The sequence below is a fragment of the Silene latifolia genome, chromosome 9, assembly GCF_048544455.1.
Source record: "Silene latifolia isolate original U9 population chromosome 9, ASM4854445v1, whole genome shotgun sequence".
Taxonomy (NCBI): domain Eukaryota; kingdom Viridiplantae; phylum Streptophyta; class Magnoliopsida; order Caryophyllales; family Caryophyllaceae; genus Silene; species Silene latifolia.
In genome coordinates this window covers 128,197,848-128,269,936 of record NC_133534.1, presented here as the reverse complement: position 1 = coordinate 128,269,936, position 72,089 = coordinate 128,197,848, and the positions used below count along the sequence as shown (strand labels likewise).

Sequence of the window (72,089 nt, the reverse complement as noted above, 5' to 3'; positions counted from 1 at the left end):
GGTTTCACAAAATTTTTCCTAAATGCAACTATATGCCATGATGCAACTAACATTTATACATCTCTAATGCATATGCTTCTACCAACTAGTATGCCAAATAATCTAAATGCAATCCTAAATTCACATTGTTTATACCGCATCAATCAAACTAAAGCCACATAGTCATTAACACAAAGAGGAAAAAATGGATCATACTCCTTGTATTGTTATAATAGGATTGATAGGTTCTTGATTAATAAGGATTGGTGTGATCATTTGCCTGATCTTTATGCCCATTTCTTGCCTGAGGGATTAATGGATCATACTCCTTGTATTGTTAGTAGCTCTGAAAACTCCCAGAGGAAACGTTGCTTCAAGTATTTCAACATGTGGGGAGAGGCAAAGGAGTTCTTGCACACTGTTAGAAGTAATTGGGACAAGGATATGATGGGTACTAGCATGTTCAGGCTAGTTAAAAATCTAAAACACCTGAAACCAGCTCTGAAAAGTTTGAATAAAGAGGGGTATAATGATATTGAGCACTCAACTAGCAGACTCCAGAAACAGGTCCATGATCTGCAGGAACAACTTGGAAGGAATCCCACTGATATTCAGTTGCTTAATGCAGAATATGAGGCTTCTCAGGAATTAAAAAAATTAAGCACTGCTAGGGATAGCTTCTTGGCACAAAAGACAAAGCAGTTCTGGATGAAAGAGGGGGATACAAATTGATACCCGTCGTAAAGTGTCAAAAATAATATTTATAATTTCCAAACTAAAACTATAGATAGTGATAGTAAGGGTCGAACCACAGGGAGGTAGGGAATTATTAGTTGCTTTCTATTTTAGTCTAAGGGTAACAATGAGGGGGGTTTTGATTGATTTATAATTAAACTAAATGCAAATAAATAAATAGGCAAATGAAACTGACGATGTAAACGATGATAAAAAGGATGCTAAGACGATCGGTTCATTGTAGCTACGACGACGCAAATCCTAGGTAAATCTGAAATAATCACGTAAGGTGGGAAAATAAGAAGTCTTCTCAGACCAACTTAACAAGTAGCGCCGCTCAGCCTAAGCTACTAGTCCTTAGGTCTCACTAATACTAGCTCACGCCCTGAAAAGTGATTCCTGATGCCTAAATTTTACTTATCTTACGATCTTAGTATAATTTAGTCGTTCAATTGGTAGTCTATTGCCCTCCCCTCTCTTTCGATCTATTGGGTCGGTCAATTCCTAAGTAATTAACAAATAGCCTCTCGGTCTTTTATCAAAAATTGCAATTAAATCAATTGAACAATGCTAATTCTTACGCGATGCGGTCGATCGACTAGATGGTGCAATCGATCGACCAAGTTTTCATCGATCGACTATTGACATCATCGATCGATCAACCCCAAACAGTCTACCTATTCTACGTCGTTTACGCCACAAATTCCCTCACATCTTAGCAAAGGGGGATTAGCTACTCATATGAATGACAATAACAACAAACATGATAAAAACAACAAAGGAATTCATAATCAAGTAATTAAAGCAATAAAAACGCAATAATAGGCTATGGTTCGGGATTCTAATCTATCAATTCTATGCTAATGACAAAATAAAGTAGAAACTGAAATTAAGCGAGATATTACCGAAATAGAAAGGAAGAATAAATCCTAAGCAAGAACTTTATTGAGAAATTAATGTAAACTAAAGAACCCTAAAATTTTGATGCTGAAAACTGAATGCCTAAAACTGAAAGCTAAAGCTACGTTATAAAGGAAAAGTACGCAGCTATTATTCCTAAACCTAATAACTTGTGGGCTTGATAAATCTCGATCTTTTAATTCTCGTCTAAAGTAGTGTCTTGGTCGATCGACTAAGCATGGCAGTCGATCGACTGAGTAGCAGCGAACAGTAGCTACTGGAACCCGTGGGGTGGTCGATCGACCACTTGGACCAGTCGATCGACCAACGGTAACAACATGCATGCAATTGCATTCTGACGATTCCTGCAGCGCGCACTGATCTTAAAACAGCTTCCATTTCTTCGTTACTTGGTCAAATAAGGCGTTCTACACGGCGTTGGAAAGCTAAGAGGATAAGCTTTCATCTCCAATTGGAATCACTCAATTATCTTCTCTAAAACTCGAGATATAGCCATCTGAAGAAGCCTGCAATGTCGTGAGGTGCTTCTTTGCTTGTTAAACTCGTACGCACCCATGCTTTTGCTATCTTCAGGCCTTGAAATGCATTCTAAACTTCAAGTCCGAGTCAAATATTCATGTCCTTCCTAAGCTTAGCTTCCGGGGTCAAGATTTGGTTCATTTTCTACCCATTTCCACAATAATCTGCAATATTACATAAAAACACGAGAGTAGACAGAAATAAGGAAAATAGTAGAATAAACTACATCTAATAGACATAAAATGCGTGGAAATAAAGATGTAAAACATCATATTATAGACACGCATCACAAATAGTGCCTATTTCCATGGCATTCTCAAAAAGAGAAGGAATGGGAATAGGGTGATCTTGATTGAGGACATGAATGGAAAGATGTGTGACAGTCCAGGGCAGGTTCAGACAGCATTCCTTGAATACTATATGCAACTCCTTGGGACTAAACAGGCAACCACTAAAATACACATGAAGATCATTGACCAAGGACAAAGATGCAGGGAGGAGCACAGGTCTATCTTACTGAGACCTGTCACTGGGGAGGAAGTTAGAGCAACTGTGTTCAGTATCCCTGATAACAAATCACCAGGTCCTGATGGATACACAAGCAAGTTCTTTAAGGATGCCTGGAATGAGATAGGAGGGGAGGTGATTAATGCTGTCCAAGATTTTTTCAGAACCAGGCAGTTGCTGAAGCAAGTGAATGCAACAAATGTGACTCTGATCCCTAAGTGTGACAGGCCCCAAACTGTGCTTCAATTTCAACCTATAGTCTGCTGCAATGTAGTCTATAAGGTAATATCCAAGTTGTTATGTGCAAGACTACCTGAAGTGTTGCCTTATGTCATTGATCCTAATTAGGGAGCTTTTATACAAAATAGGAGCATTCAGGAGAATATCCTTATATGTCAAGATTTAATTAGGTGCTATGAAAAGCCTAATGCATCCCCTAGATGCCTATTTTAAATAGATCTCCAAAAGGCATATGATACTGTGGAGTGGATCTTTGTTGAGAAGCTCCTTGATGAGCTAAGATTCCCTGTGGAGTTTCAGGAAATGGTGATGCAATGTATAACTACAGCATCCTTTTCCTTATCCCTCAATGGGGAAATGTTTGGATATTTCCAAGGCAGGAGAGGTCTCAGGCAGGGAGACCCACTCTCTCCTCTTATTTTCACATTATGTATGGAATACTTGACAAGAACTATTAAGTACGCCGCTGCTAAATATGAGTTCAAGTATCATCCTATGTGCAAGCAAGTGCAATTGGCTAACTTGATGTTTGCAGATGATGTGCTCCTATTCTGCCATGGGGATGCCAAGTCTATTATGCTGCTACTCTAGTCTTATTCTACCTTTTCTAAAGCAACTAGTCTAAAAATAAGTGCTGCAAAGTCTAATGCTTATTTTAGAGGGGTTCCTGATCAGCTCAAACAAGACATCCTGAGTGTTTCTGGTTTTGTAGAGGGTAAGTTACCTTTTAAATATCTTGGCATGCCAATTCAAACTACTAGATTGCAAAAACAAGACTGTGAATGCTTAGTTGAGAAGATCTGTAGTAGAATTCATGGTTATGGAGCAAAAAAAATTTCATATGCTGGGAGACTTATCTTGGTGAAAGCAATTTTGACTACTTTACACTCCTATTGGGCTTCCTTGTTTGTTCTGCTAAAGGGAATTCTTGCAAAAGTGGAGGCTGCCTGCAGAAATTTCCTATGGGATAACTGTGCTGACTACCATAGGGTTCCACTGGTGGCATGGGACACTGTGTGTAGGCCTAAAGCAGAGGGTGGTTTGGGGATTAAAAACTTGGAAATGATGAATAAGGCTCTGATAGGTAAGCTGGCCAATTGGATTGCTGAGGATAAAGACATTATATGGGTCAAATGGGTGAAGCATAACCATCTGAAAGGACAAACCTGGTGGCAGTATTAGCCTGGTGCTAACACAAGCTGGGTGTGGAGGAGAGTTTGTAGAGTAAAACAGGACTTGGCTGCTGCGTACACAAATGGGGCATGGGATATACAGGGGGCAGGATTCTCTACTGCCAGCTGTTATCAATGGCTCCTGGGTAATCGTCCTAAGGTTAGCTGGGATGGGGTGATATGGAATGAATGGGTGGTCCCAAAGCACCAATTCATGGGGTGGCTTCTTGCCCATGGAGCTTTTAGAATCAAAGATAAGTTGATCAGATATGGGGTGGACATTGATGACAGTTGCTGTTTATGTGGACAGGCATCTGAAGACTTAGAACACCTCTTCTTTGGGTGTGATTACAGCTCCAGGATAGTTCAATGCTTGCAGCTGAAAACTGGCCTAAATCTACCAGTTGGCAATGTGCTGGATTGGTGTATACAAGCTACTGGTACTAAGATGCATAGAGGGGTGCAGGCAGGACTGATCTTAGGAGCTATATATCATGTATGGCATCATATAAATAAGTGCAGGGTTGATGGTGTACTTCTAAGGCCACAGAAGGTTGCTACAAATATTGTTGATGACATGAAGCTGAGAGTTCAAGGAAGAGACAGAAACAAGCTTGCTTTATTAGAAATAGAATGGCTTAAGGAAGTTGGAATTATGTAACTGGTTTTAGTTGATATGTACCCCATGAATTTTATTTTTTGATATATAAATATATACATCTCACATTTCACCAAAAAAAAACAAAGAGGAAAAAGGAGATTGGAAAGATCATACCATACGGTCTTCAATATCCTCATGTCTAGGACGTGGCGTAGTCGATTAATGTGAAAAAGGATAAACAAACAAACAAGCAAGTATATACAATATATAAAATTCTACACTATAAGGGAATGAACATGTTTTTGGTTTTTTCAATTTTTCAAATTTTTATGGTTTCTATGTTTATGAAACAAAAAGACATGTTTTTATATTTTTCGAAATTTTTTCAATTTTTATGCATTTTGGAATATAAATTCCCATCCCCCACTTTATTTTGGACATTGTCCTCAATGTACATGTAGGAGTAGGAATGAAAAAGAAAGTACGTGTTTTTTGGATTTTTGATTTTATGGAAAAAGAAGTACAAATGCAATGATGTGATATGAATGAATGCATGCTCTAACTAAATGCAATTCTATATGACATATATAACAAATGAATGCAATCTAAACTACACTAGGTGATGCATGTTTTCTAGTAACCTTTGGTCACCTATGATCAAACCTCCCCAAACCGGTTTAACCACTATTTCTAGTGTAGAAATGAATAGGTTTGGTCATTAGTGATTGTGCATGAATTCTAGTCTATATGCAACTAACTATATGAAATATGTGAGATATATTACAATGCAAACTATACTATATGAACTAACTAATGCAAATGCAATATGAAATATGATACAAATGCAAGCTAATGTATATGTATATAACTAAATGCAAGTGTAAATGTAATGCAAATATAAAGGATAGGATATCTTACAAATGGTGGTTTGAGAGAGGACTCCACCAAACTCATTCCTTGTTGCCATGGTTATTGATGTTGTCCATGTTACTCAATGCTCTCAATAATCGGTCAAAGGCTTGAGCACAATCTTCAAACAAGCATGAATACGGTTTGTTCCAATTCAAAATGAAGCTTGGCCAAGGGAGCTTGTCACTTACTCTCTCATTCACCTTGCCCTTGGAACTTGAGTCTTTGCAATGCTTCAAACCAACAAGCCCATGATTCTTGTCAACACAAGGTATGAAGTGTGGTTCATATTCGTTCGGAGACTTCCACTCACCAACTTCTCCTCCAATTTTGGTGATGATGATAGCATTTGAATTTATCAATCTTTCAAAAGTAGAAGGAGAATTCTCATAACATTGATGACGGGGTACCTTTGGAGTTGAAATTATGGGTGCCAAATTTCCACAAGTAAGCTCATTTGTAACTTTGTTCTTGAGCTTTTCCACCAAGTACCTTTTATATGACGATTTGACTTTTTGAAGAAGGTCCACCATATCATCTCCAACAATCATAGGTTCCATGGTGGGTGCGAAATAATCTTCATAAGCAATAGGAAAGATACATTCATCTTCTTCATGGAAGCATACCTCAAACTTCTCAAGGATGGGGTCCTCAAGTGAGGCAATATCACAACTCCATTCCTCTTCTTCATTCCATAAGTCCTTGCAAGACACATATTCCGCATAAGCTCCTTCCATAGGTTTGTCATCATTGCTATCTCCATACGAATCATAGATAGGGGCTTTACTTCTCTTCACCAACTCTTTCTCCAACACCTCAACATCCACTTAAAATGACACACCCTCATACTCACAAAGGTTAAGATTATTTGGCTTACTCAACCTCATATCTTCCTCATCAAATACCACACTTTCATATTCAGAAGAGCTCAAAGAGATTGGCTCTCCCCACCTCTCATCTTCCATATCAAAGGTCACACCTTCAAACTCGCATTCATGGACAATTTCTAAGGGATGGTGAGGAGTGTTTACTTGGGCTTTTTTCATTTGGACAATTTGAATCTCCAACTCCTCACCTTGGGTAACAATGCCTTGAAGAACATTGTCCCTTTTTTGGCTCTCTTCTAGCATTTGTTTGAAGAAGTTTTGTTGATCTCCCATCATTTGGAGAATCACATTTTGAATGGGCTCATTTTCTTGTTGTGGGTAGGTGTGAAAATGGTTGTATTGTGGCATTTGGAATTTATTTTGAAGTGGGTATTGGGTGGGTGGTTGTTGTGGATATTGGATGTGGTGGTTTTGGTGGGAAAATTTGGGGTAGTAGTTAGGATTTTCATTGTATGAGTAGTAAGGTAGGTTTGTGTTGACTTGCTCCTCAAACTCCCCATACCCATAGTCATACTCAAGAGATCCACCACAAACTCCATGTACCAAGTCTTGGGTCATCATAGCTAAGACAAGGAAACAACTACAAGCATGGAAACTACACAAAAATGGTAAGAACGATCCTTGAGGAACAAGTTCCCCAAGGTTAGAGCACAATTAAAATAGACAAACAAGCAAGAACTTAATCACGAAACACCGTCCCCGGCAACGGAATGTCATTCATGAATATTTGTATTATTGTGGTGTCGTGGGCGTGTCCCTGACACCGGTGTGTTGGAGGAGGATACTTGAGTTATTGTGCATCAATGTATTAATTTCTTATTTGCATACTCATGTAGGTTATCATAGTAGCATGTCATTCATGAACATTTATATTATTGGAGCTAACCAAAGTGTTTTCAAAATGTATGTGGTGAACCATATGATGATTTCCGCTCATATGGGAAGCAGTGATTTGACAGGTTAGCTTTGCATATATGCAGAGGCTTGGGAGCGGTTTTCACTTTGTTGTCATCACTTTTGTTGTCTAGTTTTTTACTCTTTAGACTCCACTTTTTATTCAATATGGTTGTAATAAAATGGAATGGTATTTGCATCCTTTAAGTTGCAACTTAATTATCTAATTACAACTTATCTATTTAAATTGTTGTCTTAAATTACTCTTTACTCGTTTGTTCACACTATAAGCTTGGGAAACCAAGTCTTGTGACACTCTCATGTGTTGGGGTTGCCTTGAAGAAGGATCCCGACTTATATATGGGGGTGTTACATTGGCAGCGGAAATATTGTTTGTATAGTATGAAACTCGTATAATTAGAACATAAATAAAATAAAAGATAGGTCATTTTCTTTGCTCTAGCCTCGCAAGGATTGAACTTAGGACACTCGATTCAGCCTCGTAAGATTGAATTGATAACTAAACTAGCAAGACTAATTAGAATAGTTCGCAAACTGAAACAATTCTTATTGAATCTGAAAATAACGTGTGGAATAGGCAGCCAGTAAACTTCTATTTATACTAGACATCCTACTCTTGCTTGAATAGCAAGTTACTCTTTCCTAAACTAACTAGGAAACATTATTTAATAATTACACTAATAACAACCAGGTCTTAGAAATCTTTTAACAACTATGATTAAGAAATAAGTGAGTTTCCTAAACTTATTAGAAATCAATAAAATAAGCTAAATAACTAATCCTACACGGTTTAGGAACCCGTGTTGCTAGCTTTGCTTTGGCGTGTTCCTAGCTTGACCTAAGGAACCGTGTCATCCAGCTCTGTTGCCCTATTTCACCCGCATCAGATCTTGTCCTATCTATCTAAATTAAATAAGGCAAAATTTAACTCGTTTTAAACAATAAAACTGATATGCCCATTACATGAGGGGTCACTGGTTAATAGATGTGTTCCTTCTACATATCGAGTAAGTCTCCAACAAAGTGGTTTTACAATAAATCATTGTAAAACCACCTATAAAAGAAAATGATACCTTTTGTGCAAAACATAGTAGTGGATGGAAGTTTTTTTTCATAGGATTATTGAGTAAGATGTCATTGATTTTACAACAATACTTGTGTAAGATTGCTTTATACAAGAATTTATGCTTGGATAAATTGACGGAAATAATCCCACTTTTACGCTCTCTTCTATGAATAATCCAAACTTTCATTAATCTCGTAATAGTCCGACCTTTGCGCCTCATCTTCTTTAAATGCACCTATTATAGAGTAGACTTGCTATAGCAGGTTATACTCATATCCCTTTTTTAATAAACCTTACTATCTTCCAAACCCTGTGTACAGCTCCTTTCTCTCAAGTGGGTTAATTTGTACTCCCTCTTTTAATATCCTTCTTTTATTTTTGTTGTCAGTTTATAAGTCATTTTCATGTCAATTAAACAAGTGGGTTAATTTGTACTCCCTCCAATCCAATTCATTGGTAACATGGCCTTATGCGCAAGTTTTTCGGTGGGATAAAAAGTTAGAGGAAAAATAGGGAAAATAGGAAAGAGAATGCAAATAGATGTTACCATTGGTTTAAATTGTCTCAAAAAAGTAAGGGATAAATATGTCAATTTTCTACTAAACAAGGAATGTTACTATTGGTTTGGATTATATCAAAATGAAAAGTATTACCAATGGATTGGATATGAGGGAGTACAATTTTGACCAAATTAACCAAAGTTAAGGTGACCAAATTCTAGCTTCGCAACTCTGCCATCATCACTACATATCTATCTCCCCTCTCCTCAACCAAACAAAATCAACCGTCTTGCTTCGCCTCACACACCACCATCGCTACCAACTATAGCCATCATGGCAGCCACGGGCGTTACTTGTTAAATCACGACACGACGATAAAACTGAGCCTGCCTTGGCTCCCCCCGCACCATATATATCACGTCTACCACCAATCACACAATCACCACCATATTCCCTCCTTTGTCAACCTTAAACTGACGGTCCAACTACAATCACCCTTCAATGACGCAACTCTCCAATTAAGCCATCATGGCTCATTGGCTCATTCACTAGTCCAAAAGCAACCCCCGCCTACAATTATCAATTGCACCGCTCTCGCCCATCATTAATTCACACCACCGCTTGCCACCGTAATATGAATCAATATATTCCACCCTCTGCTCCCCTTTGCATTCTCGTGCCACCAACCCACTTTGGTCCCAGCCGTGGCCTAATTAGGTGCACCATGATAACCATTAACCACTTGTACAACCATAAATAGCACACACAAAATAATTAGTTTAATGGCGATGAATGAGATGAAGAGAAGGAGATGAATAGAGGAAGATAACTAGCATGCAAAAAATAATTAATTTAATGGCGATAAATGAGAAGACGAGAAAGAGATGAAGAAGATGAATAGAGGAGGATGGGAGAGAATGGGAGTGTGGGATGGTGGCATGTAATATTAGACTAATAGGAAAAAAATGATGAGTGATATGACATTATGAATGACTACTTTGGACATGGGCACCATGATAACCATTAACCACTGGTACAGCCATAAATAGCACACACAAAATAATTAGTTTAATGGCGATGAATGAGATGAAGAGAAGGAGATGAATAGAGGAAGATAACTAGCATGCAAAAAATAATTAATTTAATGGCGATAAATGAGAAGACGAGAAGGAGATGAAGAAGATGAATAGAGGAGGATGGGAGAGAATGGGATGGTGGGATGGTGGCATGTAATATTAGACTAATAGGAAAAAAAATGATGAGTGATATGAAATTATGAATGACTACTTTGGACATGGGCCACTTGCATGCCTATCTGTGGACATGCAGCAGTCTGAAAAGTCACGCTCGGGGACGTAGGAAATGCTTTCGACTGGATCGCTTAGATCGGACGGTTTTGTCTCGGTGAAGGTCTCGAGACGATGCAAAGATGTTCGGAGTCGCCACCAAGCAATTATAGGGTGCTGGAAAACCGTTCGAATCCACTTTGTACCTCGGTCAAACGAAGCATAAAGCGGTGCTTGACATAGGTACCGAAGATAAGGACTTGTGCCCTTTTAGCATCCTATGGTAGAATGACTCTCGTAAAGCCTTGGATAAGGCAATCCACTATCCAGAAATTTGAGTAAGGGGTGAGGGTACGTATGGGGAAGCTCTTTAATCGAATACCCAATCTCTCTCGCGTAGTGGCCTCTACTGATCAATCGTGGTTGCTAAGTGCAAGAGTTAATAAAACGGGTTAAATGCATGAATGCGCATCCAATAGTTTAACCTAACATGTGAATTTTACTAAGTCGGTTGTTTATACAGTTACCAAGAAAATGGTATCAATGTTGCATTTAAGACTGATTTGTATGCAAAACGGAAATTAAACATCCATTTACCGAGTTAGGTTTATGGTGCTTAACACGAAAAAAAGAGTGTAAAATAAGGTGCAAAATGTAAACTCGTCAATCTGATTCGTATACATTTGGGTTAACCGTAATCGAGATCATCCTAGATAAGTGCCAAAAGGAAGCAGAACAGAACCAGGCAGGCCAGTTGGGGCGCAAGCCATATGGCGTGACAATGGGCTTTACCCAAATTTGTGAAAATTGGAAAATAGAAGGTACATTAGGGCGCGAGTTAAGCTGTGGTCCAAGTGAGCCTTCTGGGTTTTCAAAAGTTTGTCAAAACCATCTTAAAAGGTCATGAAAAATTGCTTTTGTGCTAACATTTTAAATATGATTTGCGTGACTCGGGATATTTACTATTATGTTAGTGATATTCCGAGTCGGGCTCGGGTTTGCAAGCTTGACATGAATAGTTTTAATAAAATGCGTAAAATATGTGCTTAACCGTTTCGTCATCAAATTCGAGTTAAATCGACATGACATGTATTTTTACCAAGGATGGCATGCAATATGGTCAAGATAAGAATGAAAATGAAAATAAAACGAAATAAAGATGTTTGATATGAACTAATTATGTTGACTTCATTGCTTTGTAATTAGTCGACATTTATCATCGTACTCGGGATTAGACCGACATGGTATGTATAAACTAAGGATAATTATGAATATGACTAAAATGCTTAAAAGCGTAAGTAAATGAAGAAAATGATAAATGAAAGAAAAGGGTGTTTAAGTACCCATTAGTTTATAATTAACTAACAATATCATCATCACACGGGATAAAACCGCCATGATATAAGTAACCAAGGATGATTTTGGCAATGGTCAAAAATATTTGTCAAAAAAAAAAAGAGTTAAAGTGGTAAAAACTGTAAAAAGAAATAAAGAAATAAAAGGAAATTGTTGCGGAATGATGAACCCAAACACGTTTGAGTTCTGACCTAAGGAACCGATTGGGGCGCAAGCCTCCTTGCGTGACAAGGAGCTTCTATCTCAGACGAAAACTCGGTTTTGCTTCAATCTTTCCATGTTTTGAATCGTGTTATGCATGATTTATGTTTATAAAGTCATGAAAACAATAAAAACATGAAGTAAATGAGTTTGTTACACCCTCATACTTACATGTTCGGTTGCTTGCGAGAATCGACAAAGTGTTAAACTCGTGAGTCGGAAAACTCGATTTAAAACCAAATTGTAAGAAAGAGTGTTGCTTTTAGTTGTTGAGTAGGTGTAGTTGGTCAAAGTGGTCGGTCAAGTGTTTTAATGAACGATGACGGTACCAAAAAAAGTGTGTAATGCTCGTATTTTGGATCGGTAGGTCCAAACCACGTGTCGATTTTTGACTTATGAAGTCGAGTCGAGAATTTGAAGGGAGAAAAGAAGGGGCAGACTCTCGCGTGAACTAGAATTAGAGGTGGCAATCATTGACACGACCCGAAAAAACGATAAGAATCTGACATGAAATTCGCGGGTTAGGGTTAAGATGTTATGACCCATTTAAGTAATTGGATTGACACGAATACGAAACGAAACATAAATAGGTCAGGTTAGGATTGAGCTCTTTTAACACGAACCCTACACGAATAATCCATTTATTTAAAAGTGTCATAATATATTTGGGTTGAATCAATAATTCTACTAAACAACTTTAAAAAAAGCGTTTTCATTCATTATTTTTGGGATAATAGGGCTATAAAAACTTAGTTTATTTTATTATTTTATTGGGTTAAACGGGTTAAGTGGGTTAAAAAAGACCTGCTAAAAGATAAATGGGTTAAAGAAGTAGGGTTGGGTTATAGAAAAATTAAACGGGTTGGGTTAGTGTTGAGACAAATGATCCATTTATCTAATTGGGTCGGGTTAGGGTTGGGATAGTGGTGACCCGTTTAAAGTTGACATGAACACGAACACGACAAGACCTGATCTGTTTGACAAGGAGACGTGTTGTCCCTTTCACAACTTGGATTTTCTTCTTTGTTCCATCTTATGTTTTGGGGCTTGTGACTTGTGGTCTATACTAGTGTACCGTGTACATTAGTATGTAGGTGTTATTTGAGGTGAGGTTTTTGTCTGTTTGACTCGACTTTCACTCGTGTTGAGTCGGAATTTGAATTTTGAGTCGGTTTTGGGCCCGGTGTCGGTTTTAACTCTAATTAGTGTCATTTCAACGTCGTCGACGTGCATAAAAAATTCTAGATATTTCCAAAATATTTTAAAATGTTTTTCATTTTGCGAAATTGATTTTTAAGTTTTCCGACACACTGTCATACAAACTGTCAGCTAAACGCAGCGATTTTTTAAGCATGTTATAGTCCGATAATCATCGGATGTTTGTTGGGATTCCACGGATATCGAATATCTACAACTACTAACTTGGAGCAACCTGTTTAACAAGTAACCAGTCTTTGGGTTCGTTTAAAGAAGACGAGTCTAAAATGGGAGTAATCTTAAGATGGGTGACCTCTTGGGAAGGTTTCAAAAATACGCATGAGCGAATACAAAATGCGCTGAAAAAAAAACCCGTATTAATATGTGGGTCAAGTACATAGCCTGGCAAGCTATCCTGAGTAACTGCTCCCGGTCCACGTTAGGCCGAGATGTTACACTTAATCACAAAAGTAGATCAATAACGTCCATGACTACTAACACTTTCACGAAGGAATGTTCATAGTTAATTCTCATTTAAACCCTCATTTGTCATTTTTTTGGATTTCTTATTAATGTAAGTTTCCAATGTAATTGGCTTAACATTCTTCTATCATTACAATATTGAATATCAGAAAAAAAAATACTTAAAATGAAGTTCCATAATTTATATTACTATGACTGAAACACCAATTTGATTTCAAAGTCTTCATTTAATTTAGAAACCTCGGTTTTTAATTGGGTTTATTGTAACATCATTAAATCTCAGAATTCCTAAACATATTAATGAAGTAATGAACCTAATTTCAAATTTGGGGTGTTGCATCTACAAATCACACATTTAGGGTATGTTTGGATACCATTTTAGGAGGGAAAGGGAGGGGAGGGAAGTGAGGGGAAGGAAAGGTAGGGAAGGGGAGGAGAGGGAAAATAAATTATGATTGTTTGGATAACAAAAATGACGAGAGGGTGATGGGAGGGGAGGAAGAGGGAGATGGTAGAGTGGATGGAGGATGATGATGAAATGAGAGCCAAAAAAAAATTTTCCTTCCAAATTTTGTCAATGATGGAAAGATTTTAGTTTGGTCTAAAAGGAGGGAAATTAAATTCTCTCATTCCCCTCCCCTTCCATTTCCCTCCTTCCATATATTGTAACCAAACAAAGGAAATTAAACCCCTCCTTTTCCTCCCCTCCCTTTCCCTCTAATTCTCTCAATCCAAATACACCCTTAAAGTGAGTGAAGTGGAATATGAGAAACAACAATCTTATCTTCAATATGACAAAATCGTTTCCAGATTTCTTATTTGAAGGAGAAAGTAGATGGTAATGAAGAGAGATTTCTCAATGAAAATACTAAAGAAAAAGTAATAATATCTTTACAAGGTAGAGTAATATAACACTAATACAAGGCAACAACATTTTTTGTAACAAAATTAAACAGATGGAAGGGAAATCAAAATCTTGACTGAAAAAGTCCCTTGAGTTCTACTCCCTCCGTCCTTGTCATTAGTCTATCTATTTTATTTTTGTGTCTCTCATTCATTTGTTTACATACTTTTATACTGGGAATATTTTTTAAGGTGTAAATTGATCATCCACAAAACTCATTGACTACTTTTCACTCAATTATAATACCCACCAATGGTCCTCTCCTTTTTCTTTGGTCTTTGTGGCAAAACCAAAGATAAACAAGTAATCGGAATGAAAGAAGTAATTTGGTAGCAAGTTTTGCCTACAGACACTGTTGGAATTAACTTCAAAAGATTATTTTAGAAAGGGAGTTGAATCAGGGATTTTAAAAAGGCCATTGAGTTTTTGGTAAACAACATGTTGATAGACTTTTACCATATTCAATCCTTTTGGAATGTTTGACCAATCAATTCTATTTTAGTGTTTCGTAAATAAGATATTGAAACAACATATACGGGGTAAATATGTTACGTAGTTCTGCAACTTGCTGCTTACCTCCAATATATCGGTCGACATATTCTAGAAAAAAGTAAATTTTACTTCATTTTACAAAGTAAGATAATGATTTGCTAATCTTAATATGTTAGTTATTAAACACTTTAACTCTGTTTTGTAAACAACGGATTAATATTCGCAGAAGCAGGTGGTGAAAGCATATTATAATTAGCAGAATTTGTTAGCGGATTTGACTAGCATATTTGTAATTAAAGGTGTTTGGTAATTAAAAAATTTAAATTAATAAATTCTCTCTCTCTCTCCTTTGTAAAATGAATTTAAGGACATGAACATATTATTGACTATAAAATAAAGGTAGGCCAGGGTTTAGTATTTTAGAAGAGGTAAGGAGGTGAATTGATTTTTTTTCATAATCTAGTGATATCATATGTTGAGAGGGGCAGCATATTGTAAAATAATAGATTCGACTCCAATCAACATGTTGTCTACCAAACACCCAAAATAGCATATTAATTGGTCAAATATGCTAAAATTCCCATATATACTAAAAATTTGGCAATCCGTCATTTACTAAACAACCCGTCTAACTAATTTCGTTAATTAATATACGTAGGTCAAATTATCTAATAAATACGTCATTTATAATCTGCTTTTACAATCTACTAGGTAGTATCCCGCGCTTCGCGCGGCCTGTTTTAAAATTTAATTATTATAATTAAAGAAAAATAGAATAATTTATATATGACCTTTAATATTTTACTTATAAATAAAAATATATTAATTTTTCTCAAATTTAATTTTTTTAGGTTTAACTTCAATGTTTTAGAATAAAATACATACAATTTTAATTAAAACTAATAAGTGATAATTAAGTATGCATGATCAACGTTTTATAAATTATTTTGTGACTGATCAAATATCATATTAATTAAAATAAAATTTATTCGAATAATGCAACAATCAACATTAAGTTCTCAAATTACATCATTTCACGATACGTTATGTTCCAAAACAATTAATATTTGTACAAAATGATGTGAATATAATTTTATGTAATTTTTCATTTTTTATGTATAACGTGTGATATTTATGTATCAAATATAGAGTTCAAACTCAACTTATTCAAATATTTTGATTGTGTCTTGCATGTGTTATATGTCAAACATATCTATAAGAATTACACCTTTTGTATTTTTAAACAATTATATATAAATGATGTTTTAGATTTTACCTGTAGATAAAATAGGTTAAACTTTCTCAAATAATATTTTTTGAGGTTTAACTTCAAAGTATTTAAAAGATAACATATAAAATATTTAACTAAAAGTAATATTTAGCTAGTCATAATCAATATTTATACTTGACATATACATATTTTAATAGAAGATATTAAAGAAAAATGTAACGTTTTTTTCTACTTTTTCATGTCGTTTATAAAACTATATTATTTAATAAACATTACTTTTGTTTTGATTATTCAAATGTACTCGCGATCACTGTGTACATACATACCCGTTATCATACTATTTAAACCTAACAAAATCTAATATGTATTCAATTTCTCGCAATATATTTTTTTTCATTCCCACATAAAAACTTATCTCTTAGTAGTTTTCTTTAAGTTATGTTTTTAAGAAATACAATGACTCTTCCAAATATATTTTTCTTAGGATTTGATGGTTTAAGTTTTATAACTTTCTCAAAATGTCTTTTTACGTAAACATAAAACATTATGAGACATTCACTTTAATTATCTCTATAAATCAAAATATTCCAATAAATATAATGAAAATTATGCTCAATTTGAAGCATTTTTCGCAATGAACGTAATTATTTACATTTTAGAATTTTTTATCAAAATAATTTTTTAATAAATTTAGAATCAAATCACCGTAATTATTTAATATAATTTTATAATAAAACTTATTAAACTATAATTAATATTTTGCTAAGATTTATACAACATTTATTATGTTTATATTTAATGTCGAGCTGTAATTAATACTTGTATTTAAAGCTGGATTGACACGTGGCACATCCACAAATAATTCAACCTTGATTATATATATATATATATATATATATATATATATATATATATATATATATATATATATATATATATATATATATATATATATATATACATACTAAAAGTACTTCGATAATTAGTTCCCATGCATGATTAATAATTAACAAATCTCTGGCTAAACAGACAACATGTAGTAGCCTGAGTGAGGGAAATAAAATATGTAATTTAATGTAACTTATTTGATATAGATGTGTCTTTTTTCCGTATTTTTTTTCAAAAAGTAATTTAATTAACGTAAAATACTTGTATTTATATTAATCGTACATATATTTATAGTTATTATAAAAATTAAATATGAAGAATATAGTAAGAACATATGATAGATGTTGGGGTTAAAGTAGGTCGTCAAAAATCTGAACCACATTTTGTAGAGAAAAAAGGAACATACATCGGATGTACTACCTCCAACGTTTTTTTATTTTAGAGCATATATGTATATTTTTTGAGCTTATTACCTCAAACTTTATTTGTTTTTTGAGCATATGTATATTTTTTTGAGCTTATTAAAATTTATAAGTTAGATTTTAATTTTTTTTCATCAAAACTTAAATTTTACTAAATTTATATGTAATGTTTTTGAGTTTTATTGTAATTTTTTAGAGTTTAATATTTAAGTAAATAAACTCAAAAACTTTATAGTAAAACTCATAATTTTTAAAACAAAACTCAAATTTTTTATAATAACGCTCAGAAATTATAGAATTGGTGGTAATACATCAGATGTATAATCCACCTACTGCATTTTGTAAGTTATGAAAAAGATATTAATGTTTTAATGTAAAATTTAGGTTTAACTGGGACTGCAAGCAGGGGTGGTAAATATGGTAATGAGTCAAGCCGAGCACGAGCTTAGCTTTGTTTGGAATGTGCTCATAAAGCAAAACGTGAGCTCGAGGTCACCAAAACTTTAAAAAATTGAGCTGATTATCTAGCTTGCGAATTTCAACTCGAGTTTGCACTGAGTTCGAGTTCAACTCCAACTTATATATAACTAGATTTTGTGCCCGTGCGTTGCACGGGTTTCAAATTTGTCTTTCTTCTAATTTTTTTGGACCTTTTAATATCATTTTAAATGATACGTAAAAGTTGTATTTCAATTACTCAAATAAGGTATTCCGTACCAAAGTTAGCTGGTGTGAGTAGTAAGGGCTCTCTAAAAAAAATAAGGTACTCCGTTTACTTTTCCATTCTCATTGTTAAAACTACTTCATCTTAATTAGTCATTTGCTTTTAATCCTAACATTAATTAAATTTTAAATCAAATAAATAATAATTATGTCAAAAGGATTATCACTTTCGTCAAACTGGTCCTATTTTCTCATTTATCCAATAATTATCCTAAAACATACACAATGGCTTTCATTCTATCGAGCTTCAATCAAATAAATCCCCAAATGTTAGGGTTTGCTCTCCTTGTTCCAACAATGGAATCCGCTCATCCCAACTCCCGAACAACTCACGCCATTTAAATCATTATCATCGGTGATCCTATGTGGTTTTTAATCACCGTTGGAGAGGGGATCATTATCGGTCATCGTCGGTCGCATAAGACCGGGTTCATGCTACAGCAACCAAGGTAACATTTACTTTTATAATCTCATGTATCCGTTTGTTTGATTTTTGATTTGCTTGATTATAAACACAGGAAATGGGTTTCAAAATCGTCTCTTCTCTAATTGTTGTGGTCCATTTTTTCATTTTATTCATTGTCCTAATTTGTGAGTTGTTTGTTGATCAATCAGATCCCCAAATATTAGGGTTACCACAACAATTGCAATCCTATATATGGCTATCTCCTGGGTCCGCTTCGTCTCAACTCCTGAACAACTCCCGCCGTTGTACTCATTCTCAGTTGTGCAGCTGGTCGGTTTGTAAATGCTATTGGTGAGGTGATAATTGGCGGTCATTGTTGGCTGATTAAATTGGGTTAATGCGCCAGCAATCATTTCTAGGTAACATTCAATTGCATAATCTCGTTTATCCGTTTTTTCTTTTTTTGGATTTGCATCATTTTAAACAAAGGATTTAATAGGATCACAATATCTTATGTTGTACTATGATGTCCTTGTTTGTGTTGAATGTTGTGTTTATTTGAACGAACGGCATTTTGCTTGTTGATCTTTCTCATTTTGGTTGGTTATTGTTGGTATTTATGATGTTTTTAGCTGATCTGACCCTTCTGGTTTTTTACTGTCTAATTTTTTTACTACCTCTATGCACGGATTGATCAAAAATAATTTGTATTAAACTGAATAAATGAGCACAAAATACTTTTAGACGAAACTTTATTAAGTTAGGCTTTAATCATAACGTTCAAATTCCAATTAATTTCGAAACTATTCAATAACATGCAAATTCGAAAACACCTCTTTGTATACTATATTTCGTGTATACCTCTTGAAAGTCTGCTCAGTATCATCTATGAAGAACCTAAGCCCTTACGGTGTCGTCGTCCTTGACGCCGCAACTTATAACTGTCCGTGACTAAAAATTGGCTTTGGTAACCACTCTGTATAGATCTGTAAATTCCGAAGTAAAGTTAGAAAGGGAGATATTAATTACGGACTATTAGTTAAGGTTAGTTCAAATACCAGTAAGTATATAGTGATTATTACGCCGCTGATCTAGATTCTCGAATGAAAAGAAGTCGAATCTATGAATAGGTATAGTACTATCTTCTAATGTCATGGCTTGGCAAAAGTAGAGTAAAAGAACTTACTGGTTGGAAGCGTTTGCAAAAATAACCTAGGATGGTTGCCTGCACGTGCACGTACCCTCCCTGTAAAAAATTTACAAACATATAGTTTGAAGTTAGTTGGTTGCCACGGGTGGAAAACATAAAATATATGGACAGAGGAGATAGAATAGTTCGTTACCTCTTCATCTATGAGGATCATGGAAACATAAAGAAGTTCAGCTTTGTTAGTTGGACTATGAACTTTGCACAATCTTGTCACACGAACCTTGATTTTCGTCTTCGTTGTCGGGAGGCGTTGGTCTTAGTTCATTGATCAGCGAATAAGATCTGTTGCAAAGAAAAATTCAAGTTAATATAAATTAACCTAATAGTGATTGGATGCAGGTACTAAAACTACACATGGAGAGCATACCTTGGTGCCATGTTTGCTTAAAGAGTTTGCAGGATATTTTTTTCCAGGTAAGTTTAACGTTGACATTAGTTTATTTATATACTGTGTGTAAAATCTATCTATTTCTCTAGGATTAGAAATTTATGAGCTAAAAGATAAGAGTCCACAAATAGTGTTTTAATTGAATATGTATTGGAATTAACGTGCAGTGAGGGATGGCATTGATCGTATGAAAGGATGAAGACAACATGCATTAAACCAATTTTTAATGTAGTATTTGATTTGTGGTAGACTGGGGAAGGTATTTTATTGTAAGCTGGCTCCATATATTATTGTATTTCCATAAGAGAAGATATTTTTCCATATATTTGTGTACATAGGGATAATATTTGTGACTTTTTTAATAGTATTTGTTTTGTGATAGAATGCGGAAAAAGAAAGTTGAGCACAAGCTAGGTAGCACCAAAACGGACACGGATACGGGACACGGACACGACACGGACACGTGACACGGCATCCCTTGAAATTTAGGACACGGGACACGTTATTTAAATTTAATAAAATATATAGTTTATAATTATAAACGTTCGATTTTATTTTTATAGAAGTATTTGATATTAAATTTAAATAAGTGAAGCTAAAACTTGCCCTTGATTATAACTCATTTCATTTACCATCCAAACGGATTTTTTAATCAATCTCTTTCGACAGCTCATTTCACGCTTAAAGAAAATCATTCACCCTAAATGATGTCCAGATGTCATGGACACGTGTCGGGCACGGCTGAAATACCATGGACACACGCCGGACACGTGCCCGAATAAATGTAGAAAGTTAGACACGGCTTTATAGGTGTCCGACACGTTTCGACGAGTGTCCGAGGAGTGTCGGTGTCAGACACGGTGTCGGACACGGGACGGCTGATTAGGAGAAGTGTCCGTGCTACCTAGAGCACAAGTAGCTGTTAGTTTATTAAACGTGATCCAACTCAAAATTTGAGATAAGATTAATATTTCTAGAAGTTGTTATTTTTTAGATTAATATAATTATTATTTTAATTCGAGTGTTTTAAAAAACGTGGAGTCTCTAGAATTGCCTAAAAAAAAGCCTCTTTTATATATATACTAGATTTAAAGCCCGTGCGATGCACGGGCCTAATTGTAGTATTTTGTCTCGTGAACCACTGTTGAACGTCAAGTTATAAAATAACTGATTAAAATTGCGTCTCGTCTACAAAGAGGCCAAATGCAAACTCCATCTCCAAATTAGTTATAGTATTCTGTCTCGTGAACCACTGTCGAACGCCAAGAGAAATCTCGTCTCGTCTACAAAGAGGCTTGATGCAAATTTACATGAATGTTTAAAGCATGATTTGTGTGAGAGATCGTCCCTACTCTGACATTTGTAATCGCTTTTTGACCTTGGTACATAACTTTGTGGTGTTAGTATTGTTATATCGTTGTGGTCTCTTAATAAGACGATATCATAGAAGACTTACTCATGTTTAAATTATATCGTCAATAACAAATAAATGTAATTTAACCATTAAGTTAACTCTAATTTTTTAGATGTATACTATTATGCCATAATTATAGGACGACATAGCGCTCTTCATGTATCATCATTAATGGGCTAGACCATAATTAGTTTTGAGTCTACCGAGCAAAGGTGATCAATAAATTGTCTATGTAGTATTCCGTTGCATATACCCTAATTTTAAAATGAAAAAATAGATCTTGATTGGGCGTTAACAATTAATTGCAATAGCTACGGAGTATTTACTCCGGAATATTACTCCGGAATAAATAAGTACACTGCATAAATGTTACTCTACCACTATAGACCGAAACAAAATAAAACAAATCATGCATATACGTTAGAGACAGCTAAAACCTTAAAGCACTACTTAATACAGCCTAACTAAAGTAATGTTCATATATTTCTCAAAACTTTATACACTACAACGAAAACGCGGGAAACCGGCGGAAAAATTAAGGCCATACTGACGGCTTTTCCGTCAGTATTTCATTTTCCTGACGGAAATTCCGTCAGTAAATGGAGTCAGCTTATTTCGTCACTAAAAAACGTGTCCTGACGGAATTTCCGTCAGTATTCCTATCACTGACGGATCACTGACGGGTAAACCGTCCTTATTTCTAGGACAAAAGTGACGGTTATTCCGACAGCTTTTTCATTTTACTGACGGAATTTCTGTCAGTTTTTTTATTTTACTGGCGGTTATTCCATCAGCAGTTTGACACGTGGCAGATCATATAACACCCCTATACTCCAAGTGCCTTACCAGGACCACTCAGGTATAAGGATGTTACCATCTCGGTTACCCGAGGCAACGATAATCAAATAGACAATAACGAAACAACGTTTAACTAGTAATAACTTTAGTGAAAGGTTACAATCCAAAAACCAAAACCAAAATACGAATACATGTTCTCAAACCAACTGTCTAATCAGCTAACTGAAATGTTTATCAAACTACTAGCTACAAATGAAAGACTTCTATCATCGACCGTGGCACATCCCAAAATATCCCAAAGAATCGACTCATACCGCTCAATAACTGCTCACCATACCCGAATGGATCACCACAGTTTTGTAAAACATTAAACGGGATCAGTACTAATCACACAATTTATATAAACCAACAATACAGTAAAACAAACAGCTCAATCATCACAGATATTCTCCGAACTCCAAACCCAACTCCACAATCCTGACTACACACTAACGTGTGTAGCCCTGCCAGAGTGCCTATCATAACAGGTCACTCCTCACCGCCAGTGGGGGACCGCAGCCATTCCCACCTAAGCCCCGCTCATCTCCATCGAGCGATAAACCCAAATCCATTAATGTGCACATCCCTTCTGTGGCGGGTTCCAAAGAAGGTGAATCATGGGCGTGAAGCCACTCCCGCAAGTGACTCCACTCAGCCAGGGACGCACCCCGAAAAACACAGACAGATACAATCAATCACAACTACTATCAGCAACCAAATCCAGCAATCGTCACAATACGAGTATGATAATATTCAACAACCATAAAACACCACAACACATTATGGGACTAATACTGAGTAGGGAAACCCTACCTGGAAAGCACAACACAATCAGACGATCTCACAGCTGATATCAAAACGCTTCCTCTACAAATCCTCCTCATAACATACAAACATATAATCACTACCAATCATAAAACACAACAAAACTCCCAAATCCCAATATTAGGGTTTAACCAACTTTAAAGAAATACTATAAAAACGGTATATAGGTCTTACCCTCGACGCAAGGATCACAACGGTATAAAGAAAGGTAAAATCCGACCTTCCAAGCTCCGGGATTTGCCAACAATGCGATTGATGCGAAGAACGTACTTTGATTTCTCTTTTTGAAAGTGATTAGGTTTTAAAAGTGTTTAAAGAACAATGACGGAAGTTATTATATACTTAATCGCATTATTAACAAAACCCGAGAAATCATCCCCGTCAGAATGGCTACTCGATCGAGTAGCTAAGGTACTCGATCGAGTGCCCCCTTACTCGATCGAGTAACTACGTTACTCGATCGAGTACCCAACAGGTCAGAAACTATTTTAAACTGCAACTCATCCTTACTCGACAGAGTAAGGCCTACTCGATAGAGTACCCAGAGACTCATAAATCCGTAGTATTACAGATCATTCCAGTTGATAAAATCACATTAAAAAGAGGGACGTGACGGAATTTCCGTCAGTTTTTCCATTTTACTGACGGAAATTCCGTCAGTTGCTAGACACATGGCACTTTTCTGTTAATTCTGGAAAAATGATGGGGAAAAACAGTGACGGAAATTCCGTCAGTTTTTACGAATTACTGACGGAATTTCTGTCAGATTTATTAAAAAACAGGCCTGGAAACAGCAGCCTGCTGCCCAGCCACGATGCGTTTTTTGCATCGTTTCAAATACAGCCACGATGCCTATTTGCATCGTTTCCAATATAACCAAAACCTGCAAAACACATCCAATCGTCGACCGCCAAGCGGGAATCCATTTTCACGTCGACCGCTAATGTGGGAATCAATAGACAACAAAAGAGAAGGGGACGCAAAATGTTTTACATAAAAAGATAGTCAAATTTGTACACTGTCTTACAAATTAAACACGAAAGAGAATTGTCTTACCATGTTTTTCATACTCCCTACTAGACGACAATACTAACCAAACTAAAGGTTCTAACCTAAAGGCTCTAACCTAAAGGCTCTAACTTATTATAGACTCAATAAAACTACCACTACCTCCAAACCCGTCATCACCACCCCCAAAGTCATCCCGTCTATGTGGAGGAAATTGTGAACACGTGTTTGGAGGTTGAGATGCTTGTATATCAGCCCAAGCCTTTTTCATTGCCGCCATTTGTTCAGCCTGTTCACGAACCTGTCTTTCAAGAGCAATTCGAGCGGCTCGTTCATCATTCATTTGGGTGGAAAGCTGTGAAATCATGCTAGGAGCATAAGAGAAAGACCGTCGGCCAGCTTTGTTAGGAGGAAGATCATACCATATTTGGACCCCTGTATCTCCGGTCCCAAACATCCGATTCTGCTCGTCAAAGCCTCCTACAGCCTTGTAGTAGGCCCGAATTGCTGGAGCTTGTGTCCTCCACAAATTAGTGTGATAACATTTGTAAATCTCTTACAGGTTCACAAGGGTATACTTCGTATATTTAATCAATTGATTAACGTTTACCTAATAACGGTTGGCTTGCTAGAAAGTTTGACGTTATTATCATACAGATGGCGGTAATCAACTGGTCCCTAAAGGTCACACCTATAGGATGTGTTTGAGAAATGTGGTTATAGAAATATAATCACATTGATGCCCAATATCACTAAATAGTTAGTCAATGTGTTGATGAGATAATTATTTAATGAAAATTAAATAATATTAGTTGAGACGAATTAACTGTCAATTCGTAAATTAAATATAATAAGTTATATTTAATTAAATATATATAATATTAGCTTGGACGAATTAATCTGTTAATTCGTAATTAAATATAATCAGTTGTATTTAATATCAACAAGATGAATGTGTCATGGTGGTAATAGTGAGGGTACACATACCAAGAGGTCATGGGTTCGATCCTCACTAGATGACAATTCAATACATATTATATATTTTTGGAAAGACCAAAAATAAGGATTAAACACTCCTTATTTCGGTTTACTTGGCCGAAAATTAGGAGAGTTTTTACTTTCCTAATTGACTCCAAGTTTCGGTCTGTATAAAAAGAAAGGTAGAGAATTATTTCTACTCTAATGCTTTTTCTTGACCTTGCCTCCTCTCTCTCATCACAAGAACACAAAAACAACTAAATTTTACAGAAAATTTTAGATCGATTCTAGCATAATCAAAGGGCATATCTCATATCGTCTTGGGTGCAACTAATAGGTGAATATCAATTTTGATATTGTTCTTAGGCCATATTTGCTAGGACCGAAGGTTAATTCTGAATCCCTATACTTTGTTTATGTATTTTGTTTATGACCTTTAATCATCATTGTTAAATCGTTATAATTCTTCTAAATTAAGGGAAGTATACAGATTATTTCCCACAAGTGGTATCAGAGCACTAGGCCACGATTTTAATCTTGATGATTTTCATAAATTTGTATGTAAACTATGAGGATTTTCGAATTTTTTTTTTTAGGGTTTCGAAAATTTTTAGGGTTCGGCAAAAAAATTTTTGTGCCGATTTGTTTTTTTTCTTCTTGCCGTTTTTTTTTTCTTGTAGTTTGATGATATTTTTCCATTTTATTTTCATATTATTGTTTTTAATCAGTTAAAATTATCATATGAAGAATTGGTAGTTTTTGATTTAATGCAGATTAAGTTAAAATTAAATGGAATCGTCATGTTTATGATAAAAAGATTGTTTTTGCTATATAGTTTTTGGCATATAAATTAATCATGTTTATTATTTCATATGCTAATCATGTTCTAATAGCAAAGGTAAACAATTTAGTCATCAAATCTTGTTTTAGGGCTAATTGCCGCAAAAGAAAGAAAAAAAAAGGAGGTCGTTTTTAGGGTTTGCCATATAAAAAAAAAAAAAATTGTTTTGTTTTTTTTGGGTGAACCGACATAAAAAAAAAAAAGGAAATTTTTGTTTTCTTGTTTTTTTTGCCATAATTGCCGAAAAAATTATGGAAAGTTTTTTTTCCTTTTCCTAATTGTCGAGTATAAAAATAAAAAAAAGGGGGGCTGTTTTTTTCGGCCGTATGGAGCTGATATAAAAAAACAAAAATTGTTTATTTTTCAGCCGAGACCAATTTATAATTGGTTTTTGTTTTTTTTTTTTTGGCCAATTAGTTATTGTGAATCCATTCACAATTTAAAGATACCGAGTTATTTTAAAGCGGTTTAAAATTTTGACGGATATAATTCATATTACAAGTGTAATATGGATTGAAATGAAATTAATGTGATTAAATTGCGGAATTATCACTTAATTTAATTTAAATAGGTGGTTTGGATAAATTAATCAACATAATTAATGAATTGTGTCATGTATGTTTAATTTATTTTTAGTTGATGCTTTTAATTTTGTTGAATGAATCGAATGAATGAATTTTATTTACGTATTTATTTTTGCAATCGATTGTAATTTGTAATACTTAGTGTGGCCTTAGTCAAATTATGTTTTCGTAATGAAGGAAACATGATTTCTTATGTAATTATGAGATCTCGAATCTCCTTTATTTTAGTTTTGGGTTTTTGAAATTAGAATGTAATTAATAGGTCAATTATGTAATTTTATTTATTGTAATTTCAAAGAAGACTAAAGATGAAGATTCAAGCTCACTCCCGCTACATGGATCAAGATGGAACATCAAGACAAGCTTCTCGGGTCCAAGGATGGATTCCAAACTTGTATTTATTGTTCATTTTGATAGGATAGGCCACACTAGGACTTTTACTGTTTTTTTTTTTACGTTTTTCATTATTATTGCGTTTCATTCACATGTTAGTAATTGCATCATATTCCGCCTAAAACCAAACCACCTACTACTAAAATGCATGAAAATTGACTCATATAGGTTGTATGTTAGTTTTCATGGACATGCAGATGTCACAGTCTTTAAGCCATCACCTTAGTTTAATCATTCTCGCATGCTAGATTATAGTTCACTTAATATGAATTAAAATAAAGTTGATGGGATCTTCCTCTAAAACGGAAATTGAGATTAGTCTTTATAAGGGCAAACATCTATGAATCCCTTCTTCGTCGGTAGGCCTAATATGACCCCTTCTACGTTGGGTAAGTAGTTGTGTTGACTTAGTTTACCTCAACATCATAGTCCGAAGAGTTTCTCGTGAATATGATGGACTATAGATAGAATTTACAGAAATTTATCGACCAAGAATTCTAACGGTAGGATTAGCTAAAAGGTTAGCTTATCAATTTACAGAGAATTGAGTCTTGGAGTCATTTATATAATTCTTGAGGGAGGTCAATTGTATAAATGTTTTTGAGTCTTCGCGTTATGACATTAGTTCATTAGACTTAAAATAAAAACGATGCACATGGTTATTATTTTATTCTTCTTTCGCAGTGTAGAACACGTTTATTATCGATAATACTGTTACAACAAATGGCTGGAAATAACGCAATCCCAATGCCTAGTGCCACACTAGATCGTTCGTCCTGGCTAAAAATGTTCATGGACCAAATGAATCACCACTCGATCAAGAATGATGGGTCCAATTTTGCGGATCGGGAGGCGGCACTACGGAATGTCGCCATCATGCGACGGTAAGCTCGGTACTTAATCGAGCCAATACCGGTCAACCTGTGCCCAAATGCAGAGCCGACGAGTCATTCGCTTATAGTGACTTCGTTATGGAAGCGGGTGCGATAAAGAACGTACTCATCTTTGCAATGGAAACCAATTTGCAGAGACGCTTCATTGCCCAAGGTGCAAACAAGATTTTCACCACGCTCACTAACGAGTTCTCAAAGGCACCGAGAATCGTCACATATGAACATACCTGTCGCTTCTTTGATGCGAAACTCCAGAAGGGCCAACCGGTTAGCCCACACATTCTTCACATGATTGAGAATGTCGAGAAGCTGGAGGCACTGAATTGTAAAATCAGTGAGAGCATTGTCATTGACCGAATGCTTCATTCTCTTCACGATGGTTTTGCCCTTTTCAGGGCGAACTACTACATGAATGAGTTGAAAAAGAGTCCTCATGAGCTACACTCTCTTCTCGTACAGACCGAGAAGGATATGAAATTGAGTGGGAGCATGAAGCAGGATGTTCTCACGATTTACAAAGGTAAAGGTAAGGGCAAGGCTCATGGCGACCTAGCTGTAGGTAAGCCAAAGTTTAAGAAGCTAGGAAACGGTAAGAGTGCGCCTGGTGAGACTAGTGGCTCACAGGGCAAGACAAAGAGCAAGGGCGGTGACATAGAGTGCCACAATTATCACAAGACTGGACATTGGAGGAGGAACTGTCCCGTCTACCGTGAGGACATCAAGGCAGGCCGCGTCGTTCCTGTTGGTATGTCATCTTATATTCATATGATTGAGATTAACCATGCAAGTTTCGGAACTTGGGTACTAGATACTGGTTGTGGTTCTCATCTGTGTAATCATTTGCGGGGCCTAAAGAACATCATACCTCTCGAAAAAGGTGATGTGGACTGCGAGTCGGAATGGAGCACGAGTTGTCGCTTTGCCTCGAAGGGAACATAAGTAATCCAACTCCCTAGTGGTTTTGAGTTATCTTTAAATAATCACACTATGTACCCAGTTTATCTAAGAATATTATTTCTGTTTCCGTACTTGCTAAAGACGGTTTTACATTTTCAATAAAGGATAATAGTTGTATTTTCTCTTTTAATGAAATGATTTATGGCAAAGCAGTTTCCATGAATGGAATTTATATCTTAGATCAAACCACAGAAGTATTACACATGAATAATAAGAAATTAAAGGTTGGTGACAAAGATCAAACCTATCTATGGCATTGTCGAATGGGACACATAAATGAGAAACGTGTGAAGAAACTCGTCGATAATGGGACTATTCCCACATTCGGATTTTCTACATATGGCACGTGTGAATCATGTCTCATTGGCAAGATGACTCGAATTTTCTTCAAAGGTGTTGGAATGCGCGCTAGTGACCTATTAGGACTCATACATACGGACGTATGTGGATCTATGTCAATTACCGCTAGAGATGGCTATAGATATTTTATCACTTTCACGGACGATTTGAGTAGATATGGATATGTCTACTTAATGAAGCATAAAAGTGAGTCCTTTGAGAAATTCAAGGAATACCAGAATAAGGTACAGAACCAACTGGGTAGAAAGATTAAAGCACTCCGTTCAGATCGGGGTGGCGAATATCTTTCAAATGAGTTTGATCAACACCTGAAAGACTGTGGGATCGTTCTACAGTTAACTCGACCTGGAACACCTCAATTGAATGGTGTGTCCGAACGGAGAAATCGAACCTTACTAGATATGGTTCGATCCATGATGAGTCACACCGTAGTGTCTGATTCATTATGGGGTTATGCTCTTTTGTCAGCCGCTCTTATACTTAACCGAAGTCCGTCTAAAGCTGTCGACAAGACTCCATATGAAATGTGGAAGGGAACGGTCCCTAACTTGTCCTTTATTCGGGTTTGGGGCTGCGAGGCTTATGTCAAGTGGAGACACGAGGATAAGCTCGGCCCGCGATCGGTCAAGACATACTTTATAGGTTATCCAAAAGGAACATTTGGTCATTACTTCTATTCGCCTACCGAACATCAAGTTTTTGTTGCGGCTAGTGCGACGTTCTTAGAGAAAGAATTTCTCGAGAACAAGACGAGTAATAGAACCTTCGAGCTGTCGGAGATTCCAGAACCAACAACCGAGGAACAGATGGAGGAAGTCGTACCTCCAACCGATGATACGGTTAATGTTCCGAGGAACCTAGGAGGTCGGGTAGAGTCTCTCATCCTCCGGACAGATACATTGGTATGGTCGAGGAGAATGACGTTTTACTTCTAGAAAGTAATGAACCCGCAACCTATAAAGGTGCTATGACCTGTTCCGACTCAAAGCTATGGCTCGAAGCCATGCAATCCGAGATGGACTCCATGTATGAGAATAACGTATGGGATCTAGTTGATTTACCTAATAAGGTAAAACCTCTACAAAGGCAAATGGCTTTACAAAATAAAGCGTTACGAGACGCGCAACCGATATCTATAAGGCACGACTTGTGGCAAAAGGTTTCACTCAAGTGCAAGAATTGCATTATGATGAGATTTTTGCACATGTAGTCATGCTACGTTCCATTCGGATAATCTTAGCGATTGCCGCATTTCATGATTATGAGATTTGGCAAATGGATGTGAAAACCGCCTTCTTAAACGGTTATTTGGAGGAAGAGTTGTACATGGTGCAACCCGAAGGTTTCATAGATCCTGAGCATCCTAAGAAAGTATGCAAGCTTAAGCGTTTCATTTACGGACTTAAGCAAGCTTCTCGGAGTTGGAATCATCGTTTCTACCAAGTGATAAAAGAGTATGGTTTCACTCGATCGGTCGAAGAACCATGCTTATATATCAAGTCGAGTGGGAGCAAGATTGTATTCTTGATATTGTATGTCGATGACATACTCTTGATTGGGAATGACATTCCTCTCCTTTCTTCGGTTAAAGAATGGTTGAAGAACCATTTTAAGATGAAAGATCTGGGTGAGGCACAACGCATTTTGGGAATCCGTATCTACAGAGATAGATCATGGCGGACGTTATCACTTAGTCAGGAATCTTATTTGGATAAGGTTCTTGAGAGGTTCAGCATGACCAACTCCAAGAAGAGGAACCTTCCCAGGACGACTGGGATGCAGTTGAGCAAGTCTCGATCACCCACGACGCCCGAAGGGATTGAGCGCATGAGTCGTGTTCCTTATGCATCTGCAATAGGATCGATCATGTATGCCATGATATGCACACGTCCAGACGTGGCATATGCATTGAGTATGACGAGTCGGTACCAAAAGACTCCAGGTGAAACACACTGGATAGCAGTCAAAAATATCCTCAAGTACCTACGGAGGACTAAGGATTGGGTATTGACTTATGGAGGCGATACTAAGCTATGTGCAACCGGTTACGCAGATGCTAGCTTCCAATCGGATCGAGATGATTCAAAATCTCAGTCCGGGTTCGTCTTCACTCTTAATGGTGCTGCGGTCAGCTGGAAGAGTTCCAAACAGAGTGTTGTAGCAGATTCTACTACTGAATCCGAGTACTATGCCGCTTCGGAGGCAGCAAAGGAAGCGATATGGATGCGTCAATTCTTACAAGGGCTTTCGGTAGTTCCTAGTTCGAATGACCCGATCACCATCTATTGTGACAATAGAGGTGCCATCTTCCAGGCTAAGGAGCCAAAGTCTAGCAACAAATCTAGACATGTACTTCGGAAGGCTCACCTGATCCGTGATTACGTGGAGCAAGAAGAGATAGTGATTGACAAGATTGCGACGGATGATAACATCGCGGATCCTCTCACCAAACCGTTAAATTATGATAAGCATGTAGGGCATGTTAATTCCATGGGAATTAAATATGTTCCAGAGTTGTAGTACTTGATTATGGATTTGATACATTATCTTTTTCATATACTATTTATAACTTCATCGTTTTATATATATAATATTTTGTTTTTCATGTGGATTGTACTGACAACATTGAACGCCACAAAGTGAACTGAATTACATTATATTTGTTTTGGTCCGTAATCGCCAATGTGAGCTGATAACTCCGGCTATTATATTGTGCAGTCGATTGATGGTGGGTTCAACGAGCCATAAGTTAAACGGTTGACTAATCGATCACAGATACGAGATTATGACGATACCTCGTAGGACAACTTTTTGTGACAACGTAATGGAGTCCTAAATTTTTAATAACATTCGGTGCCAGGTCGTGGATAGGACATCCATTGTGTTCCTAGAGTCGATTATTTTGACTATCAACTGTCTCTTGAGATTAAGGCAGTTTTTGGGTGACTTTGGTTTCTTTCTCACGGTCTACCGTAACTGGGGCTAAGTAGATTTTTTCTGGGTCATTTCATACTGTGCTTACATCTGCAGGATTCGAATTGAGGAAAATTGTAACACCCAGGATATTTAAGAGCATTGTTGACCGTTAATGTTGACCAGACAGACCTTAGGGATGAATGGGTGAGGGATTAGACTTGTATCATGAGGTTCATAGGATGGCCTACTTGACCGAGCAGAGGCTACTCGGCCGAGTATCACCCATACTCGACCGAGTAGAGCCTACTCGGCCGAGTACTCTTGTACTCGACCGAGTATGGCTGCTGTCGACACGTTAATATAAACGCAAGTTCGCGAGATTCATTTCATTTCTCATTTTCTTCGACAGTTCCTCTTTCTCTAACCCTAGCCTATATCTCTCCCCTATCACCCCATAGCTTCACACTCTAATGAAATCAGCCTAAACCTCTACCATGGGAATGACGGGATTCGCCGAGAAAGGATGACGGAAGTGGTGGTTGTCTATATCACCGTCGATGCGTAATGTAGGTAAGTTTCTGCCTTGTGTTCTTGTGAGTGATTCTTTGAGTATAGTTGTGTAATAGGAGATGGTTATCTTTGTTAGGACGCTTGTTGGAGTCGTGCGTGGCTGTAAATGGGAGTCTTGCATACTTAGCGATGAGGTAGGGTTTCCCTACTCAGTTTACTGTTAATTGATTTAAGATTGTAATTGTATTGTGTATGATTGTCACCTGCTGATCATCGGAGTATGGGTATAGTGGTGATGGTGGTGTTGTTGTGGTATTGTGACAGCGGTAAGGTTGTGTGTGTTGTGATGGTAGTGGAGTCACTTGCGGGAGTGACTTCACACCCTAGTTCGCCCTCCGTGGAACCCGCCACGGGAGGGGATGTGCACATTAAGGGACAGGGATTATTAGTCTCTCGTTGATGAGCTGGACTAGGTGGGATGGGCTGCGGTCACCCACTTGCGGCGAGGATTACCTGTTGCGATGGGTAATTTGGCAGGGCTACACCCTTCGGGGCGTAGTCAGTTACTGTACGTGGTTGTGAGACTGGGATAGAGGATGATCAGCTGTTTATATTGTTATTCTGTCTTACTTTTGATTAGTCAGTACTGACCCCGTTGTTGTTGTTTTGTAAACCTGCGGTGATCCATTCGAGGATGGTGAGCAGTTGGCTTATCAGGTTTTGGTTGATTGTAGCTGCTGGGATTGGAGGGATCGAGTCATCACGCTACCGTACTAGAGAGGCAGTGTCATGAGTGTTGTGGTTGTACCTTTGCTGTAATGACGTTGTATTAAGTTGTATTGTGCAAGACATGTTTATAATATAAAGTTGTTCTTTAGTTGTCTAATTTGATCTACTTCCTCGGGAAACCGAGACGGTGACACCGTCATATACTGGAATGGTCCTTGGTAAGGCATTCTGGTGTGCGGGGGTGTTACAAAGTGGTATCAGAGCCGACGATTTTGGAACCTGAATCAATGAATCTAATGAATATAGGGTGTCAATTAAAATGAACCTGGTGTATGTACGTTGGGAGCCCCAGCCGATGCTAGATTTTGGATGAGTAGGCGCCCTCATTTCAAAATCACGGCCCCATCGGACTTAAGCCAGACACGGGGAAAGGGTAATTAGTGAGAGTCGTTGATTGCTTGGTGATGATTGTTGTGTGTATCTATTGTTAGGGTGGTATGCGTTATGATGTATGTGTGGAAAAGATTGCAGTGAGCGATGGAATTGTTGCAATGTGAGATCGGTGACCAGTTAACTTATTTGTTTCACGATGAATGTGTTATGTGTTGGATTGCTACGTTTCAAATGTGATTATAGTGTATATCTGGTAATCTAACGGAATTAGAGATGAGGTGACATAAGAGTTAAACACTGTAACTAGATTGTTGAGTATGCTATAAGGATAGAATATAATAGTTTCATGGCAAAGTGAGGAATGGAAGTAGGAGTAATGATCATTCCGATGATGGATGTGATGTTGTTATGTGTTTATGTGGTAGACATCAGCTTTAACAGTGACGAGCCGGATGCACGGAACTCCGAACGATATTATTTGATTTTGCAGGAACAATGAAAAGTTACGACTTCTTCTTTGTTTTGGGAAAACTCGACCGAGTAGATGAGTGTACTCGACCGAGTAGACCATACTCGGCCGAGTATCAAGCTACACAACCGAGTGCCCGTCTTGTGAGAATATTAGTCGCTACTGTTCTTAAAAACTCGATCGAGTAATAAAGGTACTCGACCGAGTAGTGGACACTCGGCCGAGTATCCTAAATACTCGACCGAGTAGTCGACACTCGGCCGAGTATTCCCAATACTCGACCGAGTATTGCTGTAGCAGGATTTATACGGGTTATACAAAAACCCTATTTTCGTTCCTTTCTTCCTTATTTCCGCCTCCCATCTTCCTTTTCCTTCTCTCTAAAAACTCCATATCATATCTTCCTCAAGCTTTTGGGTAAAATTTGGGTATTCCACTTGCTCTTGCTTGCCTCAAACCAGTTTAAGGTAAGGTCTAAACTCAATTTCTCTCACTTGTTTTCAAAATTTTGGTATAATAACATGCTAAATCTCGTTTTCCTTTCTAAAACAATGGATATTTAGTCTTTAATTTGTTGATTCTTGGATTCAACTGTATACCAATCTTATGTATGTCTTGATTGATTAAGTTCATGGTTTAAAACTCAGTTTCTGAAATCTAGGGTTAGCAAAAACGAATTGTTTCTGAAATCTTCTGGTTGTTGATGATTACTCTCTAATTTGAAACCAATTAAAGCTTGTAATCATATAAATTGTAAGATCATTGGTGATTTTCTGATAAAATTTGTCTTAAAAGGGATGGTTCTAAAATCGATATACAATCGAAAACAGTCCGTCTTTTGCGCTACGAATTTTGTGTCTTTCCCCTATTAAAGAATTGCTCTCTTGCAGTATGGTGAAAACTAGAGGCTTACCCAACAAAAGAACTCGCCAGCTTGAGACTGGTCAGTCAAGCACTGAACCGGTAGTTCCGCCGGTAGAAGCCCATCCATCGGTAATATTCTCTGATTTCAATCAGCGTAAGGCTTTTGTGGCTCTTATGCGTCGCCCTTTTCGCCCCACCCGCTGTGTTAACCCTGGTATTCTTGAAGCTTTGGGGATCAAGAAGGACATATTCCACATCTTTCAGATTTTGGGTATGGAGGGGTTGTACCATCTGAGAAAGAAATCTTACCCCCACTTGACCTTAGAGTTTTTGAGCTCTTTTGTTTATGATAAGAAGGGAAAGACCATTTCTTTTCGTCTCATGAATGAGGATCATGAGCTTACCCTTGACGAGTTGGCTGATCATTTGGGTTTAGAGGCTGAGGGGAGTGGGTACATTAGTGATGTGGCCAAGAATAGTGGTGCACCTCAGTATCTTCCCTATTTGACTGGTAGACCTGCCCCGAGTGCTAGTGCCATGCTGATTAATGATGTGCAGCACGTTTCTTTACGTATGTTTTTGAGGATGTTGACATGTTTGCTGTACTCGAGAGATGACGTGAGTAAGCTCAATTCTCATGAGGTTATGCTTCTTATGTCCTACCTTAACCTGTACCGTCAGAAACCGTTCTACTACAGTGCCCCTGGTGTAGTGTGCTCTAGTCTTGAGCGCATGGCACAGTCTGAGACCCGGCACATTGCCTGCGGGGCCATAGTGACCCGGTTAGTTCAGCGTTTGACAGATTTTGAGGCCCCACCTCCTGAGGGGAATGAGTATGTAGAGATTGTGCCCACCATGGACGCTCAGTACTGGCGTCAGAATAGATGGTTGAGGAAGATGGATGATGGGTCTTATGCCTGGAGGGTGAGGGGATCTATGTGGATGGTGCTTCCAGACCCAGTTTATCTCCCTGTTGTTGATCATTTGGCTGAGTGGGAACCTTGTGCCATTCCCAGACCTGAGCCCCAATCCTACCTCATTGACACGCGGATTCTCCTGGACCTACCTGAGCCTGTCACCGTACCTGAGGGACAGCCGCAGGCACCTCCCCCACCTCGTGAGCGTCGCGGAGTGAGGCGGTCTAGAGCAGACCCGGTTGTACCTGAGCCCTCTTACTCTACTCCTGACTCCTATCCGTGCTACCCTTACCAGTATTCGCCCTACCCCACAGTGCATGATCCCAGGATGCAGCCGCATGAGTTGGCCGAGCGGATCTCCTCTACTTTGGTGCTCCGCAACCTACATGAGATGACCCTTAACCAGGGCATAAGGACTCAGTTAGCACAGCCTGTCTGGTGGAGGGGACCGAGGGTGGATACGGGAGTATTTCACAGCTATGGAGTTGACCCGAGTTACTGGAGACCTCCGGAGGAGACTGAGTTTGGCTACCTCGCGGGACCTTGGGGAGCCAACCCTGGCAGTCAGTTAGGAGGGGACTACTCAGCAGCAGCAGCAGGCTTTCCAGGAGCAGGGAGTTCAGGTGCAGGTACTTCTGGCGCAGGTGGTGATGATGACATGGAGGAGGGTCCTCGTTAGTGATCTCATGTTGTTAGACTATTTGGTTTGATTTCTTTGATGTTGGATTTATTTGGTTGTGATGGATTTGTTTCGTTGTGTCGATTTTAGTTTGGATACTGCGTTCGAGACTTATTATCTATTGTTGAATGACTTTATTTGGCCATAAGGCCGTTATTTACTTAATTATCGAATGGAGACGTGTTAAATGTTGTTTATGTTAGGAACTGGTTGCGTTTAAGATTGCTGTGAAGAATTTTGATGCAGGTTGACAGTGAATGCTATAGGTAATGTTGTCAAAAGCTCTCTGGATGTGATAACTCGACCGAGCATAGTTACTACTCGACCGAGTAGAGCTTACTCGGCCGAGTATACTTGTATACTCGACCGAGTAGAGCTTACTCGACCGAGTAGCCATTCATACTCGGTCGAGTATTGCTGAAACAGAGAACTAAAGGGAAAATAGCTAGGTGAATTGCGTAAGTTATGTGGTAATTGCATGAAAGAGTTGTTAGTACCTTATTTTGCTATTTTATACTATAACATGTCCCACAGATGGTTTATGATCGCATCACGGTTACGGGATTGTTGGATTAAGCTGTGAATGAGTGAATTTTCTTTGTATGACATTGGTGGGTCATCAGTATCGTAACTTATTTGGGGGGGGGGGGAATATCCGAGTAATTAAAACATATGGAACGTAACATCATACTCATATAGCGGGGTAACGGTAATAAGTTTTATACGTATACATATACTCGGTTACAGTGATAATTGCCTCAACGGGTTACGCATCAAGCTGCTATTTCTTAGTAATTTCATATTTTAATTGTTATACTCTACTTGATTGCTGAAACATTTTGTCTTTATAAGCCACAAGTGTGTAATGTCATAAAGTAAGTTGTGCTAAAAGAGGGGGATGGTCGCGGTGGTGTTTCGTTTTGTTAGTTGCTTTGCTTTGAGTCGGGGTAACAACTTTTGTGGCGACCTCTATAATTCCTTGGTGCGGTTATATGTGATTAGTATAGTCCTGTGGTGTAGTGTTTTGCCTTGTCTTATAGTAGCATGTGCCGTCAGGATGTACTTATTGGCTTTGGGCACGGGAAGTGACTAGTGGTGAACTTCGGGGACGAAGTTCCTTTAAGAGGGGAAGAGTAATGTCGCGGAATTAAGTATTTAATTATGTGAAATGTGTATTTAGTTATACCTATGATTTTGGAATCACATGTATATTAGGCACGTTAACATTCGGAATTTATGTTCATGTTTCCTTGAAGCTGTAGCTATGTTGTATTCGGGTAATATGAAGGTTATACTATGCACGGATGTCTCAACTCAATTTTTATGATAGTTGATCGTGGTAGTTCACATTTGTAGATGGTTTGCATTTGTATATTGCTATGATTGTATGGTTGAGTGCTGTTTTGAGTATTGTTTCGTTTTTTTGTGTAGTTGATAATAGTTGTGTCGCGTTTGGCAAAAGAATGCATGTGAGTTCATTAATTTCTGTAAGAGTATGAGAAAGTTGGTGATAGGTGATTATTGCTTGAGTAAGACGATGTGATGATGATGCCAGGATGGTGTAAAATTGTGCACCTTGGTGTGGGTAGTCAATGTCACGGTAAGTGAACCTGAGGAGAGGGTCGTGTGGGCTGAACTTCGGGGACGAAGTTCTTTTTAAGGGGGGAAGATTGTAACACCCAGGATATTTAAGAGCATTGTTGACCGTTAATGTTGACCAGACAGACCTTAGGAATGAATGGGTGAGGGATTAGACTTGTATCATGAGGTTCATAGGATGGCCTACTTGACCGAGCAGAGGCTACTCGGCCGAGTATCACCCATACTCGACCGAGTAGAGCCTACTCGGCCGAGTACTCTTGTACTCGACCGAGTATGGCTGCTGTCGACACGTTAATATAAACGCAAGTTCGCGAGATTCATTTCATTTCTCATTTTCTTCGACAGTTCCTCTTTCTCTAACCCTAGCCTATATCTCTCCCCTATCACCCCATAGCTTCACACTCTAATGAAATCAGCCTAAACCTCTACCATGGGAATGACGGGATTCGCCGAGAAAGGATGACGGAAGTGGTGGTTGTCTATGTCACCGTCGATGCGTAATGTAGGTAAGTTTCTGCCTTGTGTTCTTGTGAGTGATTCTTTGAGTATAGTTGTGTAATAGGAGATGGTTATCTTTGTTAGGACGCTTGTTGGAGTCGTGCGTGGCTGTAAATGGGAGTCTTGCATACTTTGCGATGAGGTAGGGTTTTCCTACTCAGTTTACTGTTAATTGATTTAAGATTGTAATTGTATTGTGTATGATTGTCACCTGCTGATCATCGGAGTATGGGTATAGTGGTGATGGTGGTGTTGTTGTGGTATTGTGACAGCGGTAAGGTTGTGTGTGTTGTGATGGTAGTGGAGTCACTTGCGGGAGTGACTTCACACCCTAGTTCGCCCTCCGTGGAACCCGCCACGGGAGGAGATGTGCACATTAAGGGACAGGGATTATTAGTCGCTCGTTGATGAGCTGGACTAGGTGGGATGGGCTGCGGTCACCCACTGGCGGCGAGGATTACCTGTTGCGATGGGTAATCTGGCAGGGCTATAACCTTCGGGGCGTAGTCAGTTACTGTACGTGGTTGTGAGACTGGGATAGAGGATGATCAGCTGTTTATATTGTTATTCTGTCTTACTTTTGATTAGTCAGTACTGATCCTGTTGTTGTTGTTTTGTAAACCTGCGGTGATCCATTCGAGGATGGTGAGCAGTTGGCTTAGCAGGTTTTGGTTGATTGTAGCTGCTGGGATTGGAGGGATCGAGTCATCACGCTACCGTACTAGAGAGGCAGTGTCATGAGTGTTGTGGTTGTACCTTTGCTGTAATGACGTTGTATTAAGTTGTATTGTGCAAGACATGTTTATAATATAAAGTTGTTCTTTAGTTGTCTAATTTGATCTACTTCCTCGGGAAACCGAGACGGTGACACCGTCATATACTGGAATGGTCCTTGGTAAGGCATTCTGGTGTGCGGGGGTGTTACAAAAATATCCAACCCTTATCAGGTATAGTTATTTCTCAGGGCCACTCGAGGAGTTGTAACTAAAATGGATGGTCATGCTCGAATGTTGATTCGTTTATCAGTTAAGTTACTCTCTAGTCGGGAAAACCACTCTTGATATTGATCGCTTGTAAAATACGACCTTTGTGAATTCGGATTTGCAAATTGTTTTACATTGAGTGGGAGAAATTTTATAGGATATGAGAATCGGTTATCGCACATACACTTGTAAGGACAAGTGGAAGTTTGTTGGAGCTTGTGTCCTCCACAAATTAGTGTGATAACATTTGTAAATCTCTTACAGGTTCACAAGGGTATACTTCGTATATTTAATCAGTTGATTAACGTTTACCTAATAACGGTTGCCTTGCTAGAAAGTTTGACGTTATTATCATACAGATGGCGGTGATCAACTGGTCCCTAAAGGTCACACCTATAGGATGTGTTTGAGAAATGTGGTTATAGAAATATAATCACATTGATGCCCAATATGACTAAATAGTTAGTCAATGTGTTGATGAGATAATTATTTAATGAAAATTAAATAATATTAGTTGAGACGAATTAACTGTCAATTCGTAAATTAAATATAATAAGTTATATTTAATTAAATATATATAATGTTAGCTTGGACGAATTAATCTGTTAATTCGTAATTAAATATAATCAGTTGTATTTAATATCAACAAGATGAATGTGTCATAGTGGTAATAGTGAGGGTACACATACCAAGAGGTCATGGGTTCGATCCTCACTAGATGACAATTCAATACATATTATATATTTTTGGAAAGACCAAAAATAAGGATTAAACACTCCTTATTTCGGTTTACTTGGCCGAAAATTAGGAGAGTTTTTACTTTCCTAATTTATTCCAAGTTTCGGTCTGTATAAAAAGAAAGGTAGATAATTATTTCTACTCTAATGCTTTTTCTTGACCTTGCCTCCTCTCTCTCATCACAAGAACACAAAAACAACTAAATTTTACAGAAAATTTTAGATCGATTCTAGCATAATCAAAGGGCATATCTCATATCGTCTTGGGTGCAACTAATAGGTGAATATCAATTTTGATATTGTTCTTAGGCCATATTTGCTAGGACCGAAGGTTAATTCTGAATCCCTATACTTTGTTTATGTATTTTGTTTATGACCTTTAATCATCATTGTTAAATCGTTATAATCCTTCTAAATTAAGGGAAGTATACAGATTATTTCCCACATGAATCTCGTCGGGAGACTGTCCAGGTGGCAATGGCTGACTCATCTCCGCTTGGAAATCACGCTGAAAAAAGAGAAAATCGTCAGAAATGATATATTATATATATATATATATATATATATATATATATATATATATATATATATATATATATATATACCTATCTTTATAAGAAAGATATTATCGTTCTTTGTAATAAAAATAAATATTAAATTAAATACAAAAATTTACCTCAATATCAGCCGCTCGAGGGTTAACCCACTCGCCCTTCTTATTTTCTTCGTCTTCAAGAACATCTTGTGGGGGGTGGCCTCTTGACCCTAAAATTAGTATGGAAACAAGTAAAATCAAGTATATATTTGTCAATCATATATATTAACCACTTTTTAAAAGCAATATAAACAATACTTACCAATTCCTTGAAAGCATCGGAGCAACTCTTCCGACCAAGAGTGTGGGTGCCCAATGCTTTCCCATATTTTCCACCCACCTTCCTATTTGCCGTGTTGATTTTCGAATGTTTGGCAAAAGTAGGATCATTTGGCCTATTCCTAAGGTTCTCCAACCAAGTAACAGGCACCCACTTTGGCGGTTTCTTGTTATATTTTAGTCCATTAATAAGAGTGGTAATCCGCCTCGTTACCCTCGACTGCCACTCAGGCACAGGATCATAGCCAGGATCGATGGATCTTACATGACTCTGTTTCAAAAACAATTGTGAAATTAGTTATATAAAACTTATGAAAATTCTTATAAACTTCAGAAAGTTATTATAAACTTAAGAAAATTATTATTGAAAAACATAATTACCGCAAAGTAATTCCACATCTTCTGATGCTGTGCGTTACTCGCTTCACCCCACCTAGTGAAGTACTCATCTCCTGTGTTACGGGTGAACGACCAAGTAACATATTTCTTGATTGGTTCGTCATCCCACCTAAAAAACACATAAATATTTGAAATTAAAACTTTAAATGTTAAGTTTTAAAAATAAAAATAAAAAAATTAACATAAACTTACCAATAATGATCATGTCGAGCACGGGCCAATGAGAGAGTCATCTGCATCTCTTCCTGTCTCTGTGATGGAGGCTCAGGATCTACCTCATCCTGAACCTCCTCGTCCTCCCGATTATGTTGAGATGCATTACTATTGCTCCCAAAATAACGGCAAAAAATGTTCGGCATAATCACTGCATGAAAACAATTCAAATTGTTAGTTCAAAGAAAAAATCGTTAGCTCAAAACAACCATTTCTGCAGGGTATATATAAACAATTGAAACAAACACTAACTATGGAAAACGGTGAACTAATTACCACTTGCCTCTTCTTTAATGCATTTTATTGGCTGAATTGAGAGGTTTCTTATAACCAAACCTTGGAAATTAAAACACACTATTGATGTTAAGCTAAAACGACATGTATAAAACGAAAAACCAAATAGGCTAGAACGACAAGTAATAAAAAACGGAGGGCAAATTTTATTGAATGTTTAAACTTTAAAAACTTTTTTACAAATGTATTAATAATTGTACAATTACAACTAGTCCTCCTCACTATCACTATCACTACAAATCAAAACAGGTTCATCTTCTGAAAAATGCACTCCTACTTCTTCCTCTGATTCCTCATTTTCGTATCTAATAAGTTCTTCAACTTCATCTTCATCCCCTTCTTCTCCGGCGTCTCTATCATATTCCTCTTGACCTCTTTCCACTATCACTTCGTATACATCTCATCCTCTATATCTTCCAACAAAATCGGTGAAATTGAGTGATCATTCACAACCACATCTTCTTGAAAGACACTTTCTTCAATAGGAGCGTCAACTTGTGATCTTGCCTTGGTTTTAAAAACCGCGGACCACTGAATACCGTGATTACCTTTCTTAATGGTTGGATAAGGAGCATAACAAACTTGATCGACTTGAAAAGCTGCCACAAATGGATTATGTCCACGAAGTTTCTTTTTCTCGTTTACATCTACAAGTCCATAAACCTTATGGATACTAAGTCCTTGTGGGGAATTATCAAGCCAATCACATTTAAACAATATAACCTTATAAATCCTTTGCTCGTCATAATAAGAAAGTTCAATTACTTCATTTAGGGTTCCATAGTAGTCCAACCCTTCAATTGAATTCACAGAAACCCCATTGCTTAACGTAGACTTCGAAACATCAACTCCCTCCTTAAAATATCAACTCCCTTCAGTTGGAGTCCCTTCAGAACTTTTTTAATCTCATTAAAATTGCGCGCCATTTGATTTTCCTTTGAAATTATGTCACCAACGAACGATACAAAACCATTAGCGCATCTAAGAGATATGTTGTTCTCACATTTGAGTGATAACAACCTAGCAGCTGCTTGCAACAAACTCATATCACTTCCCTCAAACACCGGCTGTTCGGCTTGCTCTAACATTTTAAAGAACGAAGAAACTTGGGGGTTCGGGGTTTCATAACGCACTTCTTCATCGTTAAGGTCATCAGGATTAAGTCAATCCTCCAAAATTTGGTCAACAGTATCACGCAATGCATTTTCCACGAACTCACGGTAAGGATTCTCACTAGCATTTGTACTAGGTAGTTTCTCACCGTGATATGTCCATACATAATAATTATCGGCGAAACCATACGACCAAAGATGAATTTGAACATCTGCTTTCCTTTTAAAACCTAGGTTTTTGCATTTTTTACACGGACACCTCATTTCACCTAAATTCTTGTACTCACTACTTCCTTCCGCGAATTTAATAAACTCTTTCACCCCCTCTGCAAATGCTTTCTTGGGTTTCTTTTTTTCGTCTAATCTTTCATACATCCACTGCCGTTCTAATCTTTTCATGTTATTATATATCTAAACATTTATATATGTCATTAAAAAAGATAATAACCTAACAACAATCAAAATCAAGCATAATACACAATAATTTAACATTTTAACCAATATAAATATTGTATTTCTTTGAATTGGGTCCTTATCACTCCAACCTAAACCCATCAATGTACGTTTTAAGTCACTAGAAAACATGTACTTGTGATTTATTAATGAGAAAAAAAAATCGGCGGCAATTCCCATCCGTTCTCCAAATACACAATATAGAATAAATAATTACTCTACATATGCATTTAGAGAACATTAAAGGAATTGTCACCAAACTCTTTTCTCATTAACAAATCACAAGCACATGTTTACTACCTAAGTGACTTAAAACGTACAAAGACAGTCCCAAAACGGGGACTATTCAAAAATTACTCCTAGTGAGTAATTTTTGAATGGGTACTAGGTCAATATGAACAATAATTTTAACAATATTAAAAACAAAACATACAACAATGACTACTTTTTCAATTAACATAAACTAACATGATTTACTTTTCATTTTACATAACTAGTCTAATTCATATATATTCTAATTAACATTTAACAATAATCTAATTTTTAACAATAAAATTAAATATCTATCTTAAGTCAACATGCATACATTAAAAAAATATATAACTAATAATCTAAATTAACAACATACATTAACAACATACATTAACAACATACATTAACAACATACATCTGGCACAACATTGGCTTCTATCCTAAGTTAACATGCACAACACCAACCCTTTTTCAACAACAATTAAAACAATAACTAATAATCTAAATTAATTAAACTAATTAAAAAAAATTAAAAGGAGTAATACCTAATTAACTTGACAAAAAAATGAAAAAGAAGGGGCAGTGGCGGCAGGCGGCGGACGTGGGGTCGGCGGCAGGGGTTGTCGGCGGCGGACGTGGGTCGGCGACGGCGGCGGGCTGCTATAGACAAAAAAAAAAGTAAATAAGAAAAGGAGAAGGAAAAGGATGAAGGAGAAGGAAAAAGATAAAGGAGAGAGGAAAAAAAGATAAAGTTAATTACCTTATAGTGACGGCGACGGCGTGGTGGTGTTGGTGGTGGTGGTGGTGGCGCCGGAAGTGGAGGAGGGTGGTGGTGGTGTCGGGTTTTAAGGAGGTTAGGGTTAAGGCGATTTTAATTGATTTGGGGGAATTTTGGTAAAGTGAAGGAGAAACTCTTCGCGTGTTTCAGATAATAGAAACATCTGACGGAAATTCCGTCGGTTAAATAGAAATCCTGACGGAAATTCCGTCAGTATTCCTATTTAACTGACGGAAATTCCGTCATAAGTTCACTTTATCAGAAAATAATGCAAGTGATCGTACACGCGATTAAAGCGAGAATCGACGGAAATTCCGTCGATTTTTGAAAATTCTGACGGAATATCCGTCAGTAGGACAATTATTGTGACACCCTGTCACACACTGAAATCAACTAATAATTGACCCACTGACGGATATTCCGTCAGTTTTTTCAAAATACTGACGGATATTCCGCCAGGTATGCTAAACTCTTTCCAGTTGTCCTCCAATGTTGCATGTGAATAGCAATGACGGAAATTCCGTCAGTTTTATGGAATTACTGACGGAATTTCCGTCACTGGTTTTTTAGTGCCATTGACTTTGTCAACGCGCCAATATTTACTGACGGATTGTCCGTCAGGAAACGTTACCGACGGAAATTCCGTCACAAATCCGTCGGTAACCCGTGTTTTCTGACGGCCTCTTTTTTCCGTCGGTAGGGTCGTCACTAACCCGCGTTTTTTTTGTAGTGATATGATATTGAATATAATAAATAAAATTTTAAAATAAAGTGTTCGATTAACGGTGAAATCTCTAGACTCTCTATGATGCAAGGAAGTTCAACTTTCAATGAAATTAAATTTTCCGAATATTTACTTTTTAGTTAGAGCCCTTGAAAATAATTTATATTGTTGAGCTCGTTGAAATCGCTCAAAATACTGATGGCAATACCTCCATCAATTTACTTTGTTTTTGAATAAATTAGGGTTTTTGAGCAAATATAAAAAATATAGTAAAAAAGAACGTAGATAATGCTTAGCTGAGATAACTTTAATCGATAATACTCTTGTATAGTATTAAAACTTACCCAATAAGATGCCAATTGCGTTGCTCATTGATTTGCAAATCAAACTAATATTAAATAGATTAGTCAACCATATTTTATTGATAACAAAGAATCAAGCTAATTACAAAATAAATGACCATAGCTACCGTAGAACACGATCGAGATTGTTAAGGAATTGGTTGCATGAACCTGTTAGTACATATAAAGTGAAAGAGTATAGATATTATTAGGAGTAATTAAGTTGACGATAAAAATAAAACAATATACTCATACATGCATAAATCACACTAAGCAATCATTGAAAAAGAATGAAAGATAGACACTAAGAAACCATTATCATAAATTATACGGTGTATAGTTCATACTCTAAAGAAAGAAGGATGGATAGGAAAAGAACGCCTAATTTAATTTCCTTTTATACATGTAAAAAGAATTTGTTTCATGCTGATTCCAACACAAACTCCTCATTCAATTAAATGAGCCTTTTTCATTATCTTTAAATAATATTTTATTGGAATTTATCAAACTGTTGTCACTCAAGCTGGCGGGTGAAATTAGATTGTTTATAAGATGGATATTTGACTCTAATAAGACTTCTTTAACTACTCAGTAATTGCTGAGAAATTCTCACAAATACTATCTTACAACCAGTTGTATATTAGCATTGTACAACCGCCTCAAAGTTGTTGAGTTCTTTACACAAAGTTGTCGAGCTATTTTATAAGTTATTGAGCTAATTTAAAAAGTTATTGAGTTTAATAATTATTCCTCTTAAGCTCAATAACTTTGTATTGTAACTCGACAATTTTGTTAGTAAAGCTCGACAACTTTATAACAAAACTCGACAACATTGAAAAGGTTGTACATAAACTACATACAACCAGTTGTATAATCTACTAATTGAGAAATTCTATCTTCTAGTCGTATTGGTTATTTAGCATTTATTTATTAATCTGAGGTGTTTTGTCAATGTTGGAGACTCTAATATCGCTATAAAAAAGCTTCTTTTAATAATATAGATAGATATTGATTGATTGATTGTTAATTTTTTTTCCTATTGATATTTTTAATAACAGGATTTAAAAGTTATAGATAAAAATATTGGGCAAATCGATGAAAATATTTAACATAGTAATATAAAGACCTAATCATGATAAAATATTTCCACAAACTAAGAGCAAAATTTTATTTAGTCACACAAATTTGAGCCACTGGTGAGGTTTTCGAACGGCGGCTAGGGTTGTGCATCGGGGCCGGACCAGAACCAGAACCGTTTTGGACCGGAATCGGAATCGACAAAAATCTCGGATCGAATTACAAAAATTCTAGTATGGACCGGACCGAAAAATTCCGGTCCAACACCGAATCGGTCGATTGGATCAGATTAAGTAGGTTTACAATGCTTTTTTAAATAATATTTCAAGAAAAAAAATCAAATAACAATAATTCTGGTCTTTCCGGTCGGGACTCGGGACCGGTTTTTCCGGTCTAGAAACGCACCAGACCGAAACGAAAACGGAAATCGAAATCCTAAAAAATGTGGAACCTGAGTCCGGACCGGAACTTCTAATTCGGTTGTGGACCGTAGATTTCGGTTGTGGACGAACGTCCACGACTACACAACATAAAAACACTTTCATCTTCGTTCATAACTTCACTCACTTCCACCCATTTTTTGCTCAAATTGTACACGTTTCTTATTCAACAAATAAGCAAACATCAAAATTCTTAAAGCTTTTAGCTTTGCAATTGAAAATGGCGCCCTCATTAATTCCTGTTTCTGGATTCATAACTTGTTCTAACACCCACCAACCATTCTTTACCAGAAACCCAACTTCTGTTCCTCGGTAAGTTTTTGTTTCCTTGTTCTATTTCCCTCCATCTCTTATATATTGTGTATGGGTATTTTTGTCTCATATAAATTTCAATTTTTTTCAGTGTTAGATGATTGATGTGATTATAATTTAGATGAAATAGATTGATTCCCTCATTTTCGTACGTATTTTCAAATTCGCCCTCAGAAATTTGGTCAAATGTAATGAATTGGACCGAACGGAGGGAGTATTTTGTATCCGGGTTTATTTGTTTCATGTTAATTTGAGTGTATTTCAGTGTTGAATAATTGATGTGATCATATTCGGATGAAATTAATGGTTTCCTTAATTCTGTTTTATATACAAAGGTGGGATTTTGATGTTTTCTTAGATTTGCTTAATCTTTTGCTGTAAATGCTAGTAGAGAGCAATCATTTTGTTTAGCAAGTTATTTTGTTGGATTGTGGATTGAATTCTATTTTCCAATACTCAATTCTTAGGAGCTCTCTTACTCCAACTTTGACTCTGTGAGGTTGGGGGTTCGATTCTTATCCCCAACATAATTATTGCCAAGTTCATACCTTTTAATCAATCGTGTTAGTTAGGAGCTCAATGGGGGATAATAATTGCCTGCAATACTCATGTATTGTGAAATTTCTGTCTCTCATTCACGAATACGTTCTGTATTCTATACTCACAAAAATTAAGAGCAAAAACCCAAGTGTTGGTCCTAGTCATTGTATAAATGCCAAACTGGAAGGTATTTGCAAATCAAAGGAGGGCGGAGAAGAAGTAGGTGTTGAGATTCACATGAAGGGTCGCCGGAGGCACTGATGAATAAGTTCATTATGAAATGGATCAGGAGAAGTATGTGTTGTAGTTAAGATGGCTTTTTAATTACAACATCGATACTGATGTATTTCCTGTGTATTGACTAGTTATTGTTGTTAATCATGTCTACATGTTACAGAAATATTATAGTGCTCAATAAACAATTTTGTTTGGGACTTTAGACAAGCTATTATTTTGATTACCAAGGTGCATTGTTGCACCAGCCATGCCTTTTATGTATGTTGTGAGTCTTGTATGAGACAGTCTCACATGTGAGATAAACCCAATTTATCACGTACTCCGTATTCATTATTTTATTATCGGTTTAATGGGCTTGTCTCACGTGTATACGGAGTATGTTTCTGTGTTATGTAGAAAAACTTGCTAATTAAATAAACCACTCCAAACCTGTGGATTTTACAGATGTGTTCACCCAACCAAGCATTCACATATCATCACTGATAATTCTTACATCACATTTGGGTCAAGAACAGGTCAGGTTGTGTCTAGTGACTTTGGTTTCATGTATGTGTTGTTATAGAGCCATTTAAAGGTAAGAGCTCATCTAGGGCCAGCAAAATTCGAATGGGACCGGGTTAATTGGGTTAATTCAGGTTTCTGGTCATGTTTGGGTTTGTCTCAACCAGTTGGGTCAGTTTGTCGGTACCGAGTCGTCTTGACTTCTGTAACGAGTTAACTTGACATGGGCCAATGCCGCATTTTTGTACCATGGTTATCGTACATTTGCCCTTATACTCCAAGAGCTACTGTTTTTGGGTGTGTGACATGATTCTTGAAATTCCTCAATATGAAGAGTCAGAATATCCCTAATTGAGCAAAAGTTGTGATAATTGATGTTTGAAAGACATCTTTTTGTTAGGAGATTATGTCTGATAGGCTTCTCCTGTTTCAGATGGCGCTTGATCGGAGGGCAACAGTCCAGAGTTTTCACTCGTACAACCAGGGGTCGTGCACTTCATGTGCTAGCCACTTCTAATGTATGCATAAGGGCTACATTTGAATAGTAAAAATATTGTTGGTTAGTATTTCATCAGGTTCCTTTAGAATTTATTATCGAAGCTGCGTTAACTATTAAGTATTTTCTATTTCACTCAATTAGTGCCGTTTGACTCTATGCAAGGAGTAAAAAGTTAAATCAGTTAATTGCGTGAAATGGCTGAAAATCGACGGAGTAATACCAACGTAAATTTGTTAGTTAAGCTTGCTTTACAAATCATGACATGTTAGAATCTGATACAAAATCGGAAGTAATACATGTATAATGAAGTAGCCAAAAATTTAGGTTGCTTTATGCCTTTATTTCTTCTTTTTGTAACCACTCGTTTCTAGATGGAAATTTAAAACTTTCTAATCTTTATCTACCAAATATTTAGGTTGCTTAACTTGAATCCTTCTTATTTAGCATCATTCTTTCTCCCTTACTGGAAAAGGCGATCCTCTATTTGTACCCGTTTTTGTAATGCTCTTGTTGTACAGGTCTCTCCAGGAAAGCGAAGATTAAGCAAAGAAGTAATTATGGTTGATCCTTTGGAGGCCAAGAAATTAGCTGCCAAACAAATGACAGAAATTAAAGCTAAGGAGAAACTTGAGGTTTGTGGATTTCCATTGCCGTGACTCCTGACTTCGATTGCAATGCTACCGGTGTTACATGTGTGCAACGCTTGGTTATACTAAATCCACTGATATTTGGAAACTTAAAAAAGCCTTTGAGTAGCCTATATACACAAAGCTGCACACGACTTTCAATGAGCCAACTCATTTTGATCCCTCATAAGCAAACTACAATTTTTATATTGTTAGAGACTTCATATTATGTATAAAGGTTGTACTTCGCAAAACATGAAAAGGTGAAAGACTAAACAGAGTGAAAATGGCAAGTGAATGAAATTTCTATAGAATATCCCCTGGTTTTCTTGCCAAATGTCATCTGTAGTCCTCGCTAAAATTCAGAGAACTCATACAATTCTATGAACCTTTTACCGATGTTGGATGATTCAGTAGATGGACATAGGATATCTTGGCTGGCTGCCAGGGTATTAGAGACGAAGGAAGGAGGAGTTTTATTACATTTATGTACCATTGCTTGTTAATGCATTTTGTGACTTGATCTTGGTCAGTACACCCGAAATACGACCAACACTTCAAAAGGCCGTTGTAACCATTTTTAAACTTACAATTTGGCTGATAGGCTTTGTCACAACCCAGATTTTATACCTACAGGTCAGACCATGCTAGATTTGGGAAAAAAGATTTTGGGATATAGGGAATAGTTGTTGAGATTTTGGTTATGGTTGGAGCCTTACAATCGATATTAGTGCTGTTTCTAATAGTCTAGCCTATGTACCATTAATCCACTATAAACTAGGGAATAATTAGCCCAAATTCTCATATGAAATAGTTTCATGATAAGATAATCACGAGAACACATATGAGAAGTTTGTAATGGGGTTAGTGGCTGGCTAAATGGGGGCATTTTTTGTACTGAATGAGTTGGTCTAACATTGGATGAAATCATCTCATACACAAGAGACCAACTGCTTGAACCCAGTAATCGTTGAAATAAGCGTATAAACGGATACTTTATGAATCATTAGCTGAATGTCAAAGTTTAGGAGCATTTCTTTTACATCAAATGCATTCCCTTCTTCAGTTATTGTTATACCCACTTTTATTTTCATCTTGTTAATCCTGATTTTAAAATGTTGCGACTTTAGAGAAGGCGCCAAATTGAAGCAATCAATGGAGCTTGGGCGATGATTGGTCTCACTGTTGGTCTCGTTATCGAAGGTCAGACAGGAAAAGGTTTCATTGGTCAGGTATGTATATTACTGTTTTAATTAAGGTCTTTGATTTTTTTTTCTCTCTTTTTTTTTTTAGTTTGTGTAAAGGGGGTCACAATAGCTAGTTGTGACGATGATAGGTGTCGAATCCAGGAGATGAGTACCACTTCACAATTATTATGTAAATCTCCTTTGAAGTCTTCAATTGTTTGTAGAAGTTTGTTGTCCGAAACAGAACTTCAAAGTTCTTTTTTTTTTTTTTTTCTTTTTCTTTTTTAACCTCAACAACCTTCAGTCCTTCACACTTTGATCTATTCCTTGTGGCAGCTGATTGGATATTGGGATGCAGTTCTCGGCTTATTTCTGGGGTTGAAGCTTCCCTTTGGTCAATAGCAAGCGTTTTTAACATTCATGGATGCATCCAATAGAAGATTACCCTTATCATTAGGGATAACTAATTCCTCCTGATCAACGCCTAAAAGAATGTCCTGGATAGAGCATCTTATCTCGTAAATTCATCGTCAACTTTTCTCTCTTGAAATTGTTACCGAGTCTTAATGGTTTTGATTGTTATCGATCGGATTGGGTTCATTCATGTTAATTCTTTGTATTGAATGACATATTATAGCAATTTATCGGAATTTTATGGACTTCATTTGACTTGAAGGTGAAATGTAAAATAAAATTCTATTTTATCATATTGTAGAATCTATTTCGTATAACTTTATATCTCGTGTTACAAAGTTGGAACATTATTACTATGGAGTACATCAAAATATCAAATCCTCACTCCTAGCCTGAAGAACAGTTTTGCCCAAGCTTTTTGTACTAGTATTTGTTTCTGAAGAATATACCATGAAAAAACCGGAAAATCATTTTAAACAGGCTCAATATTCTTATAGATCTTTCTTAATACTGATTTTAATGTGGGTCAACACAAGTTTGGATTGTCTCTCATCTTGTATCAACAAGTCACAACCCTCATCTTCGGACAAGAATAATTTTTTTTTGTAGGATTATTTTAATAGTTAATGCTTATGTGTAAAATGGAGAGCTAGTAAACCACAATGAGAGAGAGACTTCGAACTCGGTCGACAAAGGTAAAAAAAACCATTATCGTTATGGAAGCTAGAAAGCGGTGTCATAATCTGAAATTCAGAAAAGATAGAACAGCGACATTATACATGAAGTTCACCAAAGTCGGAAGATATTCCATTCAAACGTTGAAAACAGAGGCTCAACAAAGTTTTAATTCTAACATTAATTGTACGAGAATAAGGTTTTTACACAAATTCTCATTATAGATGGATAGTTTCTTCTTACAAATGGAAGTGAGTAGTGCAAGTGGATAGAAAATGAACAGCCCCACTTGCCCTCCCATTTTAATTTTGTGAGAGGGTCACTATCCGTCTATGGCTATAAACGAATAGTGGCCGTCTATAATGAGACGGACGGATGTTTTTATACTTGTGGGGCCTTGGGAATTGAGCAGCCCGAATTTTACTCCAAAAATTAGGTGTAGATTTATCATTTATGTGCATGCTTTCCATGTTTATCCTAGATTTTTCAGCATCAAAACATGCATGCAGGAGTTTTGGACTTTTTTTTGTTCCTTAATTTGGTTTGAATCCGCTTTCCCACTTGTGTTTTTTTCTATTCATCCACAAAAGTTGAGTCCTTCTGATTATCGCATTGGGAACCAAACTCTAACTAATTACACAAATTCTCATTGAAGACATGACATATCCGTCACAAGCTTGTGACGGATACCATTTTACCTCACAATGTACCCACTTTTTCTCTCTCTGCAACACTATTCATGTGGTCCCCTTTCTCCACTAACCCATTTTGTTACCATTTTATCTCACAAAATATCCGCCACAAATGGTAACCCGTCACAAGGGAGACCAATTGAACTAATTATTACTCGTAAATGATTATAATGATAATGATCCTCGCTCTTTATTATTGTGTCGTGTGAAATGATTATAATGATAATTGTTTCGTTTCAATTGTTTGTATATATCTCTCTAATAAAATACTTCTTAACCCTCACACAGAATAAAAAATGTTATTATAATGGTCCAATACAAATCCAATTGGAGATTTGAACCAACAATAATTAAAGAGAAACGACAAAGTTTTTTTTTCCCATTTCCCTTAATTTCAACTTCCGAATAACTCATTTTTAACTTTGAAAATTACTCTTGCATTGAGCTCAATATTTATGTAAATGAGCTCATAAAATTTACAATAATTCTCTTAAACACCAGTTATAATGTAACTGATAGTATAGTCTATCTAGTGGCGTCGTAGTCAATATAAATCATATATTTGATCATAAAAAGTTGTATTGAATTGGGACTCAAATTAGGTGATTTGAGCGGGTCATATGGCATTGACTATGGTATGCCGTAATTATGTGATGGGAACATAGTTAATTGATGGATTCATTGACCATACTACGGCAAATGGTAAGTTGTGATGAAGAGACCAAATCAAACGTGTGGAAGTAGAACAGCTTTAGTTGATCATTCAAATGACAACGACAAAGAGTGTACTCCGTAGAGGAACAATAACCCTATGATTTCATCAACTCCGACAACCTATGTACCAACATTCCTAAATTATCTAGTCTTCAGTAAACAATATTGAATTGAATCTCTCTAAGACGTGTTCAAATATACCAAGGAACGTATTATGTCCACCCCATTTTATCCTACCACAATTATTACATTTTATTTAGGATTTTTTTAATCAAAAACTACTTTATATTTAGGGGTATTTGTAAAATACTACTTTATACTCCCTCCAATTCATCATAATGATCCCCTTTGAGATGGACACAATACTTAAAGAAAAATGAATAAAAATGAATAGAGGACAAATGTGAGGTTTGTTGATAGGAGAGAGATGAATTATTATGAGTTAAATAAGGAGTTGTGGCGCCAAAACATTAAGGAAAATAATAAAATAAGAGTAAAAGAGTTGTGTGGAGTTTGGTAATAGGAGAGAGTGGTGAATAAAATAAGAGTAAAAGTTACCAAAAAAGGAAAGGGGGACATTACTTGAATAATCCGTTTCGGGAAAGAGGGAACATTATAGCGAATTGGAGGGAGTATTATTTTTCTTATTTTAGACTACCTTTGTTTTCTCTTTTTTTTGGTCAGAAACTACCTATGCTGAAAATATGGCGAAATTTTGTTGATTTAACGACATTAACCCATCTCACATTACTCTCTTAACACCAAAAAACAATGATCAAATGCGTTCAAACCACAATTTAACTTCAAATAAGCATAATTTATGTTTTCACATTTCAATAATAACTACGAACATCTCTTAAAGTTAAGTGTAAGTACATCATGACTTCTTAAAATAGGATCTAAGCAAGTTTGAAACATAAAAGACTCATGGGAGATAAGTTAAAGCCAAAAAATTGACTAATTCCGTCTAGACTCTTAACATAGGTAGTTATTGACCAAAAATAAAGAAACCAAAGGTAGTCGAAAACAAAACAAAAATATAAGGTAATATTTTTACAAATACCCATAAATATAAGATAATTTCTGACAAAAAAAAAACATTTTTATTTACTGTAAACTATGGAGTACTAAGTAATTAGTATATACACGTGTTGGAAGTAATGCAAAGGCTAGTAATGTTGTCTAAATACATTACATCATAGAGAAGCCTTCCATTAATTTCCTCGTAAGAGAATCTCTACACTTTCTCCACTACTTGCATCATTATAGCCACTAACTCCATGTTTTTGGCCCATGTTCATGGTGGTGGTTAGGCCACTAACTTTGTGGTTATGGTGCTAATTAACTACTATAAATAGAGAAGTGTAGTCATTTGAGAAATACACATCTTCATATATCTTTACTACCTTCTCTATGATAATTTTGAGCATACCATATGAGTTCCAACTCCTAATAGTTGAGTACACAACTTTGAGGAGTGTTGTGTGACCTTGGGGGACGACGCCTATATCGATTTGTACCGTAGTCGGGGCGATTTCATTTCTCATTCAGTGGCCTCCATACCACGACACAACAACATCTATTCTCTAAATATATTTTCGCCCTTATAGTGACCCTATATTTCCAACAATTGAGAAACGAATTCTTGTCATTATTATTGTTGTTGTGTTCTTGTCATTGAGAATCATTTGATTGGAGAAAATATTTATTTTCGTCTAGAAGATTCAGCCCGTAGGGAGTGAGACAACACGTCGGTATTTTGGCCATAACTCAGTCTCTAGACCTTTGTTTGAGGCGTGTAATATGGTGTTGGAAAGCTAAGAAGAAGGGCTACAACTTTGTAGTTGAAGTCGTGAGCAGATTCTATCATTTAGCTTCCTTAAAATGGACATCAATGTCATGGTAGTATGCTGAAAGTTTTTATGAAAACTTATAAAAGAATGGTATTATCTATAATTTCATTGCTCAATTCCATTCTTGTGGTTAAGGTATGTTCTCGAGACTTTCCTTTAAATTATTTATGATGATAAATATGAAGGTTTGGTCAAATTATATATGCCTTAATTGTTCATATGTTTAAGCTACTACTTTATTTGGTATGATATGTCTATAATCTTAGCAAAATTACTCTTTGATAATTGATTTCAAGAATATGTGAATGAAATTGTTCCAAGATTTTTGATTGACAAGTAGCTAGAATGATTAAGTGTCCAAGATATTGTTATGTGTACAATATGTTTATCAAGCAAAATCTTTCACACATTTGGATCGATTGGTTATTTAGTTTTGATTATGAGATAAACTAAAATTGATATGTGGGTTATGAACTAAATGTGAGGGTCAAATATTTTATTTTCAATTGATAACTATATACTTTCTTGGATATGTTTGTGTGACAAACAATTATTTGTCAATGATTATATGATATCTAAAAGTTGAGATGATGAATGAATGAATGATGTGTATATTTTGTTTGAACGATTATGTTTGTCACTAATTTGTGGCGTGACAACATGTGGGAGAAGACGTTCAACTTATTTGATAAATTTATTCATCAAGTTTAGAGTTGATATCTTATAATTTGTGAAGAGTATGTATATCTTTGATTGTGGGAGTGTAGAGAAAATGATAATAGCATGTTTTATACGTGACTAATTGAACCAAAACTAGAAATATTAATTTGTTGGCTAATGGCTATGTCAATAAATAATGGTTGCGTAAGGTTCAATTATATATGTTACACTTTGCTTACACCACACCACACTATATGAGATTATGATGATTGATTTTATGTTTATAAGAAGTCAAATTCTTTTTGTAAAATGTGGATTTGCAAAGAGAAAGTAACACTAAGACAATCATCGGGATTATTCGTTGTTCTCTAATATAAGATTGATGATGTATATAGAGACTTTAGTAAATAATATGATTTTGGATGCAAAAATCACAAACTCTACGTGTATGTTTTACTCTATGTCAACTTATTAAAAAGAGAAAATAATAAAGAAGATTATTTATTCTTTTAAATGACATGAGAGTGGAGCTCTATATTTAATTAGAACAATGATGGTAATGAGTTATAAGAGAACATGTTTTGACTTTGTGAGAAGTATAATATGTATAATTATAGTTGCTTCAATGTAGCTTATGCAGCTAAGTACATTTTGTTTGTGTATTCATTGCCAAAGTTATCATTCACATTTGGTGAAGTGCCTAAGGTGCAATATTAAGAATTGTACTATCTTGGATATCTAGAAAGATATCAGATCGACCAAAAGTTAATGATGATCGACAAGGTGAGATCTATGATGAATACTATACATTTCCACCTTTAATGATGATCTTGTTTTAAGTCTATTGAGAAGACTATTATAACCTTGTCTATTGTGTAAGCATATTATATTACTCTTAATCTGGTAGGGTAAGATGCAGGGTGATTGTGAAGCTATTATTAGCTACTACTTAATTGTGGGGGCATGGAGTTTTGCCTAATGTTTATCTTTAGCATAATGCTAATATCAACTTAATAATGCTAAAATAATGTGCATAGTGACTTGCAGATTTACACATTTTATGCAGATTTGAGATTTGAGAAAGTTGATTGAGAATAATATGCTCACAAATTATTATCTTTGTGAAATTTGAGTGGAGCATATTTAAGCTAATGGACTAAGAAAGAACGAAGTCCTAGAACTGTCGAGGGGAATGGGGCAAAAGCCTATTAGTTGAGGAATTTGTGGTGGATACCGGAACTTACTTATGCAAGGGTGGTCTAACGAAGCCATAGAGAACTCATACTTGTGTACACATCTCATTCCTATGACAGGTACACTATTTTGGAAGGTTGAGCATATAGCTATTAATGGTCTTATAGCCCAAAATTGGGTGGTCCTTGTGAGACGGACTTGATGAGATCACTGTAATGATGGAGGTTGAGATATTTCTCTTAATGAATCTATATCCCTTTATTTGGGTGGTCCTATTGAGAAGGACTTGATGGATTCACTGCTATGTTGAAAGGTTGAGCCTTAGAGCTTTTAATGAATCTATATCCCTTTATTTGGGTGGTTTTATTGAGAAGGACTTGATGGATTCACCGCTATGTTGAGAGGTTGAGCCTTAGAGCTCTTAATGATTCTATAGCTCATGCGTGAGTGGTCTATATGGAGATAGACTTGTGACACCCCATACTCCAAGTGCCTTACCAGGACCACTTAAGGTATGAGAACGTCACCATCTCGGTTTCCCGAGGCAATGATAATCAAATGACAATGAAGAAACATAATTTAAATAACAATATAGTTTAAAGTGATTACATGTTCAACACCAAAACTGTTAAACTGAAATACAAGGTTCTCAGACGGTCTACTGATAAAACTATCAAAGCTATAAAACATCGTCTGACACAGCGGAAGACTTCTAAATGCCATATGATGACTCATCCCAGCTATCCCATACGCGTCATATCATACCTGCTCAATAACTGCTCACCATCCCCGAATGGATCACCACTGTTTTTAAAACATTTAAACGGGGTCAGTACTAATTACACAATCAAAGCCACACTGAAACAATCATACAAACAGCTCACACACAATCCCGCCTCCATCTCCAAATCACCTCATAATCGACTACACACTAAAGTGTGTAGCCCTGCCAGAGTACCCATCGCAACAGATACTCCTCGCCGCCAGTGGGGGACCGCAGCCGTTCCCACCTAAGCCCCGCTCATCTCCATCGAGCGATAACCCCATGTTCATTAATGTGCACATCCCTTCTGTGGCGGGTTCCACAGAAGGCGAATCAAGGGCGTGAAGCCACTCCCGCAAGTGATTCCACTCAACCAGGGACGCACCCCGAAGAACACAGACAGATAAACAACAACGACAATACAACATCAACAACCGTCTGAATCAATCAACAATATGAAATCACAACCGTCTGAATCAATCAACAATCACTAACTATAGCACAATCACCACACACATCATGTAACTAATACTGAGTAGGGAAACCCTACCTGGAACTAATCAAAATCATTCTTCAATACAATCACCTCCTATCAAACATACAATCATACAATCAACATCTAATAAACACAATACTCCCAAAACCCCCAAATTACCCAATTAGGTTTTCAACTAAAATCAATGAAACAACATAAAAATTGTACTAGGACCTTACCCACAATACGACGATCTCAACGGCGTAAAGAACACAACGATCCGATGACTCTAGCCCTTAGGATTTGCCAACAACGCGACGAGAGAGAACTACGTAACTTCTTTAACTAAACATCATCATCCAACTGCCAAAACTATCGAACTCATAATCATCATCATCCAACTGTCAACACTATCGAAATATTCTCGCACTCCTAGACATCACACCACTATAAGCACGGTCATGACCTTTAACAAAATCAACCATAACACAAATCAATCTTTTATTTTATATCAAGACTCAAACTTCCAAATCAACTACAACCTGTACAACCATTAAACTCACTTTGTCGCATTCTACTCCTCGTAAGATAAATGTTACTGAAGAGTCGAGGACGAGGGCACCTAAGAGGGGGGGGGGGGTGAATTAGGTGTCTATTTAAAATTTAAGCTTAATGAAAGCTTCTTTAAAAACTCTTAAACACTTTAAACAATGCTTAGATGAAAGGAGAAGTCGATACTTAGAACTAGAGAGTTAGAAGTATTCAACAACGATTCAACAAGCAGAAGTTACAGTGCACTCAACAGTTGATTCTGTAGATAAAAACGTGAGTAGAGTGTGCAGCGGAAATAAAACGAAATAGACACGACTAACGATGTTTTTAAAAACTGGTTCGGTCACTACTCCGCGACCTACGTCCAGCGCTATTTTATTAAACGTCTCAGAAGTAAACTCATACAAACTAAGACCACCCCGAATAATAAAACAACTCCCCAACCTACTCCGGTTGCTAATGCTTAAAAGCTACTCCGCTTCCAAGACTTTTGCTTTGGGCTACTCCGCCGAAAGGCTCCTTGCTTAAAGCTACTCCGCAATAAGACTCTTGCTTTGGGCTACTCCGCCGAAAGACTTCATGCTCAAAAGCTACTCCGCTTCGAAGACTTCATGCTTAAGGACAACTCTATCCTAAGACTTTATTCGGTTCTACCCGTTTGTTACAAGACCACTTATCTCAATGTTGTTCACTCAATTGAACGGAGGAGATAAAGTTTAAGTACAAAACACGGGATCCTTGAACACGATTAAAACGACTAGGTGCAACAACAAACTCAAGTAAAAGATTCAAAAGATAAATAAACAAACTTGCAAAAGATTCAAATATTTTGAAATGATAAACGGTTTTGCAAAGTTAATTTACTCGATTGAAAGCTTAAGTCTTTTTCAGTTTAAAACTCGTTTGTTGCACACTTGTAAAAATGAATTAAGCAAGCTATTTATAATGTTCAAGTAGTATACTTTACATTAAAATATCTTACACTCATAAGCACAAGTGATTAAAATAATGTAAGTAGTTTGCTTGGGCAACATGCACAAGCCATCCGAATTCCTCTACAAGCAACCGAGTATTCTTCCTCAAGAAATCGGTGCCTAAGATTGCAAGAAACCAGGTTGTGCACACATACAAAAATAGGCTGGGTTTTTCAACAAGAAACAAGCATAAATGGTGTGTTTATGGGAACCATAAACATTTCCATAAATGTAAAAGCAAACAACCCATTTATAGTAAGTGTCTTATTGTGCAAGCAAACTCCTTAGCAAGTCATTGAAAGCTCTATATTCTTTAAAAGACTTCAAAATAATTCCAGAAAACATTTGTGAAAGTTGAAAGCACTTTAACAAAGATTCAAATATTTTCGAAATATTTCTTTCAAAGACGAGCCTTAATTAACTGTTGACTCAACTGTTGTTTTTGCACCTAAACGTAAATTCGTGTTAAACGATCACCTTACAACACATGACATTAGCACTAATGACTATCTTCATCTTTGATCTTCATGATGACATTCTTGATAACCTTGAATTGACAATTGGAGCTTCATGCTACATGGTTAAACTTAAGAGGCACACAATTAAATAACAAATGAGATTAATTTGTCTTAAGGCATCATCAACACTAGCTTAATCAAATTGGGTTTCTTCAATTTCCCCCTTTGATGATGGCAAGACAAATAAAATTCAGTGTGCAATTCCCCCTTAATTCATGGTCAAGGTTAACAAGTCAAAACATGATCAAAATAAGATGCATAAATACATGGTCATTGAAAATTAGTCAAATTTTTCGTTAGCCTAGGTAGAACATTTAATCGCCAAGTAAACATAGATACGGTGTACGCAAGCCTAAGAGTCATTGAATCACCACCTGCAATTTTAAACAACTTCCCCGTCTTGACATCATCAAGTAGGAAGAACACAAGTCTAAATAAGGATTAGAGTTATACAAAACAAATTGTTCAACAACTAACAACATAACCAATATTAGCAAAATATATCACAAACATAAAGCCAAGGTAAAAAGGGATAGAAAGGCTTTTGTTTTGATTAGGCATTTAGGCAAGGTTATGGCAAAAGGCTGGTACGACATTAGGCATAGGCTAGGCACGGCATAGAGCAAGAGATCAATCATCGGCTTCTTCGGTTTCATCTTCTCCAACCAACCCGTGAACCATCTCCATAAGCTCTTCATTTTGACCCTTAACCTCCTTGAGTTCCTTACGCAAACCCGACACTTCCAAACGAAGACCCGCAATCTCACTCATTTGAGCATGTTGGAGATCCAACAAGGCTTTAACATCCTTAGTGAGACGTGTCATAGAAGACGATTGCATAGAGGAGGAGGCGACATCCGTAGCCTTCATACCCGACCAAATACGAGCAAGTTTATCACCATCAATTTTCAAGTACATTTGTGATAAAACTCCCGAGGTCATAGTGTCACACATGTGATCCACACCGAAACTAGTCGAGTCCACAATATCCAATTTCTCGAAAATGACCGATAACCACATCCCATATGCTAACACGGTGGAACTATCAACCTTACGCTTCTCAACAATCTTAGCAAGATGATCAATGTGAAAGAACATCAAAGCGGGTAGGTTAATTTGAAGGTGTTTAGAAAGATAATAAATCAACCACATGTCTAGCACACCACACACACCACGGCTCTCATTACATGGAATCAAGGTTCTAAAAATGAAATTGAAAAAGAACCGGTGGTTTATTTTGATTTCTCTCGGTTTGAGTGTGATAGGGGACGTAGCTTTGGGACTTAGAAACTTTATTACGGTCAAGGAACTTATACCATCAATAGTCGGCCAACCACCCTTAGGAAATGAGGACAACCCGGTTGTAGGAATACCGAGTAATTTCCCAACAATTTCAACATTGAGACACAAGGGTTTGTTATTGATAACGGCGGTAAGACTACCCGATTAGACATCGACTTTGACCGTAGTATAAAATTGAACAATCTCCGCTAAATAAACTCGGTTATAGATATTAAGAAGACTCTCCCACTTTTGTGCATGAATTGCATCTTTAAAGAATTTAAAAGCGGGGGACGAATCATACCATTCGAGTTCATAGCGACGGCCCGATTTAAAGTTCCCTTGGATGACATGCTTGCAACAATCAAAGATTTCCTTTGGAAAGCGATACCCATGAAGAATCTCGAGTGCCTTGGACTTGTTCTCATCAAAAGGTTGCTCAATAGCAATCATAGCACTATTCGATTCATCGACTTCCTTTGCCATTTCCTCCACTTTCCTTTTCTTTGAGATAACCCGAGTGGACATTCTCCTTACTTTGCCTTTTGATTTGGGAACGGTTTCCTCTTTGAATAACTCGTCATCATTGAAGACGGCATTCAATTTCTCCGTGTCAAGTTCCGTTTCCACAACCGTTGCCTCACTCACGGTTTTGCCTTTCCTTTTTCTCCTTTTATTTCCAACCATATCCTTCAACATTTCATCACTACCAACACTTCCCTTCGATTTCGATTTTGATTTCGATTTCGATTTTGATTTCGATTTCGATTTTCCATTACTCTTCTCACCGGATTCCTCAACAACATTCTCAACACTCTTTTCTTTTTCCTCATTTTTTTCAATTGATTTTTCAACACTCTTTTCTTTTTCTTTTTCAATGTTTTCCTCATTCTCCTCTTCACTTTCATTTTTCTTTTCCTCACTGTTTTACTCTCCTTCCTTCTCGGCATCCTCATCAACAATCTCCTCATCTTTTTCACTCTCCTTACCAACACCAACATCAACATCCTCAACTTCTTGAATGATTGGATTTCCATCATCATCAACCTCACCAACAACCCGTGAGCTTCCTTCTTCACCCTCGGTTTCGGTTGCATGGGGCATATTCAAATCGAATTTTTGATTGAACACCCGACTTGAGAATCTCCTAGCCTCGGCAGCTGTTTTAGGACGATTAGCAACTGATTTCTTCCTTGTCATTGGGGCTTTCGGCACAAAGACTCTAGGTTTCTTTGGCGGTTTTTGATTTTGGGCAGTTTTTGATCCAAGACTTTCGATTTGTGGTTCAACCGTTGGTACTTTCGGTTTGTAGGAGTCTCGGATTGCATTCAAGAGTTTCTTAGTTGATTTTGGAGGCATGATTTTTATAGTGAAAGTAAAAGTGACAGTTGGGAGAGGTATGCTTTTTACGGTTTTGGAGAATATTTGGGGAAGGTGTAATTTTTTGAATATTTTGAAAGTGAGTAAGGAGGTCATGATTTAAGAGTTGAAAATTGTATATGTAGTAAATGAGGTGAATAGTGTTTTAGGCTTTTTTATTTGATTGGTTGAGAGGAAGGTGGGTGTAGCCGGTTAGGTGGGGTTTAGGCGGCTAGGACATGGGAAATGGGGAAAGGAGATTTGATGGTTAGATGATGGTTGAGTGGCTCCATGTGAACAATATCTTTACCCATTGGATTTACATGCAAATTAATCATCTAATTCATTGAGTAATACTAACACATAATCACTTATAAAAACAAATGTAACATCTACTCTAGTCAATCATCAAGGGCAAGTCGTCATAAAATTTTACGCGGAATCCAACAAACCAATTTCCAACCGAAGTTTTACGAATTGTTCTCTTTCAAGCGGTTTTGTAAAAATGTCGGCTATTTGATCTTCCGTTCTACAAAATTTAAGACGAATTTGACCTTTTTCCACATGATCACGTAAAAAATGATGTCTTATGTCAATATGCTTAGTCCTTGAGTGTTGTATAGGGTTCATTGAAATGTTAATGGCACTAGTATTATCACATAAAATTGGAGTTGAATCAAAGATAATACCATAGTCCCTTAGTTGTTGTCGAACCCAAAGAACTTGCGCGCAACACAATGCGGCACTTACGTACTCGCTTTCAGCGGTGGAAAGAGCAACGGTGTTTTGTTTCTTTGACGCCCATGAGATCAAACACGGACCTAAGAAAGTAGCCATCCCGGATGTACTCTTTCGATCAACAACGCTTCCGGCATAATCTGCATCCGAGTATCCTAAAAGCTCAAAAGGACAATGTGAGGGATACCAAAGATACAAATTAGACGTTCCAACTAAATACCTAAGAATACGTTTTACGGCAATGAAATGCGATTCTCTAGGACTAGCTTGGAAACGAGCACATAGACATACACTATATAAAATATCCGGTCGACTAGCGGTCAAATAAAGTAATGAACCGATCATACCTCGATACATCGTTTCATCAACTTTCTTACCATTCTCATCATTGTCAAGCTTTGTGGACGAAACCATAGGTGTAGAGAAAGGTTTAGAATTAGTCATACCGAACTTACATAGCATCTCCTTTATGTACTTTTGTTGATGAATCATCACACCATCTTGAGTTTGCTTAATTTGAAGCCCAAGGAAGAACCCTAGTTCTCCCATCATACTCATCTCAAACTCAGATTTCATTAGTTCCGAAAAGTACAAATAAAGGAGTTCATTCGTTGCACCAAATATTATGTCATCGACATAAATCTTTACAATCAACAGTTCACCACACTGTGACTTTATGAACAATGTCTTGTCAACCGATCCACGCACAAAACCATTTTCCAAAAGAAATTTTGACAAGCGATCATACCAAGCTCTTGGAGCCTGTTTTAAACCATAAAGCGCCTTGTCCAATTTAAAAACATGGTTTGGAAATTCATTGTTCATAAAACCCGGTGGTTGCTCCACAAAGACCTCTTCTTCTAAATAACCATTTAGAAAAGCCGTTTTGACATCCATTTGAAACAGTTTGATGCCTTTGTGAGCAGCAAAAGCTATGAGCATACGTATGGCTTCAAGTCTAGCTACTGGTGCGAAGGTTTCATTATAATCAATGCCTTCTTGTTGTTTAAATCCTTGCACCACTAGTCTAGCTTTATTCCTTACGATATTGCCCGAATCATCTAGCTTATCATGAAAGACCCATTTGGTACCAATCACGGTACAACCAGTAGGTCTAGGGACAAGATGCCATACCTCATTCCTTTTGAATTGATTAAGTTCCTCTTGCATTTCCATCACCCAACTCGGATCTTCAAGTGCCATGGTGATGTTCGTTGGTTCAATTTGTGAGAGGAACGCATGAGATGCAAAGAAATCATTGAGGGATGATCTTGTTTTCCTTCCCGAATTCAAGTCACTGGTCAAGTTAGAAAGGGGGTGAGATTTTTGGTGTTTCCACTTCTTTGGTACTATTAAGGATGGTGAGGCTTCTTGGGGTTCTGACTCAACAGTTCGCTCAACTGTTGGTTCTGATTCATTTTGTGTTTGAGGGTTTGTTTCTGTTTGTTCATTTTGTTCAAGTGTACCCTCATTCCCCCTGGATGTCATAGCCTCATTTTGTGGTTGAAGTGGTTCTGTTCCCCCTGTCTCTTGGCCAGTTCCTTCAATCAACAGTTGATCCGACTGTTGATTCGACTCCTCTTGTTCGTTCTCCTCGTGTACATCATCCATGTCATGTCGGATCATTCCAAGCTCATAGTCCTCATCATCTTCATCATCCTCTTCTTTTTGGATTTAAAGGAGCTTCTTACTTGCTTCCCCTTAGCACAATCATCACACAAACTATTAAAGTCAAATTTCATATTAGGAATGCCATCGACTAAGTCAAGTCGCTTAAAGGTGTTCAATGTTCTAGGATTTACGTGACCTAATCTCTTATGCCAAAGCCATGGGTCGTTCTTTTTCAAAGCACTCATACAAGACATGGTACGACTGGACAATGCAAAAAGATTAGTTAAGTAAACATCTTTAACACGTTTTCCTTCAAGAACAACTTCCCTTGTATTACCATCTAAGACACGACATTCACTAGCACAATATTCAACGATATTACCATTATCACACATTTGAGATATGCTAAGGAGATTATGCTTCAAACCTTTGACAAGCAACACTTTGTCGACACATTGTGACGATGACTTACCAACCTTCCCGATTGCAATAATTTCACCTTTCTTATTGTCACCAAACGTCACGGTGCCACCATTGTAGGCTTCTAGTGAGAGAAATTGGTTTCTACTTCCTGTCATATGACGTGAACATCCACTATCCAAGTACCAATTGCTGCTGCCTCTCACTAATGCCTATAAGAAATCAAGAGGTTAGTTTAGGAATCCAAACGAATTTGGATCCCTTTTTGTGAGTTGCATTGTTAATCAAATCTTTGTGAACCCACTCCTTTTTAGCAACCTTGATGTTCTTATTTAAGTCGTTTAGTCGGTTAGGACAACCATTAAAGTCATGACCAGTCTTACCACAAAAGTTGCAAACAATATACTCAGGAAGGCCTGCATATTTTCTCCTTCGAAAATCAGTCTTGCTTGGTTCCTGGTTTTAAAGTTACAGATTCACTTGAATCACATTTTTTGGAAACCAAGTCCAGCTTTCTCTTCAGATTTTTGGGACTGATTTATGAGGGAGTCTAAAATGTTTTGGCTACCTTCCCATTTCCTGTAAAACTCTTTAGCATCATGCAACTCTTTGGTCAATGTTTCAAATTTAGCAAGATGGTCAAGATTTAGTTTGCCTACTTTATCGAAAGCGGATTTAGCATGACTACATTCATCACTAAGCAACATAGCAATTTCTTCAAGTTGCTTATTATCATGTCGACACGAGGTAAGGTCAGCTAGCAGTGAGTCTCGTTCTTTAATCAAAATATCAACTTGAATAATTAAAGACTCGTTTTCTTTTTCAACATCAGAAACAACAGTTGAGGCAACTGTTGATTTTGACGAGCTAGCAATATTCGTGAGAACAAGGTTTTCTTTCCTCAATTTCTTAATTTCTTTTTTGAGTGATGGAATGATGTTACTTTCTTTTATCTCGTCTAGACACTCTCTAAGACCTACATTTTCTTCAGCAATTTCCTCAATTTGAGTTTGCAAGTCATAGAGTTTATCGTTTTTAGCAAGACTCTTGTCAAGTACATCATCAAACATCAAATAAAGCTTATCTTTAGAAAGAGTTCTCACCTTGTTCTTGAGATTCATTACCTCGGTGTCGGAGTCATCGCTGGAGTCGTCGGAGTGCGCCATAAGACAGAGTGCGGATTCTTTCTTTGAAGACTTGGGTCCGTCAAGATCAAGACGAGTTGTCATACAAACTTTGGCATCTAATTCTTCCTCAAGGACTTCATCCTCATCGGAATCAGATACTCCCCATATTGCAGACATGACTTTATGCTTAAAATCTTTCTTTGCAAAATCTCGTTTTTCTCTAGATTTGAACTCATTCCACTTGGGGCAATCTTTGATAAGGTGACCTTTCTCACCACATTTGAAACAAGCCACCGTGGAATAAGATCTCTTCTTTTGAAAACGTTTTTTTGTTAGTATTGTTGAACTTCTTAGGATTGTGACTATTGATCATATCCGCCATGTTACGTGAGTACATGGCTTGCTCGTCATCTCCATCATCTTCCTCATCACTTGAGGTTGATTTGAGAGCGAAACCTCTAGCTTTGGAACTTTCACCCGAGCGCTTTGCGAGACTTAACTCGTGTGCCATGAGTGAGTCCATTAGCTCATTGAGGGACAACTTGGACAGATCTTTAGCCTCCTCAATAGCCGTCACCTTCGGTTGCCATTTATCACTTAGGCTACAAAGGATCTTTCGGACTATATCCTCGGATTCGAACTCTCTACCTAGACCTTTAAGTTCATTGACAATACTAGAAAAGCGAGAAGAAAGACAATTGATTGACTCATCTTTCATCATATTGAACATCTCATATTGTTGCATGAGAAGGTCAATACGATGCTTCTTGACTTGGGACGTTCCTTCATAAGCAAGATTTAACGTGTCCCAAATCTCTTTAGCCGAGGTACATCCGGAGATGCGATTGATATCCTGTTCACCGATGCCATATTGAAGAATGGACATGGCTTTAGAATTTTTCTCGACTTTACGATAGTCAGCCTCGACATAACTTTCCTCGCTTTTCACGGCATTGTTCCCATCAGAGTCAGTAACCGTTATAGCAAGGGGACCCTTTTGAATAATGACCCAACACTCATAATCCGTACTTTTGACGTAGTGTTCCATACGGTGCTTCCACCAGGAGTAGTTATCCCCTTTGAAGATAGGGTACTTAGTATGTTTCCCGTCCATGACTATAGGATCAACTCACTGGTAGTTAACCAGTTATCAAGAGCACAAGGCTCTGATACCAATTGAAGAGTCGAGGACGAGGGCACCTAAGAGGGGGAGGGGGTGAATTAGGTGTCTATTTAAAATTTAAGCTTAATGAAAGCTTCTTTAAAAACTCTTAAACACTTTAAACAATGCTTAGATGAAAGGAGAAGTCGATACTTAGAACTAGAGAGTTAGAAGTATTCAACAACGATTCAAAAAGCAGAAGTTACAGTGCACTCAACAGTTGATTCTGTAGATAAAAACGTGAGTAGAGTGTGCAGCGGAAATAAAACGAAATAGACATGACTAACTATGTTTTTAAAAACTGGTTCAGTCACTACTCCGCGACCTACGTCCAGCGCTATTTTATTAAACGTCTCAGAAGTAAACTCATACAAACTAAGACCACCCCGAATAATAAAACAACTCCCCAACCTACTCCGGTTGCTAATGCTTAAAAGATACTCCGCTTCCAAGACTTTTGCTTTGGGCTACTCCGCCGAAAGACTCCTTGCTTAAAGCTACTCCGCAATAAGACTCTTGCTTTGGGCTACTCCGCCGAAAGACTTCATGCTCAAAAGCTACTCTGCTTCGAAGACTTCATGCTTAAGGACAACTCTATCCTAAGACTTTATTCGGTTCTACCCGTTTGTTACAAGACCACTTATCTCAATGTTGTTCACTCAATTGAACGGAGGAGATAAAGTTTAAGTACAAAACACGGGATCCTTGAACACGATTAAAACGACTAGGTGCAACAACAAACTCAAGTAAAAGACTCAAAAGATAAATAAACAAACTTGCAAAAGATTCAAAGATTTTGAAATGATAAACGGTTTTGCAAAGTTAATTTACTCGATTGAAAGCTTAAGTCTTTTTCAGTTTAAAACTCGTTTGTTGCACACTTGTAAAAATGAATTAAGCAAGCTATTTATAATGTTCAAGTAGTATACTTTACATTAAAATATCTTACACTCATAAGCACAAGTGATTAAAATAATGTAAGTAGTTTGCTTGGGCAACATGCACAAGCCATCCGAACTCCTCTACAAGCAACCGAGTATTCTTCCTCAAGAAATCGGTGCCTAAGATTGCAAGAAACCAGGTTGTGCACACATACAAAAATAGGCTGGGTTTTTCAACAAGAAACAAGCATAAATGGTGTGTTTATGGGAACCATAAACATTTCCATAAATGTAAAAGCAAACAACCCATTTATAGTAAGTGTCTTATTGTGCAAGCAAACTCCTTAGCAAGTCATTGAAAGCTCTATATTCTTTAAAAGACTTCAAAATAATTCCAGAAAACATTTGTGAAAGTTGAAAGCACTTTAACAAAGATTCAAATATTTTCGAAATATTTCTTTCAAAGACGAGCCTTAATTAATCGTTGACTCAACCGTTGTTTTTTTGCACCTAAACGTAAATTCGTGTTAAACGATCACCTTACAACACATGACATTAGCACTAATGACTATCTTCATCTTTGATCTTCATGATGACATTCTTGATAACCTTGAATTGACAATTGGAGCTTCATGCTACATGGTTAAACTTAAGAGACACACAATTAAATAACAAATGAGATTAATTTGTCTTAAGGCATCATCAACACTAGCTTAATCAAATTGGGTTTCTTCAGTTACGTCCTCGTAACTCACTAATATTAGATCTTTAGCTATATCTTCTCATTATCTTCATCACCACCACACGTCAAGGATAACCGCCTAAGACCTCAACACCTATAACCATTCCTATTTCTAAGGCTCTCTTACTTAAACAGTTCTCACACCTCAATTCATTCTGCACTTCATCTAACCAATACCACAAAATCCTTATCATAACCAACACTCTAACTCTTCCACATTACCGCGACACGACATATGTAACACCCCCGCACACCAGGACGCCTTACCAAGGACCATTCTAGTGTATGACGGTGTCACCATCCCGGTTTCCCGAGGAAGTAGATCAAATTAGACAATTCAAGGACAAAATTACATTAATAGAATATCGGTCACAATAATATACTATTCAAGTCTCTAAAGATTTACAATTACAACAATCATGATTCTCCATCTCTAGACCAGTAGCGTGATGACTCGATCCCTCCAATCCCAGCAGCAGTAATCAACAATACCTGCTAAGTCAACTGCTCACCATCCCCGAATGGATCACCGCAGATACCACAGAATAACACGGGGTCAGTACTGACTAATCAAATATAAGACAAGACAATAAAGTAAATAGCTGATCATCCACTACCCCAACTCACCACCTGGTATACACACTGACTACACACGGAGTGTGTAGTCCTGCCAGATTACCCATCGCAACAGGTAACCCTCGCCGCCAATGGGTGACCGCAGCCTATCCCCACCTAGTCCAGCTCCTCACGAGCGACTACCAGTCCCTGTCCCTTAATGTGCACATCCCCTCCCGTGGCGGGTTCCACGGAGGGCGAACTAGGGTGTGAAGCCACTCCCGCAAGTGACTCCACCACAATCTCAATCACAACATCGCAAATTGTCACATGACAATGTCAACACCACCACAACCACTATACTCCGATGATCGGGGATAGCCATGATTCACAATACAATTATAAATTCAATTCAATTAACAAGGACGAGTAGGAGACCCTACCTCATAACAAAGCATGCAAGACTCCCAATCATAGCCACGTGCGACTCCATAAAGCACCCTAACAATGGTAACCATATCCTATTACACAACTATACTCAAATAATCACTCAAAAGGACACAAGGCAAAAACTTACCTAACCTTGCACATCAGCGACGACATAGACAACCACCACTCACGACTTCCTTGCCCCGCGAGTCCCGACGTTCCCATGGTAGGGGTTAAGCTAACTCCTTGGAGGTATAAAGCTATGGAGTGATAGAGTAGGGTGATAGTCTAGGGTTAGAGAAGGAGAAACTATGAGGGAATGAGAAATTAGAAATGAATCTCGCGAACTCGCATTTATAATAACACGTCGACAGCCGCCATACTCGGTCGAGTATAGGAATACTCGGCCGAGTAGACTCCACTCGGTCGAGTCTTCGGTGGTACTCGGCCGAGTGGCCTCCGCTAGGTCGAGTAACTAATCAAAATGTCTCCTATTACCAGTCGATCCCTTACCAATCATTCCTAAGGTCCGTTTAGTTAATATGGTCGACAACAACGTTCCTACAAATCCTGGGTGTTACGTCTTCCCCCTTAAAAGAACTTCGTCCCCCGGTTCGCCCGCACAACACTCCCCGCAAGATTACGTACCATGACCTTAACCACCTTCACAAAGATACACAAATTCACATTATCCAAACATTACCATTAGCCATCTTACTCCATGACAATCACCTATCACACTACCTTCCCCAAACATTAACCCATTCTCAAAACAAGATTCACCCTATACCTACACAAATATGCAATTGCAACACTTTACACCATGTAAGAAAACCGTACACACTTGTACTACCACGTTCCATACGTTTATATTAAATACACAAATGCAAAGCGCTACACCATTGCAAAGTACATA

General features: G+C 37.1%; 1 protein-coding gene and 1 long non-coding RNA gene across 3 annotated transcripts; both read left to right on the top strand.

Moving 5' to 3' along the window:
- Positions 1–18,327: 18,327 nt before the first annotated feature.
- LOC141598281 (uncharacterized) lies at positions 18,328–20,753 on the top strand. 2 transcript variants are annotated; one of them, XR_012523393.1, is made up of 5 exons: positions 18,328–18,583; positions 18,750–18,959; positions 20,090–20,164; positions 20,306–20,397; positions 20,521–20,753. It is a non-coding gene; the product is annotated as an uncharacterized LOC141598281 (long non-coding RNA). The 2 variants fall into 2 exon arrangements; XR_012523392.1 differs by lacking the exon at positions 20,521–20,753 and having other exon boundaries at positions 20,306–20,518.
- Positions 20,754–47,601: 26,848 nt separating this feature from the next.
- Positions 47,602–52,091, top strand: LOC141600059 (uncharacterized). Its single transcript, XM_074420233.1, has 5 exons — positions 47,602–47,794; positions 49,506–49,590; positions 50,090–50,203; positions 51,328–51,429; positions 51,721–52,091. The coding sequence occupies exons 1-5, from the start codon at positions 47,703–47,705 to the stop codon at positions 51,784–51,786; spliced, it is 459 nt and encodes a 152-aa protein (XP_074276334.1). The 5' UTR covers positions 47,602–47,702; the 3' UTR covers positions 51,787–52,091.
- The last annotated feature ends 19,998 nt before the right edge of the window (positions 52,092–72,089 follow it).

Excerpts from the sequence above, each read along its gene's own strand:
- LOC141600059 (XM_074420233.1), top strand. The coding sequence starts at position 47,703 with ATGGCGCCCTCATTAATTCCTGTTTCTGGATTCATAACTTGTTCTAAC. Across the intron at positions 47,795-49,505 it reads AACCCAACTTCTGTTCCTCG|ATGGCGCTTGATCGGAGGGC; the intron begins GTAAGTTTTTGT and ends CTCCTGTTTCAG. Across the intron at positions 50,204-51,327 it reads AAGCTAAGGAGAAACTTGAG|AGAAGGCGCCAAATTGAAGC; the intron begins GTTTGTGGATTT and ends TTGCGACTTTAG.